At 44.2% G+C, this 68,045-nt stretch overlaps 8 protein-coding genes across 9 annotated transcripts in view; 3 read left to right on the top strand and 5 right to left on the bottom strand.

Annotated features, from left to right (window-relative positions):
- The window catches only part of LOC137898629 (single-strand selective monofunctional uracil DNA glycosylase-like), a 1,824-nt gene extending 385 nt beyond the window's left edge, over nt 1–1,439 (bottom strand). The window contains exons 1-2 of the mRNA XM_068742672.1: nt 1,346–1,439; nt 1–544 (exon numbers count right to left, since the gene is read on the bottom strand). The exon at nt 1–544 is cut by the window's left edge and continues 385 nt beyond it. Coding sequence (XP_068598773.1) covers nt 5–544; nt 1,346–1,381 — 576 coding nt within the window. The 5' untranslated portion in view covers nt 1,382–1,439 and the 3' untranslated portion in view covers nt 1–4. The remainder of the gene's footprint in view (nt 545–1,345) is intronic.
- Nucleotides 1,440–2,535: 1,096 nt separating this feature from the next.
- LOC137898404 (zinc finger protein 740-like) lies at nt 2,536–22,358 on the bottom strand. Its single transcript, XM_068742439.1, has 7 exons — nt 22,256–22,358; nt 20,677–20,839; nt 20,332–20,514; nt 19,879–20,017; nt 19,177–19,284; nt 5,558–5,676; nt 2,536–5,398 (listed from the first exon to the last, which is right to left on the bottom strand). The coding sequence occupies exons 2-7, from the start codon at nt 20,719–20,721 to the stop codon at nt 5,225–5,227; spliced, it is 768 nt and encodes a 255-aa protein (XP_068598540.1). The 5' UTR covers nt 20,722–20,839; nt 22,256–22,358; the 3' UTR covers nt 2,536–5,224.
- Nucleotides 22,359–26,203: 3,845 nt separating this feature from the next.
- Nucleotides 26,204–33,646, top strand: LOC137898302 (LIM domain and actin-binding protein 1-like). Its single transcript, XM_068742324.1, has 9 exons — nt 26,204–26,322; nt 26,542–26,584; nt 28,027–28,455; nt 29,621–29,675; nt 29,791–29,867; nt 30,399–30,471; nt 30,610–30,641; nt 30,731–30,864; nt 31,013–33,646. The coding sequence occupies exons 1-9, from the start codon at nt 26,204–26,206 to the stop codon at nt 32,055–32,057; spliced, it is 2,007 nt and encodes a 668-aa protein (XP_068598425.1). The 3' UTR covers nt 32,058–33,646.
- Nucleotides 33,647–35,023: 1,377 nt separating this feature from the next.
- LOC137898303 (SPRY domain-containing protein 3-like) lies at nt 35,024–43,426 on the bottom strand. Of its 2 annotated transcripts, XM_068742326.1 has the most exons (11): nt 43,325–43,426; nt 42,129–42,275; nt 41,870–41,945; nt 39,330–39,454; nt 38,758–38,890; nt 38,450–38,638; nt 37,886–38,035; nt 36,059–36,116; nt 35,554–35,673; nt 35,351–35,472; nt 35,024–35,265 (listed from the first exon to the last, which is right to left on the bottom strand). In XM_068742326.1, exons 2-11 carry the CDS (start codon nt 42,254–42,256, stop codon nt 35,131–35,133), a joined length of 1,236 nt encoding a protein of 411 aa, XP_068598427.1. In that variant the 5' UTR covers nt 42,257–42,275; nt 43,325–43,426; the 3' UTR covers nt 35,024–35,130. The 2 variants fall into 2 exon arrangements, with proteins under 2 accessions (XP_068598427.1, XP_068598426.1); XM_068742325.1 differs by having other exon boundaries at nt 35,351–35,673.
- Nucleotides 43,427–45,239: 1,813 nt separating this feature from the next.
- LOC137898052 (insulin-like growth factor-binding protein 6) lies at nt 45,240–47,360 on the top strand. The gene is made up of 4 exons (XM_068742048.1): nt 45,240–45,687; nt 46,137–46,165; nt 46,263–46,382; nt 46,471–47,360. The coding sequence occupies exons 1-4, from the start codon at nt 45,396–45,398 to the stop codon at nt 46,573–46,575; spliced, it is 546 nt and encodes a 181-aa protein (XP_068598149.1). The 5' UTR covers nt 45,240–45,395; the 3' UTR covers nt 46,576–47,360.
- Nucleotides 47,361–47,712: 352 nt separating this feature from the next.
- LOC137898051 (phosphatidylinositol 5-phosphate 4-kinase type-2 gamma-like) lies at nt 47,713–51,251 on the top strand. The gene is made up of 10 exons (XM_068742047.1): nt 47,713–47,859; nt 47,941–48,038; nt 48,336–48,432; nt 48,827–48,976; nt 49,104–49,250; nt 49,437–49,475; nt 50,424–50,537; nt 50,607–50,868; nt 50,957–51,060; nt 51,171–51,251. The coding sequence occupies exons 1-10, from the start codon at nt 47,713–47,715 to the stop codon at nt 51,249–51,251; spliced, it is 1,239 nt and encodes a 412-aa protein (XP_068598148.1).
- A 1,930-nt stretch (nt 51,252–53,181) lies between these two features.
- On the bottom strand, nt 53,182–63,075 carry LOC137898752 (arf-GAP with GTPase, ANK repeat and PH domain-containing protein 1-like). The gene is made up of 19 exons (XM_068742797.1): nt 61,944–63,075; nt 59,251–59,309; nt 59,059–59,146; nt 58,861–58,946; nt 58,596–58,737; nt 58,374–58,508; nt 58,146–58,267; nt 57,898–58,059; nt 57,489–57,572; nt 57,254–57,358; nt 57,019–57,166; nt 56,686–56,805; nt 56,461–56,598; nt 56,322–56,381; nt 55,802–55,953; nt 55,038–55,128; nt 54,103–54,325; nt 53,725–54,028; nt 53,182–53,427 (listed from the first exon to the last, which is right to left on the bottom strand). The coding sequence occupies exons 1-19, from the start codon at nt 63,073–63,075 to the stop codon at nt 53,182–53,184; spliced, it is 3,597 nt and encodes a 1,198-aa protein (XP_068598898.1).
- A 1,915-nt stretch (nt 63,076–64,990) lies between these two features.
- On the bottom strand, nt 64,991–67,820 carry cdk4 (cyclin dependent kinase 4). Its single transcript, XM_068742798.1, has 7 exons — nt 67,603–67,820; nt 67,373–67,508; nt 67,102–67,269; nt 66,901–67,010; nt 66,062–66,112; nt 65,835–65,970; nt 64,991–65,697 (listed from the first exon to the last, which is right to left on the bottom strand). Exons 1-7 carry the CDS (start codon nt 67,818–67,820, stop codon nt 65,596–65,598), a joined length of 921 nt encoding a protein of 306 aa, XP_068598899.1. The 3' UTR covers nt 64,991–65,595.
- Nucleotides 67,821–68,045: the final 225 nt, after the last annotated feature.

Raw genomic sequence — 68,045 nt, 5'->3', positions numbered from 1 at the left:
TGGCTCATCCTGATCCGTCGCTCAGCAGGGACACGACACCGAGCTCTGAGAGTTTCGCTCGAGCGATTTCCGCCCAGCCCTTATTGGCTCGAGGGTTCCTCGGCGAAGGATGCATGATGCCTTCGACCCGTACGCCGCCGACGCCGTCGGCAGCCAGGGCCCGCCTGGCCCGTTGCTCTGCAACCCTTCCCACCCCGATCACCATGGATACGCCCAGAGCCCTCACCACCTGGCAAAGTGCGACGTCGCACAGTTTCAGGAGGGCGTCCCGCTCGGCTGCAAGCAACTCGGGCGGCGTTAGATTCTTCCCGCTCGCGCCCATGAACATGAGCGGACACAGATTGTGCACAAAGCAGTGTTTGAAAAACTGCGCTGGTTCGCCACACAGGCTCCTGAAGAAGCCCCAGAAGCGAGCGCCGCTCACTTCGCTCTGAGCGCACGCCAGTCCTGCGATCCGCCGCTTCGGATGCTCATCGGGAGGCCGGCTGATCGCTCCGGAGATCCGCAGCCAGTCGACGACGGACTTAACTTCACCAAAGGGAACCTGTCCGAAGGAAAAGCAGCTCGTTTCAGGTTCGAACGTGTCAAAGGCAGAACACGGAGGTTCTAGTGATCTAAACAAGAATGAGTTGGGAATAGAACACAAACTGGGTGAGTGTGAGCTCTGAGGGCCCGGCCCCGCGGAGGTGCTGATCTGGGAGCCCAGAGAATGTGAGCTCTCTTAGGGGCCCGGCCCGGAGGAGGTGCTGATCTGGGAGCCCAGAGAATGTGAGCTCTCTTAGGGGCCCGGCCCGGAGGAGGTGCTGATCTGGGAGCCCAGAGAATGTGAGCTCTCTTAGGGGCCCGGCCCGGAGGAGGTGCTGATCTGGGAGCCCAGAGAATGTGAGTTCTCTTAGGGGCCCGGCCCCGCGGAGGTGCTGATCTGGGAGCCCAGAGAATGTGAGCTCTCTTAGGGCCCGGCCCGTGGAGGTCCTGATCTGGGGGCCCAGAGAATGTGAGCTCTCTTAGGGGCCCGGCCCCGAGGTGCTGATCTGGGGGACCAGAGAATGTGAGCTCTCTTAGGGGCCCGGCCCGTGGAGGTCCTGATCTGGGAACCCAGAGAATGTGAGCTCTCTTAGGGCCCGGCCCCGAGGAGGTGCTGATCTGGGGGCCCAGAGAATGTGAGCTCTCTTAGGGGCCCGGCCCGTGAAGGTGCTGATCTGGGAGCCCAGAGAATGTGAGCTCTTTTAGGGGCCTGGCCCGTGGAGGTGCTGATCTGGGAGCCCAGAGAAGCAACATCTGGATGCAGCTTTGAATTCAAACCGATAATGTGATGAAGCACGTAACTCAAAACGACTCTTCTCACCCCCGTCTGCGCCATCCCGTAAGGCCCTGGATTCATGCCTAAAAACAGGACCGCTTGACCCCCTCGGCAATACTTGTCCACGTAGCAGCGGTGCGCGTCCCACGCGTACTCCAGCGGGTTGTACACGTAGCGCACGGGCCCGCTGAAGGTCAGCCGCCGGAGGTGCGTGTTCAGCTCCAGCTCAACCTGCAGAAATCTGGCGGAGGGGGCGACATTACCCCCCCGTGGGGTCACCAGCTTGCGTCCCTCCGGATCCGCAGCATCTCCCGACGCTTTCTCGTCCTCCATTTTAATTTTTACCGCATTAAACGAGAGCCGATCCGTTCCATTTAAGGTCGCATTAAAGTTAAATTATAACAGCGTTTGAATGTTGGATATAAATGCGATAAACACAGAGTTCTTCCGCGTTCTTCTTCTTCTACGTCTTACTGCAGTGAAACGTCACCGGCCGATTTGTCGACTGCGACCCCTACCGGCAGACTGGCATCATTACTAGTGCGTTCTTCTACGTCTCCCTGCAGTGAAACGTCACCGGACGATTTGTCGATTGCGACCCCTACCGGCAGACTGGCGTCATTACAGTCCGTGCAGCAGGAAAATTCATCTTCGTGATTCATATTTAACATTCACAGCATGTTTATATTTTCTATCCTTGTGAAGTACTTCCTAACAAAGTTTTTGAAAAGTTATTTAAAAATAATTGGTTATAGTAGTGTTGTCAGTATGTAAATGTTTACTTTGAGATGCTAATACTTTCAGCTGAGTATCATTTCTGATTGATAATTCAGTGCAGCTTTGATGTTTGGTCACAATTCCAGTTCTGGTTTGGTTCAACATTTTCTCCAGCAATTTTGTGATTCCAAGACACTCTGGATGATTTCTTCCCTCACCCTCAGACAGTTTAAATCAGCCACTGACCCAAATTAAACAAGACGAAACATGTAAGGTCCGAGATAATGCCTATGTGCTGGTTGTAATCCATCTTTAACTAAGAAGAAATTCAGTTCATGTCTGGGGGATGTAGTAAACTGCAAAACGCACTTTAAATTGATTATTCCTTTTTTTTTTGCTGTTGTAACAAAACAAATGCTTTCATGTTGGAAATGAATGGCTGTAAAATCTTGAATAAATCTTTACCACAACAGAGTCTGAAATGAGTCAACACAACTCGTGAGTGTACAAAAGTCCTTTACAAATGATTTTATTTCAGCATAATAGTAAGAAGCCTCTCCTCAGATTTTCATATACTTGAAACTAATTGGATCACAAGGGTACATATTAGTTAGCCCGTTTTACAATAATCATTGTAACATGTTTTAGGAAGTTATCCTTATGCACTCATTTTCCTACACAAAATAATTAATATCAAGATCCTATTTTAACTGAGGACCATAACTCTGCATGCAAGACTAATAAAGAAAACAACTAATCTGTGATAGCTACAGTTGCTGTTGTTCATCTAATACCATTATCAATATAATTTACTACAAATACCAGGGACTTAGTATAAAAAAAACATTTTCTTGTGTTACTTCTGCCTCTAATGTCAAAATTACTGAACATTCTGGGCTCAACTGTACTGATCCAAATGGTTCTGTCCACGTTCCGTGGCGAGTTGAGGAGAAGTCGGCTTAGTCTAAACCCTAAAATCTAGCACAGTCTGAAGGAAAAAATATCCATCTTTTTTTTTTTTTTAGCTTTTCCTTTCACTCCAGTGTTTACAATTTTATCAGAATTAAAAAAAAGTCCTTGAAACAATCATCAAAATGTGATGAAAAATTCTCAGACAAATAAATCCTCGGATCCGCCTGAAAAATGAAACCAGTCTTATAAACAAATGATCTGAGACTCAAGGGTACTATTGCATTTTAACGACGAGATTGAGAATACTAAAAACAAAGGGCCAGGTAACAACAAGCGACCTCAACTATCTACTCTATTGCCCTTTAGCCATTTCCCTCTGTGCTCCTGCCAGCAGTAACCCCCCACCCCCCCACTCCACAGTTCTGGAATAACGTTTCCATTTCCCAAACTGGGCGCCATTGCTGAAACTGGATCCTACTTGAATTCACCAAACCCGCACCGACCACACTTGAACCGTACTACAACTTTGCCTTGATAAACGGAAAATAAAAAAATACGTTTGTTAAAATACACAAGTCAGCAACCGCCTACTCATTTATATCAAACACAAACTTCTCGTGATGAATTTAAAACCAGTTAATGCCCTCCGTGATCGGATTCAGTTCAGTCTAGAACTTATTCTGGAGTCCTCTTCCCCACTCTGTGCTCAAACGAGACTTTCACGTTTCAGCACAGACGCCTGCTCTGCGCCGACTGACCGTCCAAGACGTTCACACAGTACGATCAAGAAGTTCAACAGAGGTGAAAGAAATCCTTTGTTACAATATCATTTAGTACTACAAGGAGGCTAAACCCAATGACGTGACAGACATCCATTATAACACATCAACCACATAACATCTGGCTAAAAAGGCAACGGTTAGCGTGTAGTAGAGTTAAGCAAGTGTTGATTCAGTTACGGCCTGCAACAGAAGGGGCTACAGACCGCGTTCCGGTGTCGTCACTAACAACGATCCAGAAGATGCGTTATCACCTAAAGACGGTCGGTGTCACCGAAGCCGTGAGCTGGAATGACAGCTTTGGGAAGGGGGAGGGGGAGGGGGGGCGTGAGGATGAAAGGCTGTCGTCTTGGTAAACACAGGTAGTCGTCGAATTACGACTGTTCGACCGCGCCGGTTACGACATATCGGAACGCGAGCGCACAGAGTTCACCGGAATCGAGGGCATCCTGCGGTTTCACCCACGATGTCTACCAAGAGGAAATTGTCTCCATCTACTCTACAGCATATTATATTCACGGTAATTGGGACATGGGCCAACTTGCGACCAAATCAAACGCGGCCGTAAGCCGTCGACGACCTGTACGTCTGAAAAAGGCAAATTAAAACAAAACACTAAGGCCACGAGATTCTGTAGAACCCCACTAATCTCACAGTGTGAGCATCTGTACAAACATAATGGGACATCAAGTGGCCAACCTGCACTCGTCTGGACCAGGAAGTATGGAGCGAGAGGGAGGACTCGCTTCTGGAGACCACGAGGTGCAGGCAGGTCGCCCACGCACCAGTTATGAGCGTTTTGATACGAATAAGTTTCAAAACATTCACAAAAGCTTTGTATGCGAATTTCACTGAAACTGCAGCAACAGGTAGGACTTGAACCAATTTGTAATCGTCACATGGTTTGCGACTACTTTTATGCATAAAAAAAGTAATTTTCAATTATTTACATAAAAATAATGATCGAAACTCCACCCATGCTGACAAAGTCACGGAAATGCTGCTGCTCTGATCGTGTTGGAACGCCACGTTTACGCCGGATGCAAGAGCAACTTAAATCTGGTCTGGGAGCCAAAAACGGGCCACATAACGCAAAGTTAGGTGCACAAATGTTTTCGTCATCACTTCATCATAACTGAAAACAGGTCATGATTAAACAACACCCTCTCTGCCCCTCCCACGTACCGCCAAATGCAGATTTATCTGAACAACAATAAAAACTTATTTCCGCCTCCCACAAAGATCAAATACGATTTAGTACAAAACAGGACCGCTGTTCATCACAGGGGAGCCTTGTCTGTTTAACAAAAACAAAAAGAGAGAGAGAAAAATAAGCACAGTAAAAGTCGACCCCAAAAAAAAAAAAATACAAATGTCCCTCTGTCGTTAGGAATCCCAAGACTGGAGCTGTAATACGCACGTGCTAGAGCGTGGCTTCACTCAGCACAAAGCCGTGAAGAAGAAACCCTGTGGTTTGTCCTGCCTCCGGTGTTGTGGATGCAGGGAAGGTGGAATGTCAGACTGCCAGCCGGCCTGGAGGGGGGTGCAGCGGACTCCATGTCTGGGGTGCGGGTGGTGCTTCTTGGGGATACGCGCGGGGCTCGCAGCACGGCTGGTTTTCCACTTTGGCGACGCCGCGACCCTGGCACAACCGCCGATGCCGCAACAGCCGGTCTGTCCGAGAAAAGTTCTTAAAACACAGTTTGAACAATGTTAATGGTGACATTTTAAAACATCAGTAAGGGCGAGATAAGATAGTCAAACCTGGCCGAGTGACCACCGCTATCAGACGATTAGTATTATTATGCTTCCTGTATAAGATGGCCGAATACGTTCGCTTCGCACGTACCTGCTGGCACCGTTCACACTGGTACGGCTTCTCCCCACTGTGGACACGCTTGTGTCTCTCCAGGTGGTAGCGCTGGATAAACCTCATATCACACATGTCACAAGCAAATGGCTTCTCTCCTACAAGAGCACACAAATACACAGTCAATGCATCAGTTTTAGCGTCGCCTAGCAACAGCGTGTGCAGCTTCTCATATGCTAATGCTGACCTAGAAGCTACAGTTCCAACACTTACACAAAGTTGTAAAAACAACATGCCCTCAGTAAATTTCAAGTAGTTCCAACATCTGAAGTAATATTCTAAGAGGCCTCGTCATCAACTCATTATGTGTAGATCGGAGTGGAATTGTATTTTTGTGGGCCGGATCTACGTTCAAATAGTTGTCCCCTAAAAGCGGGGCGAGTGTTTTGAAGCTGGTTCAACATCCCATCAAATGACTTGACAATCCAAACTCGAGTTTGTCGTGACCCCGCTTGGCCTCTCTCGGTAATAAGGGTACGGTGAAGGAACGCATACCCGTGTGGGTGAGGCTGTGTCTCTCCAGGTGGTTACGCTGAATAAACCTCATGTCACACATGGAGCAAGCATACGGCTTCAGCCCTACGCACACAGAGCAACACATTAGCCCCGCCGCCCACAGGCACAGGGAAATACACGGTCCGGGCTCAGGATGGCGCTAAGACCGGAGCACCGGCACAGAGGACGGCTCAACATTTCTACATGTGCATCATTCATTGTCTTCCTGGTGTGAAATGTTCAGACATGCGGTTAATCTGTGGCTAGTTATGTCAGGTTTTAACATACTGTGGAGATAAACGTGTGTTTGCAAAGAAAACATTCCGTCGTGAGCATTGTGTGAGAGAATGGCGAGCTACTGCTGATCGGGCGATTCATGGAACACCTGGTGTGAATTTTGCCATTAAGCTCCTTGTTAGAGAACAGCAAGTTGTGCAGAAACTACGGAAACATTGAACTGTTGGACACGTGCATTCGAAAAGTTTAGCGAAGGCTACTTCAAGTTCACCTGTAAAGGTCGTAGGGCATTTTAGATTTATCCTGATATTTCACCTAAAAGCCGAATATCCCTGACGTTTTGTGAGTAGTATATCTTAAGGCAAAATCCATGTTCATGCATATTAATAAAGAGCAGGTGCACGGACCCATACCCGTGTGGGTGAGGCTGTGTCTCGCCAGGTGGTAACGCTGAACAAACCTCATGTCACACATGGTGCAAGCAAAAGGTTTCACACCTAAACGCAGAGCATCCAGAAATTATTTTCATGACTTTTAATCTGCTAATTAGCAACGCACTAGTAATTAGTAACTAAAATCCAGAATTGATGGGCTGTTTAACCACTTTGCATTTGCTTTGTGGAGATTTAGTTTCTCTGTCCAAATCAACTATGTCAAATTTCAGATCCACAACTAAACACATCACATGAGCTGATGATGTCACAATGCTGCAATGACCTACATTTAACGACTTGCTTTAATTGGGCATTAGCATGCATAATGCAGGTTAGACCTGATCAAGAGAAGTTGTATTTAAGGACAGTACTGGTCTCAGTGATGGGTACGGTGGGCGGACGCATACCCAAGTGAGAGAGGTTGTGTCTCGCCAGGTGGTAGCGCTGAAAAAACCTCTTGTCACACATGGTGCAAGCATAAGGTTTCACACCTAAACGCAGAGCAGCAATATTACTTTACCCGTGCTTCCACTCCTTACAAATAAAAGCCTTTATCTACTCAGCCATTAGTTTTTAAGCACAGAACCATTCATACACAGACAAATAATATTAAATGCTGCCTTCTTGTATATTACCCACAATGAAAACTACTAAAATGGCCATTTTAGCTGAATCACAACTCAAATGATGAGGGAGTATTAATTCTCAAGTTATAATTTTGGCCATTGGACACTACGCTAAAATTAATTATTAACAGCCAGTTGAATTAAATATGAATTTAAATCATGCTAATAATCAACCAATATACATTTAAAGTAAGTCACTAGTGAATAATCCTATTAAAGAGGCAACAGCATTTTCTGGAAAGCCATTTGTAAGCCCTGCAGTAACCAAAAATGAAATAAAAGCACAGGATGGAGCCAGATGTCTCAGTGTTGCTGGTTTTTATTTATTATTGAAGGAGCTCTATGTTCTAGGTACAAATTATTATTATTCTAACGTTTACTCATTGTACAGGTTCCAAAAATAGCAAGTTATTTCATCATAAGTACAGTATGCTGCATTTATTCGCATTATAAATACTATGTACTGGCAGGTGCACTGCCGCATACCCGTATGAGTGAGGCTGTGTCTCGCCAGGTGGTAACGCTGAACAAACCTCATGTCACACATGGTGCAAGCAAAAGGTTTCACACCTAAACGCAGAGCATCATGGTATTATTTCAGACTGTGCTCACAATGTTTCAATGTTCATTCAAATCAAAGAATTGATGGGTTGTTTGCCATTTCCTTTTTTCAATTTCATTATTATAAAGCAAATTCGTGATTTTTAAAGGTTTCTCCTCCAAATTCAATGAATAATGCATCAAACTTTTCAAATCCACAACTTAACACATGACATGAGCTGATGATGCTGCAGTCCTGTATTCCTTCACACACTAACATTTGGTTTTTAACGTTGCATTTGCACACACGATGAAGCATAGGTTTGATCAAAACATTTTCTACGTATCCCTTTGGGAGAGCACTGATGATTACATCAGATGGCAGGCTCTGTATCTGACTATGTAATTACAGTCTGGTCTCAGTGATGGGCACGGTGGGCGGACGCATACCCAAATGAGTGAGGTTGTGTCTCGCCAGGTGGTAGCGCTGAAAAAACCTCTTGTCACACATGGTGCAAGCATAAGGTTTCACACCTAAATGCAAAGTAGCAATATTATAATACTTTGCCTCACTTTCTATATTATAGTTTAGAGGAATTAATATCTACACTATTGGTTATTAACCACACAATCGCCAATTCATGCAATAGAAAAAACTAGTCCCGAATACTTTTCTTTATGTTTTTATCATTTCATAGCATTGTTGCTACCAACAATCATTAAACAAACAAAAAAAACATTACTGCTTATCCTGCGACGATCTGACGGAATTAAATGTGCACACTGATTACTCCAAGTGAATGTCATGGGCGTGGTGCACGGACCCATACCGGTATGAGTGAGGCTGTGTCTCGCCAGGTGGTAACGCTGAAAAAACCTCATGTCACACATGGTGCAAGCAAAAGGTTTCACACCTAAACGCAGAGCATCCAGAGTTATTTGTGTCTCTGCCACCAATGGAAGACAGGTAATCTGTACTCCTGTGTCATTACTTAAGAGTACTGCTATGGACTAAATTGATAATGGTGGTTAATAACCAATGCCAAACCCTAAAAGTACTTACATGGACACAAGTATATAGATGGTATGGTATATAATATCTCGTGTCACACCTAGAATCCACTTACACAACACATGGTGGTGTCATCTGATTTGAAATTACATTTGAATAATTTGTGTACAAACACAGATGTTGAAGAGTAGACAGATATTTCAGCAACCTAATCTTGAGACTTTAATAAGATTGGCTGACGCATACCCAAATGAGTGAGGCTGTGTCTGGCCAGGTGGTAGCGCTGAAAAAACCTCTTGTCACACATGGTGCAAGCGTACGGCTTCACCCCTACGCACACAAAGTACCAACTTTAGCATAAAACACTCAACTGCCAAAAATCATCGACATTAAACTTTACTCGTTGTTTAGTAAAGTTTGGTTGCACTAATCAGCGCTTTAGTTCCAGCAGGCTTCAACATACCAAAACATCCAAATGACCAGACTTAGAATTGATTTGAACCAAAGCCTCAGTGGGCAATTTCAACCAACACATGTTTTTCCACACGATGCCAATGAGTACTTATGTTCATATAATTTCACCAAACTGTCTCCAGATTAGTGCAATGGATTTGGGACCATAAATACTTGCATATTTTTTTTTTTTTAACGCCGATTGCAGAGGATAGAAAATTTTAGGCAGTTGGTAAACAACCTTATAAAACATATTAAACCTGCAGTGCGGAACTTTTGTCTCCCCCTTGTGGCATTACACAAATCTACTGCACAGTAGCGGGTAACTTGACTGCCTTTCCATGTTCCTGCCAGAGAAGCCACCATTTTTCCCTCAGTCTGGTTGGTAGATTTAAAAACGACAACAATTCAATATACTTTTGAAATCCAGAGGGTAGACCGGGTGGCGACAGGCGTGATCAGCATTGTGTACGCTTGTTGGGCAAAGGTGCGAATGTAACTGCAACAGTCACAGTAAAAGCAAAGTCCCGCACTGCAGCTTTATAATTGAACATTAATTTGCTGTACAAAAAAGGATTTATAGTAATAGAAGCCACTCAGAAAATCTATCACACAGATCCTAGCTCATGATTTAGCAAAAAATAAACTAGGAACTTGCGTTTCTCTACAAATAAAGCGGCTGCACAGTTAAAGCAGACTGTAAACAGTAATGAAGATCTTTCAGAAAATCTATTTCAAAATAGTAAAAGCAAAGCAAGTAACTCATTCATTGCAGAGGAAATGACACAATGACTGAGCTGTGAGCAGTCAGCTCGACATTTGCATGTTGTACCGTAATTCTCGACAGGTAAACCCGTGTTTACACCTCAGACTGCATTTCATTCCTCTCGTCTGAACTATACTGCATGTGGTTACTTGTCTTTCTCCCCTCCTCTCTTAGCCACTTCCTGAACTGTACCAATGTCCTTGGACTTTATTCTTTTTTTGTGGCTCACACTTCTCTCGTCTACACGGCATGCTCTATTCTTTCCCCGTCCGTTGCCTCCTCTTCATCTATTTCCACTCACTACTACTTTGTTCCAAGTAAGACTGGCCAGAGAGAAGTCCACGCAATCTGGTTATTGAGGTCTGCATTAGGGATGGCTTTTGATCTTTGACTAATCGCATAGTTATTAAATAGAAAAAAATAGTATTTAGAATTGATTTGTATACACAACAATGGTCTTGTAATAAAAAATGTTTTTCCTGGATTTTAACTTATACTTTGTAATAACAGAGGCAGTAACACACCTACAGGTTTGTATGCAATTGCGTTTAACAAAAGGACGATGCATTACAGCCAGGTGCTGGTAAAATGGGTAGAAACATACTGCAGCCATCAAAAAGGCCAAAAACTCAAGTAAATCTATTCTAGATCTACACCAAGCATACACACTATTCTATCTATTCATAACAGAGCACCAAGAAGAAAAAAATCCAATCGCCATTCAACAATCAATGGCTAGTTCTGCCGGCAGACAAAGAATAAGGTCCGACGCTCCGACCAACGGCCGCCATCTCAAAGATGGAAGCCGGACAACCAGGAGGTTTTCGCTCCTGTCGTGTTTGTTGAACGTGTCAAACAATGCAGAGAGACTACTGAATAGTATTTCTGCATTTTGTATCACTGCACATTTCTGAATATAATATAAATCCTGTTGTTTTGCTGAATCCAGTCACATCAGAGACAAACTCCCTATTTCATCAGTTTAACTAAAAGAACAACTTTTGAAATAGCTAATTAATTATCTGCTACCAAGGGTGTGGTTTTGCAAAGTTTCATTTCATGTCATTTCATATGCAAAGTATGGGCAAAATTATTTAACAAGTGTTTTGAGGTTTTTTGCTTATATATGAAGCACTAGCATCTATTAATATATTGACAGAAAGCAATACAAACTCGAGTTTGAAACAGCCATTTAAACAATATGCAGCGCATGCATGAGAAAAATCAGGGACAGCAAGGTCAAGGTTCAAAGAAGGAAACATACCAGTATGAGTGAGGCTGTGGCGCTCCAGCTGGTAACGTTGAATAAACCTCATGTCACACATGGTGCAAGCATACGGCTTCACACCTAAAAAGAACACAACAATGTTACATGTATTTATGTTGCTGAAGTTCATAAACACAAATAGTCATAAAATGTAAAGACTAAAGTAATGCTTTTACGTTGTTTACGAGAACCAAAAATCTATTTGAGACAGTACAGAAGACCTGCAGATGTTCCGAGTTAAGATGCATCACCAACAAAGCAGAAAACTAGTTCCTGCACTGCACTGTAGATGATCTTCAATAATATTCAGGCATCTTGCAAACAGTAATATCATGGAATTATAATCTAAACATTTTTTCAGGCCCAATATTCTTTTATTGGTCCAGAAAATCTGGAGAAATGTCACCTTTTGATGTTTGCATTTAAAATACTTTAGTGTAATGTGCCTTTTCTCTAATATGACTTCATTTACTGCGTTTCATTACCTTGTACATGTGTAATGACAATAAACCTACCGCTAACCTTATCTACTATGTAAAACAGTGTTCAATTATCAGCATGCAATAGTACCATTATCATATTGACACAAAACTGACAGAGTCACTTTTTCAGTGGACAGTTTTCCAACAAAGCCTATAAATTTGATTTAACATTTTAGAAGGGGGAATTCATGTACTAACAATGACTTAGTTCTGGCATCGCAGATGCCACATGAAAAAAAACAAATCCACATGTATGTTGCTAATATGAAGCTTTCATAATTAATAGGGAACAATTAATTCAAGCATACCAGTATGAGTGAGGCTGTGTCTTGCCAAATGGTAACGCTGGAAGAACCTCATGTCACACATGGAGCAAGCGTATGGCTTCACCCCTAAACGCACACAGTACCACACTTTTAAAAAACGTTTTCATGAACTATGTACACAAGATACGTCATTTCAAAATGTAATGTCGTTACAAGACCTCTAGTATTTTAACTGCTTCTATACAAACAAGGGATACAATTGGTCATAACAACCATATAAGGACTTACAAAATACAGATACACAAGAAAAAAAAATATTCCTGCATTAATTATTTTTATCTTTGATTAAAAAGAAAAATTGATTTGTATATCAGAAATTCCAATTTGGCTTTCTGTCAAAATATGCACATGGCATACTATGTACAAAATTTTACAACCCCTGAATGCTTCAAGTTAGAGGGATAAATAGAAGTTATACCCGTATGGGTGAGAGTGTGTCTTGCCAGGTGGTATCTCTGGAAAAATCTCATGTCACACATGGAGCAAGCATATGGCTTCACCCCTGCACACACAGAGTAAAATGTTTTGGGATAGGAAGAACACAACAAACTGAACAGGGACACACTCATTTATGCATCCAGACATGTCAATTTCAGTGGCACTGAATCGACTCAACACTAAAATCTTTTTTTGACAATCCCTATTCTGTCTGCATGTGTGAAAAGTGGACCTAAATGAAGTTCGCCAAACATTAAGCAAAATTAATCACAAATGTCTATTTTATTCTGCACCCCCGCGCCGCTGGATACAACAAGACAGGGTTTAAAAAACTGACGGGCAATTCTCCAGCTAACAACAATATTTAAAATTGCTTCACAATCATAAATATTGCAAAAACATGAAACTCAATCTATAACCACGGTACACATAAACTTCAGTAACCTGGGTATTTGGGCTCTAATGTACCAAAGAAGTTTGAACCCATACCCGTGTGAGTGAGGCTGTGTCTTGCCAAGTGGTAGCGTTGAAAAAACCTCATGTCACACATGGAGCAAGCGTATGGCTTCACCCCTACGCACACAGAAAATATATAAACATAAAGCCAGAAGCAGAAAAGCATCAGGTCATAACCATCAACCCCCCCCTTATATTGGGTCTTTTGTTTTAACATATTATACCACCCTGAGAAAACACTTTCTTTGCTCTAAATGGTTTTGTGTTGCAACCCTAAGTGGGTCAAAAGTTGTGATTGTTCAGGTGGCCATATTGTGCAGTCAAGTATTTATGTCACGAGCTAAAAGTGAGGTACTTCACCATCCTAATACATGTCTGGATACATCTTCACGCTTCTAAATAGAACATTTTGAGCCGTTTGTCATTTTGGATGCTAAAAATGTTTACACTGCTACTGCAGAGCTAAGGTATGTCTAAAACATTACTACCAAATGAGCTAGCATTAGCATACGCGTACCAGTATGAGTGAGGCTGTGTCTGGCCAGATGGTAACGTTGGAAGAACCTCATGTCACACATGGAGCAAGCGTACGGCTTCACCCCTACATACACAAAGTATCAGCACATTAGCTCGGATTTTCCTTCATAACACAAACCAATATTTTAGCTAGCTAGTACCGTCCTCAAGTATAAAAGGAAAGCATCGTTTACAAGCATTAAATGAGTAGAACCCTCCAGAAACAACAATCCAATGAAGGTTTTGATTCGAATTGCTAAAAAAATATATATTTTGTTATGGGGAGCATCTGGAATACATCATGAAACAAAAGCAGCAAAAATATTTAAGCCAAGCATGATCAAAACCGACACGACAGCAGCGAGATGGCAAAAAAAAAAACATCTACAACACTGGCCTGCTGATGATATTTTTCTGTTAAAATCAAGTACTTCAGGGCATGTTCTGTACTCTGAACTGAACTGTTCTGAAACCAAAAACATTTCTAACATTTTAAAGCGAGTGACAAATTTCTACCCCATTTGAACAATTCATCTTCTGTGGTTGCCCAGTGTCATGGGAGCCCGATGGAATTGTACTAGCACAGAGAAATTATCTTGCTCGTTCATCGGGTACTTCTTGCTTCTATCCATGCCACCTATCAAATACTAAAATTGATGGCTTTTGTAGTTCTATGCGTTTTGTTTTATCTCAAGCTTCTTTGGTAAAAAAAAGTATTGATCTCAATGAGACTGACAGATTAAATAACAGTTTGAACTTGAATCGGGTACGGTAAAGGGACGCATACCCGTATGAGTGAGGCTGTGTCTGGCCAGATGGTAACGTTGGAAGAACCTCATGTCACACATGGAGCAAGCGTACGGCTTCACCCCTACATACACAAAGTATCAGCACATTAGCTCGGATTTTCCTTCATAACACAAACCAATATTTTAGCTAGCTAGTACCGTCCTAAAGCATTAAAGGAAAGCATCATTTACAAGCATTAAATGACTAGGACCTTGGAGACATAACACAATCCAATCAAGCTTCATGCACAGGGGTGATCGGTCTTGATTCTAATTGCTAAAAAAAATTTATTCTGTTATGGGGAGCATCCGGAATACATCATGAAACAAAAGCAGCAAAAATATTTAAGCCAAGCATGATCAAAACAGACACGACAGCAGCGAGATGGCAAAAAAACCATCTACAACACCGGCCTGCTGAAGCAGAAACAGCAGCACGCTGCACCGTCCGCTACGACATGGTTCAGCAAGATGTTTTGACATTATGGTGAGCATACTTGTTGCGACTTACTGCAAGCTTCAATAGTATGTCATCAAACACATCTGTTCAGTTTAAGATGGCGTGAAAGTGTGTATTGCTGAAGCGCTATAAGTGTGAAATTAAATTAAATGAGCTGTGCAGCAATTAATATGCAAAAGTGCGTGGACATCAAAGGACTATTCCCATAATATACCATGGCCCGTGCATCTGAAAATTCAGTGCGGCTGGATTGGCCGAATCCAATCAAAATATTGTATCTCAGTTAACATATGACCAGATATGTAAAGTACATACAACTGGTGTACACTATGTTTACGACATATATGCAATGTCTTACACATGATCTGCATATCATGGTTCCTAAAGAAACCTTAATTTATGGGATAATATAGTCCCCACCCACATCGAGTTGAAAGCCTCATTTTGATCATACAGGCTGGTTTAATGGTTAAAATAGCTGGCCACCATGTCAATGACAAAAACACACCGAGTAGGTAATGTTTCATTCAAAATGATAAATATATATATGTATATACTTTGTGCTTCATACAAATTGGTAAAGACTATTTTCTTAAGCCAAAGGCGTACAGGTGAGGTTCTGATGAGGTTGACAATGTTACAGCAAATGACAATTTCAGCCAAATGATAAAGGCAACCTTTATCTCTTTAGCTTTGATAGCTTATGAAGCACCTTTTGACGATGCCCCAAATTAAATGGGAGCCTGAAAAACCTGCGTCAAACTGCAATGGTACAAAAGGGATGCTACACTTTGAGGGGTCCAAAAAGAAGCTTCTGTAAATCATGTCTGGTGGTCCCTTACATCTCTGCATTTACCTTGATTGTTTCACTGCGCATGCTAAATATGGGGTCCTCAAATATATGATGATATTTTTCTGTTAAAATCAAGTACTTCAGGGTATGTTTTGTACTCTGAACTGAACTGTTCTGAACCCAAAAACATTTTCTAACATTTTAAAGCGAATGACAAATTTCTACCCCATTTTAACTACCGGTATTCATTTCCTGTGGTTGCCCAGTGTCATAGGAGCCCGATGGAATTGTATTAGCAAAGAGAAATTATCTTGCTCGTTCATCGGGTACTTCTTGCTTTTATCCAGGCCACCTACGGTACGGTAAAGGGACGCATACCAGTATGAGTGAGGCTGTGTCTGGCCAGATGGTAACGTTGGAAGAACCTCATGTCACACATGGAGCAAGCGTACGGCTTCACCCCTACATACACAGAGTATCAGCACATTAGCTCGGATTTTCCTTCATAACACAAACCAATATTTTAGCTAGCTAGTACCGTCCTAAAGCATTAAAGGAAAGCAGCATTTACAAGCATTAAATGACTAGGACCTTGGAGACATAACACAATCCAATCAAGCTTCATGCATAGGGGTGATTGGTCTTGATTCTAATTGCTAAAAAAATTATTCTGTTATGGGGAGCATCCGGAATACATCATGAAACAAAAGCTGCAAAAATATTTAAGCCAAGCATGATCAAAACCGACACGACAGCAGCGAGATAGCAAAAAAAAAACATCTACAACACCGGCCTGCTGATGATATTTTTCTGTTAAAATCAAGTACTTCAGGGTATGTTTTGTACTCTGAACTGAACTGTTCTGAACCCCCAAAAAATATTTCTAACATTTTAAAGCGAATGACACATTTCGACCTCATTTTAACTACCGGTATTCATTTCCTGTGGTTGCCCAGTGACATGGGAACCCGATGGAATTGTATTAGCAAAGAGAAATTATCTTGCTCGTTCATCGGGTACTTCTTGCTTTTATCCAGGCCACCTACCAAATACAAAAATTGATGGCCGACTCAAAAGAGGAATAATCCTTTCATAGCATGCTCAATGCTGTAGTACGGGGCTGTTTAACATTATGTTTAAGAAAAAGGGTGTTCTGGACATTCATGTTTGCTTGTCGTTTCTTTTGTAGTTCTACGCGTTTTGTTTTATCTCAAGCTTCTTTGGTAAAAAAAGTATTGATGTCAATGAGACTGACAGATTAAATAACAGTTTGAACTTGAATCGGGTACGGTAAAGGGACGCATACCCGTATGAATGAGCCTGTGTCTCTCCAGGTGGTAACGCTGAAAAAACCTCATGTCACATATGGAACAAGCGTATGGCTTCACCCCTACACACACAAAGCATAAAAGCATTAGCTACTCATCTATCAAATAAGTGGAAAGGTGGAGGGATTATAATTACGTAAGTAACAAAAATAAAACACACAGAAAAGAATAGCTGCGATGCTGCCACCATGAGCTACTGCTTACTCAAGCCACTGGGACATTGGAATCAAATAATGTACACATACAGTAAACTATGCCAACTGAACTGGGCCCCTTTGGTCAATGCAAGTTCAGAATTGTTCATTTATTTTGATCAATGCAGGGGCAGTATTTACTGGATTGGAAAAAGAATGACGTTGGATATTAACTTACCCATAGCAAACTTCTTTGACAATGAAAAACAGGATTGTATAAAATGGTTCAATCAAATTATTGATTTAGAAATGCTTTTCAAAAAAAGTAATACATTTTCATTGCAATTAAAATTAAATTAATAACAGTCCTTTGATGTCCATGCATTTTCAGTGAAACTATAACAATTAAGATACAAAATTATAAATAATATAGATGAATGTGCAGGTTTCTTCTGCTTGTCGGTTACCAAATGCAGTTTAAGCACTGGGGTCAAAATGTTTGTGTCCACTTTTAAGTCCACTATCAAAAAGTCTTGTTTCAGAAACTGCTCTCATTTAGCAATATAAATGATAGAATTTTCTAAATAGCTTCCTATTTCATGAATAGCTTTCTTAATGTTTATTCAAATCCATATTTATTTATTAAAGAAAAGTACTAAAAAGGTCAGCAAGTCACATAAATCAAGCACAAGTATTCTTGTAATACTTAAGTATTATTGCTGTCTTTCAGTAGGGAATAAAAAAAACATAAAAAAATAACATGGCTGTTCATGGTCAGCTGGACACCAATACGGTGGTGCCAATGGTTCTGTTCATTCCAAGACAATTTCTCAGCACAAATCTGCTTCCAAACAGATAGTTCTAAAGATTCTACTCACTGATTTTCTTCAAACAATCTAGACAAAGGCTTCAGAATAAAGTACCCAATGTTCTTCATCGGGAGTGCTTGGTTGAGGAGTGTGGGTGGAAACATGTGGGCTGTTGAGCTGGTAGACAGCCAGTTGCAACACAGCACTACTCGATTGTGCAGAGTGGTACTGCTGATGTGTTTACAGAACATGCAGTATTATTAGCCCGTGGGTGGTTGCACCATGTGAAGAGTGCATCAAACATGCATCTCCCATGGCTCCTGTCTTATTTCAACGACTGCTAATTAAAATAATAAAATTACTCAAAATGATTCCCCAAAAACAGATATGGACCAAAACCATCAGAATGGAACACAAAAACAAGTTATTTCCGTAATTATCAGTTGAATTTAGAGAGAAGGTTTATGGTAGTCAGAGAGGTTCTAAGGTACTAAAGATCAATCCCACCTAACATTCTGGAAAAAAGAACAAAGTCTCAAAACCTCTGAGAACTTCCACAAACATGCATCCAAGTGTTCTTCCGTGTAGAAAAACGGAACACTATGATTAGTGTAAATAATGAACATCTAAAAAGGAAAGACACCATTTTATTAACGTTAAAACAATAGTTTTTAATAGTGGACTCAGGATCACACTGAATCATTATCACCTGTAAATTTTACCTGATGTTGAGGAATCAATATTTACGAGACAAAAACTGTGCTTTATATTTTGGGGTGAACAGATTTTGGGGATGGCTTTGTTGGAAATTACTGTCCACAGACTAAATGAACCCTGAGCACCTGTCCATTGCTTCAAGAAACAGACTACAAGTGTAGTCAGGTTTGTGTAATATGGGTACGGTTAAAGGACGCATACCCGTGTGAATGAGGCTGTGTCTCTCCAGGTGGTAACGCTGAATAAACCTCATGTCACATACGGCACAAGCATACGGCTTCTCCCCTAAACCGAAGAGCACCAGTTTTAGTTAAACTCCCCACAGATACCACCATTTAGCTGTGAGGAAATGACTATTACCAGAAAACAAGGTTTTAAAGCAAGCCATTGCAAAACCTCACAGTTGGATAGTCCGAGAATAAGATTCAGTCCAACTCAAGCTTTCAGGTAAAACAAATTATTTTTAAATCAAAATCCGTCGGCTTAACTGAAACCAGAGTTGTTGTAAGCGTGAAACATACCTGTGTGAATGAGGATATGTCTCTTCAGGTGGTATCCACTCCTAAATGCTCCATAACAGTGATCACAAATAAAGTTTTTCTGCACTTTGGATGATGGACCATTCTCATCTCCTGTGCCCTAATAAGAACAGTATAGAATAACAGTTCAACATTTGACTCAAATGCCAGTTCAGCAGTCCACTAACTCTATAAACTATGATAAAGTGCATTTAATCACTGAAGCAATGTCAGACATACAAACCCAGAAATGCAATTGCATTTTTTTGCACTAATTTTGTGGTGCCTTTCTTGCATATACATGAAGCTTTCTTTTTCTCCATGTGTGATTCTATTACATAAATTAATATTCAAACTGAAAAATAGCCCACAGTCCCTTCCGATGGCCTAATGCCCTCATGTTACTGCTCCCCCGTTGCACACACAAATGGAGTTATTGTGCTCGGCTTTACCCTGCTCCCCCTCCCCCTTCTTCCTCTACAGAGATCCTCCACCCCCTCCACATCTTCTCTAAACTCCTCGCCCCACCCCCCACACAAACAGAAAGTACACAAACCAAAGCTCCAAGTCAGGCACACTTGTATAAACTTAAATGCATTTACAAAAATGTGTGGTAGCAGCTGTTTTTTTTTTTTTTTTAATAGAGGAAAATTAAAACAAACAGCCCATTCCCAATTTAGCAACTACAGCCACTGACCTTCCCACCCCTTCCCTCTTGTTCTCTCACTTTACAGGGCGTTACGGATTTCCTGTTCTTTTTTTTCTGCTGCATTTCCTCATTGGCCCTCATCTCCTTCTCATCCAGCAGGCGTGCGGCTTGGAATTCACCGTCCTTCCGGATTAGCTAGAGTCAGACATAAAGACAATTATTCTCAGATTCCACAGCTGAAAACATGTGCATAACCTGCGAGTCATTATGTCAGTGCTATCTCAATTTGTGCTAGCCATTAGCAAATGTAATCTAAACTCACATTTCAATTGGTAAGTTTAAGAACATCAAAGACAAGAGTTAGGGTTGCCTTAGAAATAAATCATCATGAGTACACAGAGAACAAAAAACCCACATCAAGAAAAACAATTAAATGTCAAAGCATCAGTGGGTTTACAACATTGACACTAATAAAAGCAGTGCATGTTATATCCCAAGTGGGTCCTCACCAGGGGTGGACAGCTCATTCCAGACGGGAGGATCATGTGGCTCTGGGGACCACGGTCAGGTCCCTCTCGCTGTGGTGGGCCATGGCCAAGAGGAGCCATCATTTTCTTAGGTGGAGCCGCCATGGTGCTGGCCTGCATCAGGGCCATACTGGAGAGGACAGCTTCACAGCCAAGCAGCCCTGCCTGCACAGAAAAATCAAGAATAACACAACTACAATTAACTCAAAATTGTCTGAATCTCTTACCACAGAAACTCTATTTTCTAAACTACTCAACGACAACATCCCGAGCGACATGATTTTAAGTAAAGTTATCTGTAACCACTTTGGCGTTGGCAAAACAAACCCATTTCATGTGGTCGCGGACTGAGCTGCTGGGCAGATGTGACATTGCTGTGGTGTATATGAGCGCAGGGACAGGGGTGGGGACAAGGTCATCCAGAGATCCGTCAGTCAGGATGGTCGGGCTGGTGGGACGCCACACCCACCTCACTCATCTAGCATCAAAACTGAGGAAGAGGAGGATTTACATGAAACAGATGAACACACACCACCACCCCCCGTTCTTATCGCTGCGTCACCACACAACAAATACCGCTATACATTTATATTACTGAGCTAAACAAATAATCACCGTAACAGATTTGGAGACATACAGAACAAACATGCTCTCTTGTCCAGTAATCAGAAGAAGAAACAATTGACAACCATTGCCAAGTTATCTTAAATTGGAGATTTTACATGAGGGTTCAACAACAGGTAATGTGGTTTTTTCAGGGTGTATAATATTAAAAAACGAATGATCCCATTACCACCTTTCTTTTCATACTAGCATTTCTATGAGGTGAAGAAAACATGCAGAAATATTTAGTGGAGAAACAATCTGAAGGCCAAATCTACACAGCAATACCAAAAAAACAACACAATGAATTGGGACTTTTAGAATAGAATAAACTAGAAATAGAATAGAAAGCCTTTATTGTCATGGCATAGTAGCTACACAATGAGATTAGGAGAATGATTTTCGAGACATCTCAAAATATTAAAGAAAACCACAAAAGTGTTTTAACCTCACAATGCGTTAAACATTTTCTAAAACATCGACTTCGACATACGTTATAACACAACAAAGAATTGCTAAACAGTAATTGTGTTTCTATTTTATATCCAATATAAAAGCGTCACGTCCACTTAAACACCTTAGCAAGTGAAATCGAGACAAGAGGATTCATTAGCCTGATTTCATTCACGCTTATATTGGTTGGGATTGGCATATCAGTTTGAATTTGATTGTGGTTTGTATGTATGGATCTGTGTGCACCAACCCAACTCTGGTGGCGTCACACTGAATAGTATGCTTCAAAATTAACATTGTTTTTAAGAAAACACAAATTTACTCGAAATCTGTCCCTTTATCTCGTGGACCGCTAATCTAGGTTTTTTTTTTTTCTTTCTTCAAAATGTGGCACAAATTCATAGTTAGGCTCGTCTTCCATTATTCATCATTGAAAGAGACGAAACATTACTTTAATACGACGGCGCTTTCGCCATTAGTCTTGGTTAGCTGTAGCTGGCAAACGTCGGGCTAACGCGTCGTTATCGTTGGAAAACACCAATCAAAATACTTTATAATCTCTTAGTTGTGTGAATCGCCGTTATCTCCGCGGGAAAATTACCGTGAACATACCAAAACGGTGCTCCGGCAATAAATATGTAATTACCGTGTGGAGCGAGTTGGCCTACCAACTACCAGCCGACATAAGGTTGTGTTAGCTGGTGTTGAACACGCCAGCTAACATAAGCTAGCCCTAAGCTAGCCGCTAGCTGCTTGATGGCGCCCTCGCCCACTAAAATAATAGCAACGAAACATTTTATAAATCAATATGGCTGTCTATTCGATACCGTGGCGTTATTTGAGTATCTACCTTGCAGGACGAGCCCATTAACCTTTTCACCGTGACGAAAAATTCAAAACACGAAGCTCAACTCGTTCAAGAGAAAATTTAGCGATAAACACATTCGTGATGGCCGTCGCGAAGAAGAGTGCCCTCCCCCTCCCCCCTGACGATTCCGCCAACGTGTTAGCGAGCTAGCAATGGCTAACACTTGACGCTACGATTGTTAGCTAGCTACCAATGGCTAACATTTGACGCTACATTATGTTAGCGAGCTAGCAATGGCTAACACTTGACGCTACGTTTGTTAGCGAGCTAGCAATGGCTAACATTTGACGCTACGTTATCTTAGCGAGCTAGCAATGGCTAACATTTGACGCTACGTTATCTTAGCGAGCTAGCAATGGCTAACATTTGACGCTACATTATTGAGCAAATCCACTCGCTGCTGTTTCCAAAGCGTGCGCATTCACAAATGAACCCACGACGCAATGACTATTACCGTGCACACGAACACCGCAGAAAATGAAAACCATTTATTACCTTTTAAATTCACTCGGCCGACGTTTCCCAAGACCGTCGAGTTTACAAACACAGGAAACGCCACAGGATGTAACCCGCTCCCCCCCCCCCACAGCCCCGTCGGACGAGGAGAAAACGGGCATCTTCAATAAAGTCCCCTTCAGCAGAGACGGTTGCCCCAAACTGAGCACTTTGGTTGATAATGCATGATTTATATTTTGCTATTTTGCAAAAAAAAAAAAAGGCATTATACTGCCTGATCTACAGTATCGACATGTGTTGTAATGGGGGGGCTGGTCTCCTCAGATTCCAGCGGAATCAGGAGAAACCCCTACCAAAAATACAATCATGTCTGTTTTTACAGGTAAATAATATTTTTAAACGTGCTTAAGTAATATTACAGGATAAATATTCTGTAATTCCAAATCTAAAGCCAGCCAATGCATGATCTAATGGTTTTCCCTTTGGAATATAGTACAAAGTGAGTTTTTCCACCACTTTGCTGCTTTTATTTTTGTGCATTTTGTTTGGCTTCCATGCTTTTCTGAAATAAAGAAAAATAAGGTCGATACATTTAATTTTTAATTTGAGTCATTTTAATTACTGAGGATATTATATATTTTTTACCACTGCTGGCCTTGGACTTTATATATATATTTTTTAAAGGTGTGAAGGTTACATGCACGATATCTAAATTGTAGAGTATATGTTATAGAGTCTATAAAATGTAACACAATCCAGAAAGATATGTAATTAATTCCCTTTAAGTTACTTTCTAAATATTTTCAAGTGCAGCTGTGTTCTATACACAAACCTTGATTTTGCACCCAAAACAAATGAACAGAATATCAATTCTATTTTTGCCCAGAGAGAGTTGGAGAAGGCAATGTGTTCACCTAAGTTAAGTGGTCCTTCATACTCTTATTGGCTATAATTTCTCTGATACTGTGGAAAAACACGCGCCTGTATATCCGTTTGATCTCTTTCCCTGTGATAAGCTGCGAACGCGCACCCGCACAGAGACCAATGTCCCACCAGGTAGAGGTAACGCAACACCCGAGGTCATTGGTGTATAAAATCACGTGACCAGGCCCTTCCACTCCCATGACACCTTTGCGTTTCACTCCACCCCAGCTGGTTCGACAGCCTCCACACACCGGTCTGTGACGCAGCTGCAGCAGGTGAGTGTCAGGTGTCTCCAGCGTTCACACAGGTAAGGGCACGGCTCTCAACGGGGACACGAAAGCGGCTTTATCCTACGTACGATCAGCAGGAGTTGTTTTAAAAGAATACAGAAAGTCGAACTGGTTTCTGAATGTTTGGGTTTAGCCTTTGGATTTAACAGTAACGTGCACGTGCACGTTCCCCTTTGCTCTAAAAGGACTCGCTGTTGCCAGAGTTCATCGAAACCAGCCCGCTTGTTGAAGCTGCGTTTTTAGGCTTTACATACCGAGACTTTGTACTTCTCAAAATATAAAACGTACATGTACAAAGTTACTGGTGAAAAGTCTAAACATATAATTGTATCCTTCTTCTCCTCGTCACAGTCCTGCTCTGTAAAGCTTCCCATGTCCTACACACCTTAAATTAAAATTCCTCAGATAACATGTCTGCCTCTGGCTACCAAACTTCAGCACGTACTGCTTGTTTAACGGCAGCTCGGCCCTTCTGTAAGTTAAATTCAGTAATTTCAACAATGACTTGTGTTAATAATTGTTGCGTTTTAGGTTATTCACGCCTTAAGCAATAGGGTCTGGACTCCTCCTTCGTTATGAGTCACACTGTATGCGATTTTCCGTGCTAACCTCTTGTGTCATAAAATGGGAGTTAAAGGTCAGCATCAACCTCGCATTGATAAGTGATGAAGATGAAGCGAGATGCATTTACACGATCAGATTTAAAAAAGAATACCATCACCTATTCAAGAGCCGTGCAAGGATTTCAAGGCACCGTTTGCAACGTACTTGTTGAAACATGATCCCCTCGTAAAGTCTTTGTTTGGATTCTGTTGCCGGTGTGACTGATTAATAACAATCTTGTCTTCCAAAAACTGAATTCAGTGAAGAAATACCTAAAAGAAATGGTCTAATTCCAGGAAGTGTGTTAAAGCAAAATAAAAAAGAGGCTGCTGGTTGTGAGACGGTGGAACGTATAAAGTATGGTTCTGTGCACATCTATGCATTATCAACTTATTGTGCGCTATATTTGTTGGGCTTTGGATGTGATCTTTATGTCAGAATTCTTGACGAATGTCTTCAGATTTAAAATTTTGAATACTTTTGAAGGCAATTTTGTTTGCTTACTGTCTGACTTGCGTGAAGCCATAAGGAAGTCTACATGTGGAGCCTCACATACAGGCCAAACGTGCACTGACCACGCCCTATTCTTTTTTTAAATCGGTAACGTTCTCTGCTGTGTTATTACTGTCAGATCACAACTCTTTTAAGTTGCCGTTTTTCTTGGACTTTCAAAATGACAATAACTTTATTCACAACCCTCACCAATTGTTGTGGGGGCTTTATCCGCTCTCCTGTTTGCGTTAGCGGCTTTGCCTTCCTTTAGCATGTTGAGGAAATGCAAACAAAGATGACTTGCGACTGACTGGTGTTATCCCAGGTCAAATCAGCATATTTTACTGTATTGGTAATTCTGTATTTGTGCGGTATTTGGCTGGTTTTGTGTATTTGAAGTGGAGGTTATGTTGAGGTTCAGTCCAAAGTCCTCGCACTGGTATCGTTTAACATCTGAGTGGTGATGTAATGGTTGCACCTTAGAAAGGAGGCGCAGCGAGTAAGAGAAACGAACATGTTTGTGATTCTAGGCTGCACCGACTGTGCTAATATCAACATGTACTGAAAGAATGAATCATGGCCTGAAGGATGTCTCAACAGATGCGTTTCGGAGGCTTAATATCCACCCACAGCACCCTTTTTGTGTAATTGAGGTTGTTTGTGTGAAGTTAAACGCAGACTATGTTTAATGCAGCGCAGATTGTTGAATGCCACTTTTATCTGTGGAAAATCATTTTGTAATGAAGCTGCACAAGATGAGCGCGCAAGTCCGAACATGATTGTTTGTTTGCAAGCAAGCACGACCGTGTGAGTGCAAAGGAGCAAGCCCCCTGTGGCATGCAGGGGGGCGTAACGAGGGTACGATGAGCAACCGATCGATGGAGAAGCTGCTTCCTCACCTAAAACGTATTACGTTGTTGAGGCTAACACGGACAAGAAGATGTAGAGGAGCATTTCATTTATTTATTTTTGTCATGTTCACCACAGGATAGTGAGACATCACTACATTTTAATTTGGACTACTGCTCATCTGGTGGTTGGTTCCACTTCCCAATCCTGATCCGGAGTATTTCATGCTTGTTGCCTTTAAATGGCTTTATGCTTTGCAGAAAGGAGACGGTAATGCTCTGACTAAAGCATTTGTGTTTACCTTTCAGGTACCAGAATGGAAAGCAGCCGTTTTAACCGACAGGCCTGGGCGACGCATTCCTTGCGTGTCACTGCGAAGGAACTTTCACTGAGTGGTCGAGGGAAACACAATGCTATAGCTGAACGCTTTTCCAAGTGAGTAGTGTGCAATATGACGGGATAAATAAATGTCTAAATGCCTCATGGGGTCATCTTTTTCTTGGCAGCATTACTAGCCCATCCTTGTATATTATTCTTGAAGACACTAAATGTATGAGCATTGTTTAAGGCTGAGTTTTAGCTAAAGGCATGAAGGACGAGACGAATGTTTTTGGTTTTGAGTCAACAGAGGTCAGTGTTGTTTCTGTCTCTCAGGTACCAGAGAGCTGCTGAGGAATCAAGTGCAGAGAAGAAGAAGGTAGTGTTTCTCCAGTTCTTCCCACTCGATGCTGCAGACACTCATTTTTATTCAGTTCAGAAACATTTTGCAGGGTTAATGAAAGAGCTACTGTTTGTATAAATCATTGTAACTTATTATAAATTCATGATACATCTTTCCTGCGGAGTTTTAGGAGGCATCTCCAAGCAATTAATATGATTCAATGAAGCGGGTGCATGCTGCGCGTTTTCTCTTTTTTTGCTCAGTAGATGTTGGTGATGCTAAACTAATTGTTGCATGTGAAATTAGGAGTGCACAAACACACACACACACACACACACAGCAACACACTCACTATGCCAACACACTGTTCTATCTTAGCAGACCCCTCATTGGCCACTTGTTGCGATGGGCAGGCTATCGGATGGTTAATCCTATTACAGTGTAATCTCTTTACAACCCTCTGTGTGTAGCTGCTTTGTCAGTGTTGGAGACTCGTTAATAAATGAGGACTACGATTAAATGAGTAATATAAGAAGGTAAAGAGTAGACAAGGCAAACCGGCCAATACTGCAAAGAAATACAAGGTAAAGTTGGTGTGTGTGTGGGGGGGGGGGGGGGGGGTAAATCTAATTAGCTTGACGGTTTCCTCTAGTCACCAGGCTGGTAATGGAGACAAAAAGGCTTTGTTGCTTTTAGGCCTCCAGAAACGGGATGTGAATGTTCTCCATGAGAACGCTTCTGATCCGCACAAGCAGAGTAGAACTTGAAAGACGCTCCGAAGCCTTAATTTCAGGTAGTTTTGTTTGTATACTAACTTGTAATTTAGAGTGATTCATCATATCTCCGTCACTATTCCCATCTTCTACATGTTAGATGCTTGATGGATTTGACTGTGGCATCTTCCCACACATTAAATCACTGAATGTTTTTGTAGGATATCTGGATAAAGAGTTTTAGAAGTGCAGTATAATGTTCAGAAGCTGTTTGTGTGTGGCGAAATAACCAAGCCGTGTCGGTGAACAAAGAGTTAACGTTCCCTGACTGTAGTTTCCTGCTGTGCTTCCTGGGTATTCTGACTGTCCCGCTGGTAAAGGGGTTGGACTTGGTTTTATGAGCAGATTCTGTGTAAGCTGCAAACATCAGGGGAACTTCCACCTCTCATTGTTTCTCATCAGAGTGACCTGTAGAGGAGGACGAACCGAAAGACTCTCGTTTTCTTTGTCTTCTTCTTGGACTTAAAGTTCCTTTGACCACTTCAGTGAATTCCGGTTTTTCTTGTTTGGAAAAAGAGGAACAGTCTCGTCACTGTTCCGTTCTGTCTGGACTTGCTTCACAAAGACAGTAATTGTACGTCGTTGTTTCTCTTCTTTGTGTTCTGTCGGTCTGCGTGTGTGAATGTTTTATGTGTAACTTTTATTTGCAGATGCAGTTCTGTCGGATGTGGACTAAGGTGTTTTTTGTTCTTCTCTTCCTCACAGACTACAGAGAATGTTGCGCCCTCACAGCGGTCAGCAAACCTGAGTGTCCTGAAGAAGCGCTGGGAGCAGGCCGGGAATGTTGATCAGGCAAAGCCTTCTCATGCCCCGGTTCCTAGCTCTCGCTGCAGGCCTCCTGCTCCATTTAGGCATGCCTCTACAGATGAACCCCGCCCTACATTAAAGAGCCCGGCTCTGCTGACCGCTGAGGAAGGTCAACGTGCATCCAGCTGTGTCCAGAATCCCTCAGCAGCTCCATCACAAGCTGCAGAGCAGGTCGGCATGGACAGAGGCGCGCTGGCACAGAGAGAAAGACCTGACAAGCCTGAAGAACAAGTTCCATCCAGCCCGCGTGCCCCTTATGAAAAACCAAGCGTGCCACTGAACAGCTTAAAGATGAAGTTTGAGCGCGGAGACGATGCCGCTGCAAAGGTAGTTACGGACGGGCTCACTGGAGACGGTGGAGACGCGGTGTTGGACACGTCCACATAGCAATGACATGGTTGTAATAATAACTCTGTGTTGCATTACCTCAAACGGCGTTTACATACAAAAGCATTTGAATCAATTCTTGATAACTTGGATTCTAATTTGCAAAAACTTGTGCTGCAAAACGTTTATCATAGCGTATTATTATTAATAATTATATATATATGGATACAAAATGAAAAAAGCACAAAAGTTGGTAGTAATGGGAGCAACGTTTTAAATCTTGCAAAACTCTTTTACACAGAAAATACTCTAAAAAGTCACGCTTAGTCAAACATGCAACTTTTCCATTCGGCAACGACACATTACTCACTGCCGTCTGTGCAGAGATACGCCCTCCCTCCTCCCCGCAGCCCTTTCTGTCTTCCCCTTCCCCTCATCTGTCTGAAAAAGAAGAACAAGCTCTTCACCAGTCGCCTTCCGCAGCAGAGGAATGCAGCAACATTCCTGACCCAGGGCTGTTTCATTCTCCGAGCAGCAGCTGTATTTGTCTCAGAGCTGTCTGAACTTCATACTGTCTGGAGGCTTCAGTTTGAGTTTCCTGGTATTTACCTCCCACTGTCTGCAGCAACAGTCGCACAATCTGAATGAATGCTATTTACGATGAGAATAATCGCCGCCATCTTACATTTGACCTAATTTAAGGATGTGCAGTCACGCTCTCGTGGGGTTTTATGAGCCGGGGTCAGCTGCTGCTTGATTTGACAAGGTGGATGGAGGACGGTGGCAGCACGACTGGACTCCACAGTGAAGCAACTTTAAGACGTGGATTCATTTACCTGAGCAGAACTCTTTTCTGCATGTTGCCACCGGTAGCGTTTGACTCGGACATCGTTTCAGACATCGTGCAGTAATTAGGTGAAAATCGCTGGCCAGAGAACCGAGACGTGCAAGCACTGAAATGCTGCAGACAGTTCTGTGCCTTGCTGGAACATTGTATGCTAGGAAAAAAATGTGACGAATAAAATGACAATTTCTTCTTTGCTTTATTATGGGATCACAGAATGCTCCGTACATGGGATGTGATCTAAAGCACTGCATCCCAAGGAAGGTGACGTTTGAAGTTAATTGTACCAGATTTGTAAAGTGGCCCTTTTTATTTGTACAGACTGGCAGAACGACACTGCGCAGTACTTCAACAGAGGACGTGGACCTGCACTGGGGTACGGATGAACACGGCCCTTTTTAAACAATCGACTGGTGTCAATGAGTTTCTGTTAAGGAGACGTGAAGTCACTGTTTCATGTTTCAGCTAATTGTCTTCTGCTGCTCCGACAGGGTTGGAGTCGACTTCTATGAAGGAGAAGATGGCCAAGTACCAGGCTGCTGTTTCCAAACGGGGCTCCACTCCATCGGTGAGTTCAAGTACACATTAAAATAAGAAGTTTCTCTAAAATATGTAATTTTCTCTATAGTGAAATAGGTTAATCCTTCAAAATTCAAAACAAGATACCAAAAAATGTGCGTGAACGGTTGTCTCTCTGTGTGTGGCCCCCACGATGCGCTGGCGACCCGTTCGGGGTGTACTCTGCCTCTGCCCATAGCAAGCTGGGATAGGCTCCAGCAAGTCCCGTGACCTGCAGAGTGGAAAAGCGGAAAAAATGAATGATTATAACACTAATGATGCATTTAGGCTGCACCTGGCTGTAAGAGAACTAAACTATGAAGTTTAAATATAGCAGTAATTGAGTCAAGCTTCTGTATTTGTTACTTGCCTTTTTGTATGGTCGTACATTGTTTGCTGTCTTCCTGTTTTTTTTATATATACTGTGTATTACTTCCTACCTCTAACAGAGATAACGGAAATGCAAGAGCTCATCACACAGCATCCATTGCACATATGTTTACGTCCTTGTTTCCCCCCTTTTATTTTGCTTTTCCTGCAGGGTGTGACCTCAGAGTTGTCGCCAAAAGCATCTACGAATCTCCAGAAACGCTTTCTGCTACCTGACTGCAATGGCGAGTCTTATTATTATTATTATTATTGATACGCTATATGCCCTAATATACACTCTGAACTAGAGCATTGACATTAATGCATGTCTGGAATGATTTCTGACACACACGACTGACGTTTTGTTTGTTTGTCTATTTCAGGGGAGACCAGCGAGCAACCCAAGACATCAAGGGTAAAGTTGCTTTTCACAAAACGCAGGAGCCAAAAAGAAGTCCGTAATCATCTCTGCATGAATATATGTTATTATGGTCGATGCTTCAGAAGTGCTGCCCACCAGTGAGGGAGACGTGCATCGCCTGTCTGAAGACCGTGTACCCGCTGGAGAGGCTGGCGGCTATCCAGCACGTCTACCACAAAACCTGCTTCCGCTGTGCTCACTGTAGCAACAAGCTCAAGTCAGTCTTCACTGCTGCACATTTCTCAAATATTCTGATTTTAATTTTAGTGTAAGCAGTATTTATACACTCTTATCATCATCAATGGCTGAATACAAGAAACGCAGAAGAAACGCTAAATATTATTTTTGATACTCTCTAATTCTAGTCTTGGGAATTATGCCTCTCTGCATGGTAATGTCTACTGCAAGCCCCATTTCAGCCAGCTGTTTAAAGCCAAAGGCAACTATGACGAGGGCTTTGGCCATCGGCCTCACAAGGAGCTTTGGGAGTCTCGAACTGATGGAGATGAAGATGAGGAAGCCATGAAGCCAAAAGAACAGGTGGGATCAGCGGGGATCACACGGCCGGCTGAGAGTACTTCAGACAAACGGTCAACTCCAGCCGTGGAAACGTCCCCCCAAGTCAAAGTCACGGACCTGACCGCCTTGCTGGAAACCAGGCGGTCAGGCAGCTCTGGAGACGAGCCACAGCCTGCAGGGAGGCCGGCTGAGACGCGCCGACTGAGGGTGGCCTGGCCTCCTCCGGCTCCTGAGGACCTCTCTGAGACGGCAGTGTTCGGTCCGGTCACCGAGGGAGCTCCTTCAAGCAGACCCTGGAGAGCCAAGTGGCCCCCAGGGGACGAGGCACCGCCAACCCTTCAGAGCTCGGACCGGGCTGAGCTTGCAGGCCTGAGGAGGAGCTCTTCTTTGAAGGAGCGCAGTAGGCCTTTCACAGTCGGAGTGAGACCCGCCCCTACAACCAGTCCGGGACCCAGAGAACCTCGCCGGCCTCTCAAGTCCCTGCAGGAATGGAGAACATCGTTTGAAGAAAAAAACCCACCTGAAGATGTGCCCGAAGAAAATAAGGCGGCGCTTGAGCAAGTGAGTCGGGTGGAAAAGAAAGAGCAGAGGAGGCTTCAAATACCAAGTGAGACCACATCAGGAGAGAACGTAGAGACAAGAAGAGGACAGGAAGATGGAGACGGGGGAGCAGAGAGAGGAAAGGAAGCAGCAGATGAAATGGAGGTGGAAGAGAGTTCTCTCAGAAGCATCTCCCCGTCTCCCTCTCCACCGTCACAGCCAAAGGAGAACCACGCCTCCCCGGATGTGGGCTCCTGGGAGGAGGAGAAAGAAAGAAGTGATGCGGAGGAGATGAGTGCAGAAGATATAATCAGGAGGAACCGCCACTATGAAGAGGAGGAAGACTCTTAGGAACGTGCCAGTCTTACCGAGTCCTTAGTCTGTTTTGCTTTTTGTTTATCGGTAGTGTTTCCAGGCAACGCGCACAAATGTGATAACTGCCTGAAATTCTTAGAGCACAAATGATAGGTTTTTATTTACAATTTAATTCTGTACTGAATGCAGCTTTTATATGACTCCTGATTATACTGGAAGGTGGGCCTCTACTTCTTTATTATTAAGTTTGTGTCCATCTTGTTTGAATTTAATGCACCATCGGTATTTCCAGGTGGTGGGTCCACAAACCATTATATTATATTATACACAGCTCTTATAAGTGCTTTCTAATGACATCAACCAGAGTGACGCATATTCATACCCTTCCTACAACCTGGAAAATACTATAATATCTTGTAACAAAAAACACACTAGCACAGGGGTGGGCAAACATTTTGACTCGCGGGCCACAATAGGTTCTAAAATTTGACAGGGGGGCCGGACCGAGAACATATGGATGGAGTATTTGTGTGAGCTAATATAAATGACACATGAAAGCTATTGCATGAAAGGATTTGGCCTTTTACAGGTAGCATTACAGGGATTAGGTCAAATGAATGAGGTTTAATTATAATACAATTTTATTTAATGATATAAATTGGACAAGTTTGGCGGGCCGGATTAAAAAGACCAACCGCATGTGGCCCCCGGGCCTGGGTTTGCCCATGCCTGCACTAGCACCATATCTTGTAGCAGATCGAGAGGCGGTGCGTTCGTACGGAATCTTGACCGTCTCCCTGCTGCTGTTAACGTAACCGATGCCCGTAGTGTCAGACAGCTCTGTCCTGCAGGTGGAGCACTGCTGGTACAAATAGAACCAGAGCCGTACAGTACGCTCAATTTGTTCATTGTACATCACACTACAGCCGTGTGAAGAAACCTGCATTATGTGATGTGAGACTTCAATGAGGAACACTTTCCCTTTTATGTGCACATTTTCCACCTGTTTCTACTGATGGCTGCCCCTCCTGTCTAATATCACAACAGGCCTTCTGGATTTGTGTTTTCAAATGTAATTCATTTGTATTATGTACCGTGTTAGTGGCTCTCTTCTCTCTTTGCACTTCCGTATCATTTTTATTTGTATCTGTCAAAACATTAAAGTGAAAGATCTTTTTTTTTTTTTTTTGCGTACATCCAACACCGACTTTTTCATTATTGGATTTCAACAATGAATAGAGTAAAAACCGAAACAAACGGGATCACTCGTTCAGTGGATGTAAATCGTCTTTATTTTTGGCCTGTTTTTCAGATTACATGAAATGAAAAGAAATGTGCGAGAACAGAAACAAATCCTGACAGGATGACGCCAGACTAGATCCAAAGACACGGAAATATTCTGAGTATAATGTTAAAGGTGTAAGAGGGGGGGGGGGGGTGATGAACAGTGTGGACCCACACAAAAACAGTTCCTGTCATCCCTTTGATGTGCTAGAAGTGTGTTGTGGTGTCTGCTGAGGGCCTGCCCTCCTGTTAATGTTCTTAGAAGCTAATTTTTAGCCTGATTCCAGGTAAAAATAAATAGCTAGTTATTTGATGCTCAATAAATGAGGCTCAGAAATCAAGCAGCTTTCTCGTATTCCTTTGCGCTGTTTTCACAAACAGCATCTGAACAATCGTTGATATTATTCCCATAGATATGATGATATATGAATTAGGTAAACATAAGAGTGTAAATGAAATAAAAAATAAAAGCGTGTGACATTTGGACAACCGCTGCAAAGCACGATTATATACTCTGGTGAACTATTAGATTCAAAAATCAAACCATCAAAACTGGACGATGACAGTACAGGCTGATATGTGTAGAGTGTTTGCTCAGAAAACATTTAGCAGCAGCAAAGTATCACGGCATCGCCGCGTGCGAATGTGGTTCCAAACGTCTAGAGAATGAATCCATGTCCATTTGACCTTTAACCCTACAGCCTGGCAAATTAGTTCATAGAACATCCACATTCAAACAGACACTCTCTCATTAGGTTAACCGTTAAAATGCGGTTTGAACAGCATCAATCAAGTTTGAAATATTGCAATTGAAAGATAGAATCTCCAACGTTGCCATTGTCGTCCGCAAACAGCTTATCGTTTTGTCTTTGGGTATCTCATATCTCAACTTCCGGGCGTCGGCACAGACCCGCTATCGGTCTGTTTCGTTACACTTTGAAGGCAGATGTTGTCTTCAACGTGACGCCCACGATAAATACATCGAATAAACGACACTTCTGACCAAAGGAAACAAGTACAAGCTTGTGGTTGACTTTACCACACAAAAGGAATCACAAACATTTTAAAATGATTATCGAATATACTTTAGAGCAGCATATTTTTGTGACAGTATGGCTTAATTTTAAACATTCAGACATTCCATCACTGTTGAACTAGAAAGAACGACATCATTTATTATACTTTGTTTAGCCCTCCTTACTTTTGTCTCGATGGAGCTAAATACCTGAAAAGAATTGCTTTTCTTGGGTTTCCCTTTTCCCACAATCTAGAAACATTCAGATCAGCATCACATAAACACAGTCGTCCTCGTGATTTTGGAGTGATTATGGTCTGTACGTCATCGACTGGGTGAGACTCCAGCTGGTTCTACAAACCAAGCTGGGGTTTAAAAGCAGCTTGAGCCAGTATCAAAATGGAAGGTCACAGCGACGGATTGGATTCGATCTCGACGGTGCTTTTCGATTAGTGCACTTCTGGAAGAATTTCTGAGCATCGCTTTTATGGCTTTCACCACTGAGTGTCAGTAACACACCATCGACAGGAGAACAGCAGTGAGAGTCCTGCTGCATTTCTGCTTGCATTGTTTCTGTTCGGCTCTACTTGTTACCCGACGTCAACTCGGACTGAACTTTTCTTTAAGGAGGCACTTTTTTGAGGACTATGTAAATAACATACATTACTTTGATCGTCCCTAGCCAGTCCCCCCCCCCCCCCCCTCCCCCCACACACACTGTAGTGACTTTTTAAGTGCCACCTTGGCGCTCTTTGAGCTGGAGGTATTATTTATCGCTCAATGGTTCCGGTTTTATTTCCTCCGCTCCGCTCAGCCGCTGAGAGGCTGCAGGTCCACCCGAACCTTCTCACCACTGCTCATCATGCCGATGGTGGGGTACAAGCCTCCGACGGGTAAGGCCACTTGGCTCCGGCCCACCAGTTTCCCATTTCTGGTGAAGAACACCTGTTCACACACGAAGGGATCACAAAGTCGATTTACACGGAAGACTTTAATGGTTTTACATTTCATCATCTTGGCAGCGCCTCACCATGACCTTCCTCCCCCCCACGTCTTCTGCCTCCTGTTCATCGTCATCTTTGCCTGCATACAGGTCATTCTGAACCTCGCTGGGTTTGTGGAACACCTCGACGTCCCAGTCGTCTGCGTCATCTGGAAGATCCGGGATGCAGGATGACAAAGGGAATACGAGATACACGTCGAGGCTTCGGAGACGATATAAAAGAGCTTCACCTCCGCAATCCAGGCTGTAGTCACGTGGAAACAAGATCCCACATCCCATAATATCCCCTTCAGAGCAGCATGGTCCGAAGGGGTCCCCAACCCCGCTTCCGTGGAACAACTTTCCATCGTCTACGAACAACACGAGAGTGCGATGCGATTACAACGTAGACAAAGTTGCTATCGCTAACATTCACATTATTATTATTATTCTTTATCCCATTCAGCCGACGCCCTACACAAGCAGGCAGACGAACGCCGACTCACTCCTACAGCCAATTTAGAGTTTCCAGTTCACCGTGACCTGTGGGAGGGAGCTACAGCAGGCAGAGGAAAATCCACGCAGACAAACTGGAGTGCACGGAACAGATATTAAGTTAAAACAATAAAAAGACTGGTTTCCAGGTAGTGGAAGCCAAAGGTCATCGTTTAAATATCTCATTATTACTAATATCAATTCTAACAATAATAATGATATAGCGCAGACAGATCTGTTCTTTCCAGACGATGACCTCACCTGCATGATATGCAACGGACCCTCTGCTCCAACCTGGGTGTCTGTTTTTGGGGTAACCCTACAAAATAAAACAGGAAGATTATATCATTCATTAATATTCTACCCATACATAGAAAAAACAGCTGATAGAGAGATGATAGTGAATAGGAATTTACTTTCCGTCCATCACCCAAAAGGCCGACATTAGATTAGGTTATTTTACACGCACTTTATGCACAGTTGAGGGTGAGAAAGGTCAGATGTGAGGACAGATAAATGACTTTGCATTTCATTGCTGTATTAAGATTTAGTGTGTTTGTCTTAATAGAGGTTTTCTCCTCTCCACTGAATTCTTGAGGAACGTGTTACAAATGGACAACATGTCCCACCGATGACGACGTGTCCTCTAGCCTTCACTGCACACCAAATAGAACGCCAATACAAGCGATCGGTGTGGCCGTATCGACCAACCTCTGTCTACCACTGCAGGGATGTGAAGACGGGCACAACAGCAGCTGAGAAAGTCAGACGTAGGAGGCGAAAGCGCGAAACGGTAAGACAGAAGGAATTCCAGGAGACGAGCTTTGCCTACAGCCTGCTGCCAAGAGACTAAAAACATTTCCCCGAAGCACAAATGAGAAAAGGAGCGCACCATAAACAACTCTTTCATACAACAGAAGCAACAATTGAGCAACAGCTACTGCTATGCATGTGCCAACCTGAGACAGACAGCCTTTGTTTGGAGGCGGGAGTATCACTTCCCGTCAGAACACCGATGCGGAGATGATGTCGAACGAAAACCTCAGGAATGACCCGATTGATTCAGAATCTTCCCCCGCAACCGCAGACACAAAGAGATTGACAATTCTGGAGAAGGATCAGTTCCATCACGGAGCAGCTTCCCCCGGGCTGTCTGACCGCTGTCGACATGCTCATACAACAACAGAGTGTCAGAGAGCTGCTAGCGGTAGCGTGATTAGCTACAACACACCAGCATCCGCATCCGAAGCAGCTTTCACGCTCATTTTACGTACACGTTGATCACAACGTGCACAATGTGCACAGGTTTGTGAGTATGTGGCCACAGCCGCCTGAATCTGGACGCATGCAAAGAGCAAATGACAGAAAAGAACCGACACAAACACAAAGGTCTCCCCTTATCGCCCGGGTAACCGTTCACTTTCATTCCCACGGCTGGGTTCCGTTTAGCGCAGTCGATCAGCGTGCAAACGGAACGACCCGCCGTCTGTGGAAAACCAGACGTGGGAGAAATGAGACAATATTTATTCTGTTGTTAGCTTTTCCTCTTTCGGCCGTCCATCACTCAGGCTGGAAACAGTGAGCGCAGCGTAGTTTGAGGGGGAGCGATGACGAAGTGGGTGTGTGTGTGTGTGTGTGCGTGCGTGTGTGCGTGCGTGTGTTGGGGGTCTTTACCATCTGCTGTAACCCTTGAACAGGTGCCAATTCAGTTGTTGTTTTTACACGTTTGACATTACAGTTGTGCCAGAAAGCAGGACGGAGGAACGCGGCAACGTCGTCGTGGTTACGTTTGGTGAAATCTTAGTCTGTCTCTCGTATTCAACGCTGTTTGAACTGGGAAGGATGGAAATCTCTTTTACGCTCCCACCATCTGGAAAGTCAACACTGGTCATATCATCTCCAGAAAAGAAAATCACATCAGGCAGGTGTGGCGTAGATCGATCTCCACGCGAGGACCGTGCAGCCGCGACTACCGCAGAACCGTTTGACCTTTGCGTTAATGCCGATGGTTCCCTTCCCCGCTGGTGAAAAAAAGAGGCCAAATAATAGCAGTAATGACAGACGATCATAGAACGTGGATGCTCCTACCCTGCATGCCAACCCCAGAGCGATGTAACACTTCTCTCCAGCGTCTGTGATCTCCAGCTCATAGTAGTGGAAGCGAGTGTTGAGAGGCCGCCGGGCCTGAGCCAAACCCACGTCCACGATGCTCTTTCCTCTGCCCACGTACTCCAGCAGCTGCGAAAACAACAGGCGAAGGCAAAGGTTAGGATTTATGTCTGTAATCATGGCCATGAAAACGCCACCATGTAGAGTCTGCTTCGTGTTCCACCATCTTGACTTTATGCTAGCTACCCAGCAACAAACCGCAGACAAAGTTAGCAGTTAGCTAGCTGGCAGAAGTGGCTCATCAATGTATTACTGCACCTCCCTTCTCAGGTCGGTAGAGAAACAAAGTGGAATAAGAGGGGAGAGAGAGAATGATTTATGCATCCTATTAGGGTTTGCAAAATCATGCAATTGTTTCTCTCTTCAAAAAATCTCTCATATCTTATTTCTATTTACTGGGGATTTAACAAATGCGAATATTTCCTCAGAGAATTTCTGTATTATCCCAGATTATTGGAACAGTGGAAAGGATTCAGTACTTGCCGTGCCAGTCACCCTGACATCATGAAGACGGCCCCAGTCCTCTTCATGGCTATCCACTATCATCTTCCCATCGTCCTCCTCTGTCCTCCATTCAGCATTCAGGTCCAGCAGCACTTCTTCCCCGAGAGAATGCATTCCCACGGCTGGGTAGAGGGCATCAGGCGCCGCCGGGAGCTCCACGCTGCCCAGCTAGACACACACACAGATCCAGTATTGTTCAGGGAAACGCTACTGGGACCATAAATACATTTATTTTAAAGTACCGTCCTAGTTTAAGTCTTTTTCAGGTAAAGTAATGGAGCACTCACCTCCTCGCCATTTTTGGTGAAGAACACTGTCAGCTGTCCGTCGTCAGAGTCTGAGGTTATTCCACATCCAATTCTATCACCTCTGCAGCATTTTGGTCCAAACTGCTGTCCTACGGTGCTGCCATTATACAGCCTGTATTAAGACAGACGGGATGGTTTCAATCGATGATCATTAAGGGTCATCACTTTACAGACAGATAAACACGACTAGAACACCAGAAAGATAAAGTTCAGGTTCAGAATTAGAATCAGAATCAGCCGTTCCCATTCCAACCTGTCAAAACGCCAGTTAATGCAGACAATTTACATTTTTCACAGATTTGGCCTACGTGAGAGAACGCGTCTATGGTTTTACCTTTAAAGGTCATATATTATACCCTTTTTCCTCAAGTTAACTGCGTTCACAGACACTTAAATAAAACATCCGTGACAGCCGTAAGTCAAAATAGCAAATAGATGCTGCAGGACAGCGTCCCTCCGTTCTGTCTCAAACGCCTCTGAAAATGAAACCAAAACTAAATCCATAGCGGGCACAATAGCTAAGAAGTATTTGAATATTCACTGACACATACTTGCCATCATCAGCATGGAAAGCCACAGATTCTGGGAGCCAGCCCGGCTGATGATCCAGTCTGTAGGCCTGAGGCACCAAACCGACAGCGATCATTCCTCTCACTCCTGTATCAATGACGGTTACCTGCGAAGAGCAAAGCTCGCCTTATCACGGATCATTTTCAGATACCTGATAATAGAATTCCCCCCAAATGCACCAGAGTGGGGAATCAGGTTTTTAGCCAAGTATGTGTACACAGATTTTCCTTTGCTCGAAATGCAGCTAATAGACATACATTTAAGAACAAAGACAACAACAACAAAGGCAAGGGATATGGCCAGGGGTCTCAAAACAAACAAGACGAAGCCTGAAACAGGCCTGAATTTTATGTTATTAGACACCTAATCTCATTGTGTAGCCACTATGCAATGACAATAAAGGCTTTCTATTCTATTCTATTCTATTTCTATTCTAAACAGGCTCGCACATCTTTCTTGCAACAGTTGTGACATGCACAAACAGACTTGATGGGAGCATGAGCATTCTCTTAACCTGACGCATGCATCTGAACCTGACGCATGCATCTGAACCTGACGCATGCATCTGAACCTGACGCATGCATCTGAACACTGATTGATTGAGATGGTGGCTTGAAGCCAGATTATCTAATTATGCCTGTCACACATTCCATTTCACTTAATATCAAGTACTAATTATCGGCCCCCCATCACCATAAACATTTAAGCCTTTGATGTTACTTGCCCTCATGTTAGCGGTGAACCTTGTTTCTCCCATAAACACCTTTCACGTTGAAGATTTTTAAACGCAACTGTGTCTATTTTCTCTTCATGACATTTCCAAACCAAGCTGCCGCTACGCTGCGTCTCTCCAACCCTGCATGTTGTTACGAAGTGGAAAGCCTTATTAGGGATCTGGCCTTCACCGCTGTTATCATAACTAAATACTGACCAGATGACATCACCCCCCCAGGGAGTCCTCCAAGGACGCAATGCTATTGGAGCACTGATGGCAAATCCAGTGCAAGAAGAAGAGGACACTTTAAATGTCTTCCCCATGACCTCAACGCCGGCCTCCTGAGAGGGATAAGGAACGCACCCCTGCTTTCTGTTGGAGCATAAAGCATGCAGAGGAACCCCAAGATTTACCACTAGCACCGCTTTACTCTCACTTATTAGTTCCTGCAATCCCACAACAAATGTGGCCATCACTACTTAAAAAAAAAGAATTACAATTAGCCTTTCATCTTGACTAATATAAATGAATTAAATGTCAATGTTAGAATGACATCGTGTGGATTTTCAGTACATTTTTCACAGCCTCCATACCGTAACTCTCCATATTAGAGTTAGATCATTCACGTGTGAATTTTTCACCGTCCATCATCATCTGTCCGCAGCTCAAAACGCGACTCATCGCTCCAGAAGGATTTTGATTTCTACAAGTTGTTGAATTTAAGAACTTTGAAGATATTTTGAAGCTAAAATAACAGCTTCACTCATCAGATAACAATAAACAGAGATCGCAGAGATGGAAAATGATTCATCACCTGGGTCAAACCTTAGGCAATAGGCACTGTGTTAAACACTAAACACCCGTTTGTGTCTTTTGTGTGTACATTTAGGACTGCAATAAGAAACGAACATGCAAGTGAAAAAAAAAAAATCTAGAACGGCAAAAATCTAAATGGGACAATCTTATTTATTAACTTTTTTATACTGAAAACACTCAATATGCATTTCTAAATTGACAGTCATATATTTCATCTCTATTTAGTAACACAAGAAGTACTTTCATAAAGTATGATAACAAGAAGTTACCTAATGTCTGTCCAGAAGTGTAAGCCCCATTTACGCAAATGGCTTCCTCCCTCCTCCTACACGACTCCCACAAAGTGAGTCATAATAATGAGACTCACGTTAAGTATAATGGTTGACAGGGTTACTGCACGTCAGACTCGGGACAGGATGTATTTATTAGGCGAGTTCGTACATGACTTATTCGGAGAGTCAGTCACTGCCTTGAGATAAAAGAGGTCTTCCACATCCTGATGATTAAAAATGGAGGACCATTAAACTAATTTATAATGAGCGGGGACATATTGTGCTCTATAAAACCAATTTATCAGGGAGATGAGAAAGCTTTGGCATCATCTCATTTATATGCACTCATCAAGTGCATATAAATCAAGAGCTCTTATTTATATAACTTTTGCGAAATCCGGAAAAAACAATCATGGAAAATGCAGATGCACGTGTTGGCTTGTTTTTTCAGGGGGGGGTAACTTCTGAAGTAGAAGTCTCAAAATTCTGAAAGGCCAAGTGTATGAAATATGATAAGTTTGGCTTTAAAGGGTTAATGAAAAAGAAGAAAAAGTTCCCCCAGGCTCCAGTTTGGAAAAGCGAGCTGATAAACACACATTGTGTAACTTTCGATCAACATTATTTTAAATAGCTAGCTAGTTCTAACAACAACTTCTTTGGATTTTTTATTCGTGTCACATTAGAAGTTGTGGCTCTGAAGGAAAATATTCAAACTTACTTCATAATACGGATTTCCTCTTGACAACGGCCGCGCTGCCACGAAACAACCAACTTCATCTGAATTCCCATGATACCTGAAAAAAGGGTCCAAACAGAAAATCTAAATATTACTACAATCATTGCTTCTGCCAGATGCTGATTCAGCGACTCAAAGGGGGCCCAGCACATACACGTAAAGGGACCAAACCAGATTGGGTTTCTGTCTCCAGTTCAGACTCTCATGGGGGGGGGGGGGGGGCTGCTCTCATAACGATTACCTGAGGACGTCGCCGTCTCTCAACATCCTTTTGAGCCGCTCCCGATAACGAACTGCTCTCACGTCACGAATTTCTCGAATCCGTCTCCTCCAATTCAAAAAGCGATAATGAAGGTTTATGTCGTCCATATCTGAAAATCATCACAGTCTAGACAGAAGAGACAAAAAAAATAAATAGATTGCATTAGCGTTTTAACAGCATCAAAAAGTAAGGAAAACTAACATCAAATATTTAACTGGATACCTAAACCAGCACAGGCCCTCCTTAACCTTAAAGCCTTCATCAGTGCATCATCATTACTGCTGTTGCCTGGCGACAACAAGGACCTGGGTTTGAACCCCAGGCCAAACCTTCCCCCCCCCCCCCATTTGTGATTTTCCATTTACGTTTCATCCCACATTCCAGAGACAAGCAAAGGCCACGACAGCGTTCTGGAGACCGAAACAAGCATGAGCGTGACGTGCGTGCGTGTCTTCCTCCTCAGGTCAGCTGCGTCTGACTCATCTATTAATAACAGACACGCAAACACGGGAACGACTCCCAAGTCTCTCTGCGCCTCATGCGCTTCTTCAATCATCTCTGAACGCAACACAAGCAATAATTATTCTCTTTGCTGATTACTTTCACAATGAACTGATCAATCACGTAGCCTGACACGGCTTGTAAAAGTCACCACCATGTTCCTGAAGTGAAACCCACCATTTCAAACAGGTTTAAACTCGGAAGTCGTCACTAGTAAGTCTTTGATTGTGCTGGTTTCTTTGATCCACACTGACTCGTGGTTGATTCACGCACGATGCGGATCCCCGTGTTACAGGAAACCTGAAAATATGGTTCGTAGCTCTTAAAACCAAGAGGATTTGTAAAAGTAAAGGCAAATTCTAATTATTTATAGAGTGATGATTAAACCAGAGCAAATACGGCGCAATAAAATAGTTAAGATTATAACGGGAGGTGGATTTTGATTGAAAAAAAAAAAGATAAATGCGTCAGTTGTCATTGGGGCGTGCGTTTACCTATTTACGAGCCAACATTGAACGCATCATCGCATTTCTCAAACTGCGGACGTGACTTTTTCAGGCCGGCTAGCTGCGTTCAGCGAGCCATTATCGTGGCGAACAATGTCCGTTAAACACAACTATACTCGGGTTATACACAAAGTACTCGAAACCCAATAGCCTGACGCGTGTTCTTACTGTTTTACAACTCGGAACGCGTCCTCCTTCGGATTTTCTCCCAATTTCACGGAGGTAAGTTCTGTCACTTCATGTCCGGCCTGCGCTGCCGGAAGTCCTGCCCTCTCCACCAATCACATCAGAGAACGTACGACGTGTGTAACCCGTGCGTTACCGTGCGAGTGCGTGTGCGCGAGGGCGAGCAGGGAAGTGTAACAAGCACTAATAGTGACAAAAACATCACACTACGCAGTATATACTAGTTAAACATATTCATGTCGTAATATTATATAGTTGAATTGATACTTCAGCTGAAAATCAATATTTTGAGTAAGAGTTTTAATGCAATATTTTCCATTTGTAATGAAATAGGCAAAGAGTAGCATAAATATCTGACTGCGTTTCCCATCACTGTGTTTAAAGACTTATTGAAATGCTGTTAATAGATAATTTTTGAAAAGTAAAAAAACAACACATCTTCTACTGAACTTTATTCTTTGTTGGATTAGCGCATCTCTTCTCTGAGGTGGTGATGATCCATGAGAGGCATGAGAATTAAACATTGCAGTGGGTGGATGAAATCCTCTAGTGCAGCGTGTTTGTATGATATGATAGGAATGTGATACCTCAAACAAATAGGAAAGGCAAAATAGTTTTGTTTTTTTGTCTTCACACACACTCGGTTATCACACAACCCATGAATTCAGGCTCTCCTACAGGATCCTAATACAATGTATTCAGAGATCAATCATTCAGAGCTGTACTGGAGAGCAACTCAGCATCGTACTCTTTAGAAAGCTGTGCATTGAGCTGTGTAATGTAATTATAGTTGTACCCGAGATGGAATTATCACAAGCTGGCTGTTAAAGCATCATGAAGAAGACAGATCATTTAAGATCGTGCCTCTTAATTTACTCCATTTGTGACTCACACAGAGTGTAATTTTCAGGGTGGGGATTCCTTTTGCTCGTGGCGATTAACGTCCTTTCACCCGACTTTGAGTAGCACTCCTTCAACCGCTCAATGTTGACTTCCTTTCAGTCTTCAGCCCTGTGGTTACAGTCTCTGGAAACAAACTCTGTCAACAAACAAGTGTTTGTTTAGTGGTTGCTATTAAAAAAAAGATATCATGACATTCTCAGAATCATTGACAAAAAGGTGGAAGAAACTAAACATTAATTCTGGATCTTTTAATTGCGTGGAGGGGTTTTAAACAATGCAATTCTTTAGTATATTGTGTTTTTTTAATGCTTTTTATTCAGATTGTAAATAATATTACATTTGATTTTTAAGTTTAAATCTTGTGAGTCTGTAAGAAATCTACAAAATGTCATATAAAACACAATCAGACAAATATAGCAGGGTAAGAAAAAGCAGAATTTGCTTTTGAAATGTAGAAAAGAAAAGTTGCACTGCATTTGAGTAAAGTAGAGCTCCTGTAAAATAAACCATGCAGTAAATACAATAATCTGCTTTAAAGCTAGATTATTCATCACTTGTTCATTTTTATTCATCCATATTTTCTGCATTGACGACTGGCAATATTCAAATAGATGTTTATTTTTCTAAGGTGAACAAACTGAAAACTAACGCGATGAATTTCATGACTGCTTGTTAACATGAAAGCTTCACCTTTATGAATAAATGACCAGCAATCATTGTGATTTATGCCTGCAGAACACATTACTATCTGGCAAGGCGACAGACAGCGAACAGTATGAGCATGCATAAGTGCCGAGTGTGTGTGTGTGTGTGTGTGTGTGTGTGTGTGTGAGGGTGTGTGTTAGAGACAAGAGAAAACAGGGTGTGCTCAGCTTTGTGGAAACGAGAGGGAAAACTAACATTCTCCATCATGTGCCCTCCCATACCTTTCCCTGCTGGCTGGAGCTCTTTAAAAGCCGCTGCCAGCTGTGAGTGTCAGACTCATTATCACTTGTCTTGGCTTTAGGGAATAACCCTCCACTTTACCACACACAATCGGCAGTCAAGGGACATAATCTAAGATCGGAAGTCTTCATAGAAATTAGCAACCAGAAAGTCAAGAAGATTTGGCTCGTCACCAACTATTAGTTCCAGGCTTTTCCGCGGCGAGATGCTTCTGAGTCTGAACATCCTGATGCTGCTGCTCCCCCTTCAGTCAGCGGCGGCCGGGACAAGCCCCGTCCCGCTGCCCAAGCCGTCCAGCGGATGTCCCACCTGTAAATCAAACGCCACCGCTCTGGGCGTTGGAGAGCCATGTGGAGTCTACACGCCGAGTTGTGCCCAGGATCTACGTTGTGCGCCCCCAGAGGGTGAAGCCAGGCCCCTCCGTGCCCTTCTGGAGGGCAGAGGAGTCTGCAGCAACGCCAGCAGCATTGGTCCAGTTGAAAATAACAACACAGCAGGTAAGGGGCATAATTAATGCGCCTGCAGGAGGATGTGAATGAACGCAGCAGAGTGTGAGATTTATTTGTTGCTTTTACTTTCTTACTTCCATTTAATCAACAAATGAGCGTTTATATGTTCGCAAATCGTCTAGAGAATATTAGAACAGAGAAGTACACCTGTGTTTACACAGTGAGCTTATTTTTCCAAAGCCCATCTGCTGCCAGACAAGCCGTTACATCAAACCATCAGCGTCGTGAAATGCCCCATAGTTTGCATGTCTATGGCTCAGCTACTGCAGTATAACTACTCACCTGTGTTCTAAGGTGGGCTTTACGTTCGATACTAGTCCTAGTATGATTACTGTAGTTAATAAAGAATAATTATTTCACTAATCTGACTTTGTAATGAATGAATTTAAACTGGAATTCATACGGTAATAAATGCATTTGTCCTCGCATGGCTCTAGAACCAGCGCAGATTGAGCATCCAGAGGAGGTAAGAATCCCGTTTATTCCAAGACCTCAACAGTTCAGACAAATGAAGCATGAATTACACGCAACCAGGTCCACGTATCCGCTGTCTCCTCCTTCAGGCTCCATGCCGTAAACTGCTAACTACGCTCATCAGAGGTCTTAATGCCCATTTGTTTGACTCCCACCATGATATCTACATGCCCAACTGTGACAAGCGGGGTTTCTTCAGAAGGAAGCAGGTGAGCTTGCCGACATACTGAACTGCAGAAACTAGATCTCTATTTCCAGCTGCCAGAACTGTTCTTTTTGTTTGTTCCGTTGCTCCAGTGTTGGTCGTCTCGAGGTAAACGGCGTGGCAGATGCTGGTGTGTGGATCGGAACGGCATGCCAGTCCCATCTAACGCCAAGCAGAAGGCTGGCACAAGCTGTTAAAATCCACATCACCTGCAGGGAACCAAAGCAGGCTGAAGCTTCATCGGCAACAGGAGGTGAAGAGGAAGGAACGTGATGCTCGCTGTCTTCTTGCGCCCTCTACTGAAAATATTAGAACCATATTAATCAGACGATCCCTGCAAATCTACCTTCATAAGTAGATGTCAAACTTCTGTCAACGTGCGTCATTAACCAGCCGAGGCACATTGAGATGAATTGTACTCGCGTCTATCCCAAAAACCAACCAACAATGTTGATATTTCACGCCATGAAACTCCAGCGAGAATATAATATGGATGTAAATATTGCCTCTTTTTCAGTATTTTATTTTACTTTAGAATTGGACGTGTATTACTGTGATGTACATAATGTAGATGCTATCCTATTTATGTCATTATGAGTATGATATTCTATTTATGTCATTATTAAATTGTGACTTTCTAATGTAGAATTACATGGGAGTATTAATAATGTCCATATTTCTTTTTTTAGCATTCAGCGAGAAAATAGGTCTGTTGTTCAATTAGAGGAATGTTTGACTGGAAATGATGGATAATACTGCAGAAATGTCCACAAGGTGTTCGTGCATTTAAGTAATGCAATCCTTTTTAAATAAAATAAATAATTTTCTCAAGTAATTCATTAAATCCCTAAAGCTCTCAAATATAAGATGTGTAACATTTCCACATTAAATGTATAAAAGCAAACAAAATATGTTTTGATTTGTGTATTTTATCAGTAATTTGTATAATGTTCAAAGTCAGACAAATAAACAGTTTTATTTGAAGTAACGATGGTTTTCATTTGATTGTCTTTTGCTGTCATTCTGGACGAGAGAGAGAAGAACTCGATCTGTTGAGTTTATTACGGTTTAGAAAGCATCACATCGTGTGATGTTTAGGGGACACAGCTGACCTTCAGCACGATACAGATGACCTTCAGCACGATACAGCTGACCTTCAGCACAATACAGATGACCTTCAGCACGATGGAGGATTCAGTTCTGAGCCCTGTCAGCTGCTGCTTTATAGCACCTCAACGAGGCGGACTTTAGGCTGCTTTACATAAACAGGACGCACCAAATGACGGCTAAAACCTCCCTGACAGTGACACACACGGGTGCGTGAAAGCAGCGACATGGCTTCTCCTCCCAGCTCCAACCCTCTGAGCGCTCTGGCGCCGAAGAGGAAAAGCAAGAAGAAGCACTTTGTGCAGCAGAAGGTGGAGGTGTTCCGAGCCAGCGAGCCGGTGCTGAGCGTCCTGATGTGGGGCGTCAACTACTCGGTAGGTGCGTGCGTCTCTGACGTGACGTGTGTGTGTGTGTGTGTGTGAGTGTGACTGTATTTTCCCATTGATCACACACAGATCAATGACCTAAACCAGGTCCCCGTGCCTGTGATGCTGCTTCCAGACGATTTCAAAGCGAGCACCAAGATTAAAGTGAACCATCACCTCTTCAACAAGTACAGTGCTGCGTTCCTAAACCTGCTTCTCCACCTGCTCCTCCTCCTGCTCCTCCACCTGCTCCTCCTCCTGCTCCTCCACCTGCTCCTCCACCTGTTCCTCCTCCTGCTCCTCCACCTGTGCCAAAAATAACAAAATAAATATGCCACAAAAAGATGGCAAGTCCAGAATATTGTCCAGTATTTCTAGGACAGACTGAACATCTGTATTAACTGAATGAAACATCTGTGTCTTGTCCGCCGATTAACGGCATTAGATTCATTTAATGTGCTTTATTTATTCTGTTGGATCTTCAGGGAGAATCTTCCAGGACAGTTCAAATTCAAAGAGTACTGCCCACAGGTGTTCAGAAACCTACGAGAGCGCTTTGGAATCGAAGATCAGGATTACCAGGTAGATTATATAAACGCCTCTGACAGTCATTTGGCACAGTCTGCGTTACAAGACGAAGGAAGTGATGAGACGCTGCAGACCAGAAAACCCTGGAATATCCAAAGCTTTTAGATGCGTTTTGTTCTCCAGACACTTTTCCATTCTCCTCCTTTCTAAATTTGCATCTCTTTGTGTTGTATTTGCATGCATCGAGTCACCCCCTTTCTGCAGAGAAAACATTTGCTTAGCACACAAATACAGATGTTTACTGCATGTCTAAAATTATATAAGAGCAAATCAACATAAAACACAAAAACACAACATGCATCATCCCCCCGAATGCTCTTTGTTTGCATTTAAACTGACGTCACGTGTCGCCTGCTGTTAGAGCTGCCATCCTCTTGTTCACCGACAGGTGTCGCTGGCCCGCAGTCCTCCCATCAAAGATGAGGATGGGCAGCGTGTGGGTCTGCTGCTCACCTCGCACGACCGCACGTTGGTCGTGAAAGAGATCTCCAGTGAGGAGGTGGAGGAAATGCACAACATTCTGTCCGAGTATCACCAGGTAGGACGAACACCTGCCGGAAACTGTTATCTTTTTTTCACTGTGAGGGTCACATTTAATTAGGTGATGATAGTAAGATGACAACGTTTCTGTCAGTCACTCTTTCCTCATTGATGTTCCCATCCAGCATATTGTCACTTGCCATGGCAACACGTTGCTACCTCAGTTCCTGGCTATGTACAGAGTCACCGTGGAAAGCGAGGACACCAACTTGTTAGTGATGAGGAACATGTTCAGCCACAGACTGCATGTCCACAGGAAGTATGACCTCAAGGTAACGCATACTGCAGCAGTGCTTTCTGCTTGACTTTTGCCTCAGCTCGTTTAATGGAAGTCCTGGGACATGTGGGAGTTTGAATTTCTAATGATTTCTATGTCATAAACTTTATTGAGCTGCATCATGCATATGGTTTTTATTTCTCTCATTAGTGACTATTGTTTTTTTTTTTTCTTGTCTTAGGGGTCCCTGGTGTCTCGTGAAGCCAATTTTAAAGAGAAGGTGAGATCAACTTAAGGTAAAGGTTGTGTGATGAGCTCTGGTTGAGGTATTAATGGTGACTTTCAGCCCTGATGTCAAACCCCAAAATCTCCTGGTTGGCCAGCAGACCTTTAGTTCAGAGAGTTAAATAAAGGTTCTTATAACCCACATGAGGCTGTTCTATAACCTTCGCCTGCGTAAATACCCTGAGCCCTGTTTCCCATGCAGAGCCCCTGAACATATCATGCAACTGTTTTCACTTCTCCTGAAGAGTGAGCTGCTTTTTACTTGTGAAATTGATGGAATTCAATTTTAACAACCCCCCCTGAACCAGTTCACTGTTTTTGTCTCATAATTATAAAAGCAAACAGCTGAAGTAAGAAGTCAGTAAATCTAGAATTCTCTAGCTGTTTGCATAAAATTGCCTGCAGCTGTTCCACCAGTCTGCCTCTCCATGCTCTGTCTCTCACCACAAACCACAGATACTTGTGAAAAGTGTGAACTCATATCAATTTTTCATTTACTTTAAATTTGCAAGATGGAACATTTGTATAATATTTTGCAAATATCATGAACAATAATAATTGTACCAATCAAAATAAGAAATATGGGATTAAGACTGTTTAAGTCAATATGTGTAGTTTGAGGGTAACAGTCTGTATTGGGTTAAGTGTAGAAACAGAGAAGGATAGAGATATTACACTGTCATCAATATGTAGCTGAAATAATGTTCATTATTTTGAGCCATTTAAATGGATTTAATGTAGCTGTGTGTTAAATATAAATAAAAGAACAAAATATATGAATGTTCCTTTATGGGAAATAATATTTTTGTTCATAAGGGTGAATTGAGTGATATTAGTTAATTTGGGCATGAGGCCGATCTGAGCCCAGCAGCATCACGGATGCAATAATCCAACAATCATCTTCTCAGGGTGATGTGATATCTGTCGCTCACCCTATTGGCAGGTGAAGGAGCTCCCAACTTATAAAGACGCAGACTTCAAAAATAACAAGCAAAAGATTTATGTGAGCGACGAGGAGAAGAAGAAGGTCACGGACAAGCTCAGCGGCGACATCGAGGTAAGAAATCGATGCTGAAGAAGCAGACATTGTTGTTTCTTTCGTAATTGGCACGTTCACGTCTCGCAGCTTCTAGTCCGTATGAAGATCATGGACTACAGCCTGCTGCTGGGCATCCACGACGTGGAGCGGGCTGAGAGGGAGGAGGGGGAGTTGGAGGACAGGGAGTCGTCCTATGAGGAGGAGGAGGAGGAGGAAGAAAATGGCCTGGCTTTTGCTCTGGGTTCCGCCTCACCAGAGGGCATCAGTGGCTACATGAATTCCTCTAAGCCCATGGGCCCCGGGGAGTTTGACCCGTATGTGGATGTGTACGCCATTCAGAGCGCCGTGGGTGAGTCCTGGTGGAGGACAGGGTACAGGTGGCTTACCTATCCTGGAGCAGGTACCATCGCTGAATGCTGTGACCCACCCCCATGCAGGTGCACCCCAGAGGGAGGTGTATGTCATGGGTCTGATTGACGTGCTGACTCAGTACGACACAAAGAAAAAAGCTGCTCACGCTGCCAAGGCTGTGAAACATGGGGTGAGAGACCAGGGACCAGTTAGCATTTAAGTCTCATTCAGTCCGACAGCGTGAGCAGGGGTGTGTTCATCGTGTGTGTGCGTGTGTGTGTGTGTGTGTGTGTCTTTCAGGCAGGAGCAGAAATCTCCACCGTTCATCCAGAGCAGTATGCCAAACGTTTCCGAGAGTTCATCACTAAGATCTTTGCCTAGTTCAAGGATCGAGTCCATCGACTGTGCAAGGAAGTCTGGAGGAAGTCTTCTTGTTGCTAATAGATTAGCGTTTGTCCTCTCCTACAGTTTTGAGATCGATAATAGGGTGCTTTAGAGAAGCATTCCAAATCAAATACATTTTTCTTACAGTCCTGTGTGGGCGGAGATGATGAGGAAAATCACATTTTCTAAACGTACTTATTTTTTTTTTTTTGTCCAGTTTCCTTTTCGATGAAGGTCTGGCTGCTGATTCTGTGAAACATCTTTTCAACGGTTCTCATATATTCATTTGCAACTTTCCAGGCCAGTGACAAGACTTATCAAAACAATAGAATTTGGCAAACTGAGCAAACATTCTGGGTCTCAGAAAGAAAGAAAGGCTCAACACAAACGTCTGCAGCCACGCTCGAGGGCAGCCTTATCGTCTCAGCTCAGCAGCCTGTATTTATCGCAGGACAGCGCAGTGCAGTGTGAGCTTCAGGAAACACTAGCACAAGCTTGCAGCATCTGAAAGGCACAAGGCCACTGGTCCAAGTCCCAGCCTCGACGAAATGAGGGATGCGAGCAAGTGGCTGGAGAGGGCCCAGTTTTACCCTCAGAGCATGTTCCTGCCTCCTCTTAGCTTTTAACATTCAAATTAAACAAATAATCCTCAATTCATGTTCAGAAATTAGAGCAACTAGGAGTCCAGACAGAAAGAAACGCACTAAAGACGCGGAATAAAACGCCACATCTCGGGCAATAGATTTATAGTATATTGATACTGAATGCTCTATGAATCACTGCATGAGTAAAAAAATACAAATAATACAAATGGAGACATGCTTACAGCACAGACATGTACACTCAACGGCGTCTTCAAGTAAACTCAATAATACATACAGAGCTGCAGGGGGGGGGGGGGGCTCTTTTATCTCTATGAACAAAATCCTCTCTTTCATGGTTTTTAGCTCCTTCCAAATATAATCCTATCAACTAAAAGAACTACATTTATAGATCAATATTTATCTGAAACCATACTATTAGTCACTGCAGGAATAATATGAGTAACTTAAAAAATAAAATACCCCAACAGTCTACCAGAACTGCATCATTTATAAAGCGTGCTAGTGCTTTTAACAATCCACTGAAATCATCAGTCACAATCAAGGCATTTACACGTCTACTGTTACACTCGCCTCGACGGCGAGCTGCGTGATGATGTAAACTTAAACGTCTTCAAAGGTTCATCAGGTGGTTACAAAAAGTAAACCAAAAAAAAAAGAAAAGATGCTGTACAGGAAATCTCTGAACAGCCATGAATAACCCTTTGAGTTTTGTACACAGAAGCAACTGTACAAATCATACAATAACAATCTTTTTTTTTTTGTAAAAATGATTTTTAGAATTCTGATCTTTTATCAATGCATTTCAATACGGTTTGTTTTAATTGGCTTTGAAACGGCCTCTCATTTCCAGCCGTTGCACAGATTTTCTTTCAACTTACGCAACATTATTTAAGCACTGAACAACCGAATGTGTTGAACGTCGCACAGCATATTCACTCTGAAACGGACACCCGCCGTCGTTAAAGGGAGGACGAGTGTTTAAGGTGTGAGCACACAGACACGGACTTCATCTATGAAACCATGAACTTATTGCACTTCGAGCCTCCAGACGATCCGATGAGCTCGTTGTGAGGCCGAAAGACAAATTCCAATCGAGAGTTAAGTTGAATACTGACTGCATGAAGAAATACAAACCGAACCAGCACAGTGCAAGACATTCCTATTGAATCTGTAAGGTCATGTTCTCTCATTTCACCACCAAAGTGTCCTTTGCTTTTGGTTCTCTAACATCTGGCAGCATGTCCAGCAATCCTGCTGCTCCTGTCCTGAGCCTACAGGACACCAAAGCGACAGGCACCCCCCTGTTCACACACACATTTCCATTATGACAGTCCTCTCCTGGACGTGCTGTAGCTCATGCTGGTGCTGCTGCTCTTATGCGAGATCTTGAGCGTCGTGGAAACCGTCAGGCTGGACGTCACAGCTGCCGCGAAGCCGACTGTGGCTTCCGGCTCGTTTGGGCATCCGTACTGGAGCAGGATGTCGATGCAATCCTGGCTCCCGGCACTGCGAGCCAGAGCCAACGCTGTCTGCCCCTGAGCATCCCGATACTGAATATCACAGCCGTACTGATGGGAATAAAAAGATGGTTTTGATTAAAAAAGGGCTTCAATAAATGAGAAATGTTTTGCAACTTCTACCTGACAAGATGGTCTTAAATTCTCCCCAACAAGTTGTAATTCAGTGAGCTTCAGTGCCTTTCATACACATCAACCGTCCTCGAGTCTGCCTACCTGATGTTTCCTGTGGTGCATTATCTTAAATCATTTCACGCCTTGTCAATGCCTGTAATATTCCGATTCCTGTCTTTATGCCTCGCTGCCAAGATGAATCTATTCCCATATCAGAGTGGGAGGCAAACGCACCCAAACAAGAAGCTGCGTCATCACCACATCAGCCAGCTGACAGGCAGCGTGCAGAGCAGAGCCAGGCAGCCGCAGCGCCAGGAGCGATCTGGAGGAGAGGCCGAGGCTGAGGGGGCCGTTAATGTCGTCTCTGGTGCAGTGGGCCAAAAGCAGCAGCAGCTTGGGGAGGTTGTGCTCCATCACCGCCAGGAGGAGACGTCCAGATAGCGTGATGTCTGGGCCTTCGCCAGGAGTAGGAGGAGGCAGCGGCGCCACAAACAGCTTTTGCTCATATTTCGCCCTGATCCACGATTCCCGCTCCTCGCTGAAAATGCAAAGAGAAACGAGACAATGACGCGTATTCAGCCGAACACTCCTCGTCCATCTGTCTGTCCTTACCGCGTGGCATCCGGGGGCGGCTTGCGGTGGCCAAATGTGTGCGCCTCCCATGTACTGTTCACCATCTGGTTGCCTATGGCACTGAGAACCAGCGTGAGCTCCCGCGGCAAATCATCCAGGTCCAGTGAGCGAACGCGGGACAGGTGTGTCCCCAGGTTTCTGTGGATCCCTGAACACTCGATGCATATGAGAGCGCCCAGGTTCAAACTGGCCCAGGTCGGATCTGGGAGAGGAAACAACAAAAAAGGGTTACGTCTATTTAGTCAATGATTAATACCAATGAAATCTGATATTATGGCTCGCATTACGCCAAGTTATTGATGACTTTAAAACATTTAGCCCTGAAGCGCAAACCTTTTAACATTATCAATAGAATCGTGCTCAGAAATTCATACATGTTCTTTGATTTAGTGATATCTAAGCCACTATAGTTATAATGTATAATAATGGCTAATGGTTTGTCATTAAAATGGTGGCAGCTCATTATTCCTCCATTTTTAGGGAAACCATGGAGAATAAACTGTAATCTGATTTTATGATTTCATAAAATTTGAGCTAAAATATACAAAGTTCAAAAATGGAATGTTTGGCAAAAGGCAGCCACTTTTGCAGTCTTTGAAGTGGAAAAGTCATTTTTTCTGATTTGAGTTGTTTTTTTGTCTGATCTGAAATGTTTCAACAACAATTCAGGGTTCAAGTCATTTTTCCACAGTTTAGTCAGATGAGCTTTAGAAGTGTGGAAATGCACAAAGCCTCAAGTGCTTCCCAGAATCGGGCTTTGAACCTCTTCTTATTGCACTACCTAAAAAAGTAGCCACTGTAGAAATATAGAGAAAGTTTGGTTGTTTTGTGAAAAATGGACCCATGTGAAAGGTGTAATTGAGATGAGACGGGGAATGGACCAAAGCCAGACTCAGGAGACGAGCTTTAAGTACTTGGAGCATCGCAGTCGACACAGAAGTTGTTGCCCTTCGCGTTGCGAATAGCCAGCAGAGCAACCGCTTCACTCTGGCTGTTCCTGCGAGCCTGTGGAAAGCACACATGTTAAATGATGATGTTAAAATGAAACACCACAAAAATAATCCTCTATAAAGCTTCCAATCATTGTTAGGCTCATTCTGAGGCCTTCAGCCTCCGAGGGCATGCATTTCATAAAGAAGTGCATCATGGGATGTATCATATTGTTGACCGTTTTTGAAGCCGATTAAACTCGGTCCCATTAGCACACAGGACCACATGCAGGCGAGAGATGGCTCTCGGTAATGACCAATCTAATTAGCTGCCTTCAGCCCTATAAAAAGATGCGGCACTAACAGCTTCCTGGAGCGTTGATAAAAGAGTTCAGACACCAAGGTGCAAATATACAGCATACAAGTATCTGTGTAAATATACATATATCCATATGAAATATAATATAACTATGCAGATATAAAACAAGGCCCTCAAACTGTAGTTCCAATTTATATATATCCAAACACACACACACACTCAAGTTATTTAACTAAACAGTAGTACTGTATGTATGGGCCTTTTCATCAAGTTCCAAATTCCTATATTATTTCCCTTATTATTATTATTCCTATACGCTTTCCTCTATTCCTCTTATACGCATAATATTCAATAATGAAATAAATGTACTGAGAACATTATATAAAAGGACCAGCAGTGAGCGTGCTGCGTGTCGTTTGGGCCCTCTCGCCTTGTTTTTGCTGCTCTCACACAGCTGCAGGCTGGCGAGAATCTGGCTCTCTATGGCTCGGACCCAGGAGTCCCTCTCCTCCACGCTTTGGGCTTCAAAATGCCACGTCTGGCCAGTGCTTGACACGATGAGGAAGTCAAAGTTATCCTCCTCTGATGCAGCAAAAAAAGCAAATAAACTTGCATTTAGATTTAGATATATTAATCATCCATCTTCTTGTAGATAAGTCGACTGCTGTAGATCTTTCATCCAATAGTATTTAATTAAATACATTTGCATATATCATTTTGAACTAAGACTGGCCACTGCGATGTGCCTTAGAGAACTGTTGCATTATAACCAACAATGTGACCTACATGCTGAAATTTACACGCGTCATTAAAATGTGTAATAATTAGGTCCCTCAACATCAAAAGCTGCATCGTCTCTGATGGCCTTCTGGCAGGAAGAGCAACACAAGCATGAGTTAGGGGAAGTTCGATTTTAAAAGCTGCATTATGACATCATGATAAATCCTTACCCGTCTTGCTGACGTTCCTCAAGCTGCCAAAGCTTTTAAGTTTCCACATTTTGCGTTTGGCTGAGTGAGGAGGGAGAAACTGTCTCAGACGTTGTTGCTCTTCATTGTTGAGCGGCTTCTAAAGGTTGGAAACATTTACCGTCTGCTTGGCCAATGGTCGCGTCTCCTTTCTGGTTGGCGTTCTTCTTCCTGCGATACTTCTTCTTGTCGGTCACCGGCGACGCACAGCCGACGTCTTTGGTGGAGGAGGAGCTGGACACGCCCTCGACTGCAGAGTCTGGCCACAAGAACACAAAACACATTTAATTAAAAGGGTTCAAATACATAGTAAATACGGGCCTCAACCCAGAAGTGCGCGACTCACCAACGCTCTGGGCGTGGTTGGACAGCGCGTAGGGACATCGCTGCTTACTCCTCAGGAACAGCGCTCCTCCAAGCCCCTCCATTTCCTCCACTTGCAGGAGGCTGCTGGTAATTACAGGGACTGGAGAGATGACAGCAGCCATTAAATGAAAATTAAAGAAAAAAAGACATAAATAAAAATCCCTAACGTAATGATGTCTGTGTGTGCACGAATTATAATGATTATAAGCAGAGTTCGGCCAGAGAAGCTCTTCGTAAACACTCCATGCACTTCTATTCGTTATGACATTCTGCAGATAAAGAAGCATGTTTCCCCTTTGACCTGAGCTGACACCCTCCGATCCCGGCACATCTTTGACCCATTCGTTGAGCCCGACTGGAAGGCCGCAGGCGGGTACGGCGCGAGGCGGTCGCTTCCCCGGCACCTTCACCGTAACTCTCAGCAGGTCCATCTCTTTGCCGGGGGCGTTTAGCATGTAGTCCTGCCAAGTCAAACGTCGGCCATCGCTGTCATTGCTGCTTTCAGCAGAGTAATACTTCAGAGCGCTCTGCCAGCACTGCCGACTCACATTGACACTGGCGTGGTAGGACAGGACGCCATCGTTGGACAGCGTGACGTACTTCTTCCTCCACTCCTTGTTGAGAGAATTTCCACTGCGCTTGAGCAAGAAGCCCTGACGGAGGTGAGAGAAGCAGAGAGAATGTATTCTCAGAGGCTCCGGCAGCAGGAAGACGTTCTGTGACGGGACTGCCTGCACAGACCTTCGGGTTCGGTCCCTCCTGCAGAGGGTCTTATGATCCTACCTGTTTGATGGGAATGGAGCGTCCGCTGCCCAGATTCCCCTTACAATCTGCGCTCCTTCTGTTTGAGTCGCTGCCTCTTCGGTTCTGGTAGAGAGACGTGAGGAGCGCATCAATAAGCATGAATTAATTAAGAGATGCCATTCAGAAGTCGTGATCTATTCACGTTTTCTTCGTGCGAATGTTTCACACACGGTCTGGTCTTTGAAAGTTATTGAACAGTTACGCCCCCAAAATGTAAAAAAAATAATAAAAACAGCAAAAATCCCTAAATGGGAAAAAGCATCACTTTAGTTTCTGGTTGTTGAGTGTGGACAATCCCCTCCTCATTTTGTTTGTGGTGTGGGATAAGAAGAGTACGGCCATGAGAAAAGCAGCGCGTAAAGTTTGACATTAAATGACATCCGCGTACCACGAATCGGGAGGGTCGTCTCCGAGTGGCACTCCGGACCGACCCGGCTACGCCAGCTTCCTGTTTCTCTCCTCGTGCCGTCTTACCGATGTCTTTATGGCTGATCACGGGAGTGGATGGAAGTGATGAGGAGTAGTCGCTGCTCTGACCACCATTACTGGCCTGAAAGGAGCAACGGGTTGGGTGGGTGGCGATGACTGAAGCAGCAAAAGCTTTTTAATTAGCCAGATGGACTTTAGCAGTCATACCTGTCCTGGAAAGACATTCGACACGGGAGTGGAGCCTCCGGAGTGGCAAGGAGAGTTGGGGAGAGATTTACAGGAAGCCAGCAGAGCAGCTTGCTTCTTGGCAGCCATAATTTTCTGAGCAGCTGTGGAAACACGTTAAACATTAGCACCTAAAAGACGCAAAGCCTCTTACATAATTTCTGCACCAGAAGAATCCCAAACTGGAGTGACTTCAAAGGGCGCGAGTACCATCGTTGAAGACCCTGTTCACGTTGAGGCCGTACGTCGCACAGGTTTCGTAATAAGTGCAGCGCCGCACGTCTGAGCAGAGCTGTCTGGCCTGGGCATCGTCTATCACTCTGGGGTTCGTGCTGCTGATCTTATCTGGAAAAGATCGCAAATGCAAAATGCAGAACAGATCCATCTGCGCAAAGCTTTAAAGTCACAGCACATGTGGTGCAGACGTCTTACCCTGAGTGCCAACGACGATGAAAGGTATCTCAGAAACAGGCCGGTGGACCGAGAGCTGGTGGTACATTTTGTAAACTTCCTGGAAGCTGGCCTCATTTTCCAAACTGAAGACCAGGATAACTGCATCCACCCAACCCGCAAACTGAAGGGAAGAGATGACGAGAACACAAACGCGGATTACTCAGAGGAACCAGCGTCTGGAAATGGTACATTTATATCCCACAAAATATTTTGTCCAGTTTCACCAAATCAGTTTGCAGCGCACCTGAGCAGCTGGGAGTTCCGTCTCTTCTCTGATTATCAGTAGGTGGCTCTGTCCATCAACCAGGACGTCCTTGATGCACTGACGACCTGCAGATACATGGCAGGATCAAACGCGGGAGCGAAGGCGCCTTCAATTAAAGTTGAATTTAATGGAAACTGCGGAAGGTAAAAGCTAATTAAGGGTTCCTGTGAAACCGACCCTCAGCATTCTCCACTTGCAGGTAACTTCCTGTCAAATGTCTGTGGACCAGCGCAGATTTCCCACTGCACAGACCTCCTAAAACACCCTGCGGAGCACAGACACCCACAGAGAAAGTACGAGATTAGAACAGAACGTCACTCGTCGCCGCTGTGCAAAGCCGATGTGCAAAGCCGATGTCACGACGCTTACCAGATGAAGCTCCTGGATGGTTTGGCTCACGGGCCAGTCTTGACTGCCGGTGCAAACAGCTGGAGGAGAAACATAGAAATAAGAAGTTACATTTGATAGCTGGCTACTCAATCCAATAAAAAGAGGCTGCTTTTTATTTTTTTTGTTTTTTAACCATTCGGGGTATCTTTTTGTGTAAGCTGATAAAACTCACCACGTCTATTTCTGTACTTGAAACTCGTGAAATTAAATAAGCGTGTCAGACAAACAAAGAATAATCATAATCATCATCTTACTTGCACAATCGATGAAATGATTGCACCCATAAATGATCTTCATCCTATTCCCAGTGCTGTTTTCCTTTCTAATAAATTATACAGACGTTAGTGTAAACGGAATCAATGCAAAACGTTAATTGTTGCTCTGTGTACTATTACTGTGAGACATTTTGCAGTTTGTCAGAAATGCTTTGAGCTGTTTTTGAGTCAGAATCTAATGCAGAGGTCTGCTGTTCTGTCATACTGAGTATAGTTCCTAAAATACTACATGAATAGAGGGAAACTGGGCCAGGAAAAGGGAAATCATCGAACTGATGATTTGTTGTCTTGCAAGAAAAATAAATGTTGCGGCCTGAATCTGGGACGAAACTATGCTAAGATATTTTATGCTGAATGATCACTGGTGGGTCACAATAGTAGAACATCTGTCAGGGCTGCTGGGTCCAGATGTGGGGTGTACCGGTGCCTCCCTCCCTAAAGCCATCGCTACATCGCCGGTCGTTGTGGCTGGTTGTTCGTCTCTCTATACGTCGGCTTTGGCAACAAATCCAGGGTGACTCATCTAACTGATCTGACTCATCTGAATGATCTGACTCATCAGAACATCGTGTTTAGATCCAGGCTCAACTCATTCCTCTCTCAGTTTTTTTTTAAAGCCTTTACATTTTTCCAGATTTGACTAAAATGTTTTAAATTGGATATTTTTAAAAACAGATTCGCAATAATGTGAGAACTGTAAGTAAACTCCTGATGGACCTCATCTCAATTTTAATTTCACATTGCTGCGATGATCCAGAGTGCTGATTTGCGTTCGGTTTGCTGGCCTCTGTTTTAGCGATGAGTAAATCCACCGAGTTGATTTTGTGAGTGTAATTATTTAAACATACATTATGTCTGATGTGCAATTACTGTTGTCATTGCTGCAGCAGTTTGGTTTACGAGACACTGATATAAGTATATGAATCATTGTCGTTGTGGTATTAAATAACTACTGCACATATGACGATAAAGAATACAAGCACTAGTCTGAGGGTTTTGTAAAATGTGTATCCTGAAACAAGACAGATAAGTTCACCGACAGGAAAACAGCAAATCCATAATACAACAATAAAAGAATGGGAAGTTGTTTTCTGAAGACTTGCTGATGATACCTTTCTAACAAGACAGACCGTAACTTACAGATTCATGTGCCCAGCCCTCACTAATGGACGGACGGACACGCACACGCACACACGCACACACACACACGCGCACACGCACACACACACGCACACGCACACACACACACACACACGGTGAAGGGACACGGATTCTAACTTTCGCCTCACACCCCAACACTCCTCTCCATCAACCGCGTCACACCACACACCAAATAGCATCGCTCACGGCTTGCTGTTGCCACGGCAACTCCGTTTTCCAGAAGTCTCCAGCCAAGGTCTCTCTATACAGTGAATGGTCTCTCGTGGATACAGCGACTTTTGTGAGAAGCACGGAGAGATGAAGTCCACCTGTGCACACGCGCTAAAAATATCCCAGAGTGTCTGTTCACAATTTGACACTGACCGTTACTTCCTCCGCTCAATAACGTTTATCCATCATCAGCACCCCGACTCAGTGATGCGTATCCGTCATCAGCACCCCGACCGGATGCGCAGAGGCCACAGGTTCGACATGAATGGATGAATGGGCTCGATTTGAAGGCTGCACAGAGCAGGAAGTGGCGGGTTCCCACTCGCTCTAACGGATGAACGCAGCTCTCTGTATCCCCAACCTTAATTATTCATGCTCCACTTACTACTGACAAATTATTCTGAGCTTACTCCGAAGCCACACTCCCTGTCAAAGGTGATCAAAAAAAAAAAAGATCAATAAAGATTGTTTAAGTTGCATCAAACCGAGAGAAGTTCAGAGGCGGAACATCCGAACCCATTTCACCGTTAAACCGGACGATGGAAACAATCTGAATACTCGTCTGCAGTAATTTAGATCCTAATTAGTGGGTTGTTTTTTCATTTAGATGCACCATATCTCTTTGCATGTCGTAGCAACAGGCTTTATTTACAGCAAAATAATATTCCACATGGATGGATGATGGATGGATGGGTCCAAAGACCCACAGGGTCTTTGGAGGTGGAGGTTTCTGTCGTTATCGGTCACTCTTTGCAGCTTTTGGTCAAATTAAAATTTTCCTTGCATGTTAATTGGCTACAAATTTATGCTGACATGTTCTGGGAAGACATTTTTTGGTTCAGGTCAACGTAACCAGACAGCAACGAGAGATGTGTGACCATGTTTTGGTGCTTTTCCTCCTCAGATGTCTAAATTCTCATGGATTTCCAGCTGAATCTGGTTCAAAGTCAAGAAGCAGTGAAACAGAAATATTAAACGTGCATTCTTTTAAATATGAATCTGGCAGAGAAAACGCGGCGGCCTCACCTTCCTCCTCGCTTGACCCTCGGTCCGCCGTCGGATAGAGGGGAGGCGTCGTGCCGGCGTTCGGCGGAACAGGCGTGCTTTTGGTGAAAATGCCGCTGATGAACTTCAGCATCTTCCTGTCGCGGGGCGGCGCTCGTTGGAACGTTCCTCCCTGGCCCTCCTTCCCCTTTCTCAGGTCCTCCGAGACGGAATGCGGGTCACTGCTGTCCAGGGTACGACTTGTGCCCTTTCTCTGAGGCCGGGACGTGTCGGTAGCAGGAGGTGCGGGGAAGGAAATAGAAACGGCCTTAAATCTCTCCCCCTGGGGGCTACCCCTGGTTAATACTCCTGAGAATCCTCCGCTCGAGGGCGCCCCGGGGCGGATGAGCGTCCCCCTGCCGTCGCTGTCGGCCCAGGACGCCCTGTAAGGGCCCAGCGTTGAGGGGGGCTGGTCCCCAATGCGGGTGTCCCTGCGATCCAAGGTCTTAGCAGAGTGATACAGGCTCGCGTTGGCCTCCCGGAGTTCCCTCCAACAGGAGGCGTTCCCTCCCGCGTGCGACCTCATGAGGACCTCGGGGTGCCGGCCGGCCTGCGCCGGGATGGAGAACGGGAGGCTGCAGCGTGAGCGGCTGCTCGGGTCCACTCCGTTTTCCCCCTGCACGGGGGGCTCCCTGTAGAGCTCCGTCCGGGGGCGCAGGGCGTCCGAGCGCGGCCCCTCTCGGCGCACCGTTCCCTCCGAGCTCGTTCCTCCGTACACTTTGACCATTTGCCGAACTGGCTGATGCACAAACGAAGTGTCTCTGCTTTTACCGATCGGCACCGGCTCCTTTCTGTGCCCGGGAGCGTCCCTCCACTCGTGCCCCCCCCGGCTCTCATTGTGGCCTCCACGCTTGATCTGTGCCGGCTCCTCGTCTTCCTCCACCTGTGTGTTTTCCTTCTCCTCTTCTGGTGCACGTGGGGGCTGCTCTTCCGTTTCAGGAGCATATCTCACCTCCTCCTCCTCCTCCTCTTCCTCCTTCCTATTGCTAGCTTCCACCCCCGGGAGGGCCTCCTCCCGATCCTCGGCTACATCCTCTGGCACGGCCTCAACCTTCACCAGAGTGAGTGAGATGAGATAGGTGGTGCGCCGCTGTGGGTTGCCCGCGTCGCTCATTTGGGCAGGAAGCTTCAGCGCGGGGGCAACTGCTCTCTGACCTTGCCGGGTCTGGACACCTCAGTCATGGCGACGATGAAAACACTGAGCAGAGGAGATCCGACGCGGTCGGCATGAGAACCGGATTCCTTTAAAGGTAACGGAACGACAGTCGCTTAAAACGAGAGACGCATCAAAATGCAGATCAGAGAGTATTTATAAAAGAATGACCCCCCCCAGTGGTGAAACAAGTCTAGACTGTATTTCATGACCCCCCCCCCCCTCTCAATGCACACTGCTACTACTGATCTTTACCACTGATTCATTCATACCCCCCCCCCCCCCTATCTTTTTTTCTCTGCTTTCATTCTTAAATTAATTTATTCTGCTCAAACCCCGCAGGAAAAACACAAACGCGTGTAAAGAGACATTTCTATTCACTGTGTTGACCCCCCCCCCCCCCCCCTCAGATTTCAGCCTGGAATTATGCAACAGTCGATTCATTGGGCTGATCCATTTAAAATGAACAGGATGAATAATTCCACCGCGTCCTTTTCCTAAAACCATACTCACATTTTCCCTGAGGAGTATCCATCGCCTTGCACGGTCGATTGGGAGGAGAATTGATCATGCCATCCTATGACCATCCATATCAAACGGCACATTAAACAAGGGGGGGGGCTCCGGCTCATGAGTCCAAGAGAAAAATCAGGGGAAAGAGAGCAGGGTGCGAAAAAAACAACATCAAAATGGAAATCTTTCACTTGTCGCGAAGCTTCTGGCAGCTGGAGCCTCCATTCAATGTCAAGCATACAATTACGCATGCGCGGTGCGTGTGTGTGCGGAGGGGGGGGGGGGGGTCACTGGAAGATGCTGGGAAGCATCTGTTGTTATGTCCGTAGATTATTATTATTATTATTATTAAATAGATGAAGCCAGATTCCTGCAGCCCCCCCCCCCCCCGGAGAACAGCTCCGTCCGTTCACCGCATCCTCCCCTCCGGATGCCTCGACCAATTAGCGAGTCGATAAAATGTGTCTCTGAAGCTCCCACAGCGCCTCCTCTCCTCCACGGAGCCCTGCTAGCCCTCCCGCTAGCCCTCCTGCAGCCCTCCTGCAGCCCTCCTGCTAGCCCTCCCTGCAGCCCTCCTGCAGCCCTCCTGCAGCCCTCACTGCTAGCCCTCCGTTAGCCTCCTGCGCACCCGGCTCCGGCTCCGGCTCCGGCTCGGTGATGATGCTCCTCGGACACAATCATCGGATTAAATCGTCTCTGCAGAAACCTCAAAAGGAAGAGAAGAAACCTCCTCATGCATCTGCTCCGTCGCCAGCTTCTTATAGCTCCTGTTCTCTCTGCCCCCCCCCCCTCTGAGTGAGGGAAGGGGGCGCGGGGGGGGGGGGGGGGGGGGGATCTCTATCAATAGACCATTGCTGTAAAACATTAAATCTCAAAGCCACTAAAATGTGCAACGATGGAAACTGAATGAAATGAAGGAGCCCTGGAGAGGGTGTGACGATGATGATGATGATGATGATGATGATGGACAACACAAGAATCTAGAAGAAGAGGAAGGCCATTAATCGCCTCCTCATCATTACCCAGTCAACATTTCAACAAATGACTTCTCTGAAGTCACCACCAGTTTTTCCCTCAGCAAGTACAAGCAGATGAATTAATTCAATCAATAAATAAACCCAACGATAAATCAAGCATGAACGTTGCACTCTTTAAATAGCAAACAACCTTTAGAGATGTCTAAAAGTCTGAAAGCCGCCGACGCACGTTTGTTCCGTGTCAGTGCGATGAGGCGGCGCCAGCTTTTTCATTTCCTCACACATCATTACCATTTTTTAGGATTTTCACGGGCTTCCACCCATAGAAAAAAAAAAGACACAATTCAAAGTGCGATTAAAACATTTATTAGTCATTTTGTATTTGCAGTGCTGATTTGATTTAACATGTTTTTGCATTTTTTAAAAAAAAAGCGAAATGATTAAATCCCCCAAACAGACAGAGTCAAAAGGATTTCTGGGAAATAGCAGGACTGTTATCAGGAACGTTTCTTGCTAATGCCCATTGAAGGCCTACAGCATCTATATGATAAATATACAAACACATTAAATCACGAATGACTGGCTCTTCTAAACCTGAGGTTGTCATGGAGACAACATCTCGACTTCCTTCCTTCTACATTCTGTACAAAAATAACAGCAGCAACGTTTCCGGGGGGAAAACGGCAAATCGTTTCTGGTCTCCAGCCGAACTGAGGCCGATGCAGGTCAAACATCAAACGCATTGCTAACAAGGCATGTTAACATTTGCATGCTGGAAAGCAACTCGGTGATCTTTAAGTTCACTCCTCTTCACTTTTAATCCCACTTCTTGGGCTTTTGATGCAGGAGTAATATCAAAAAAAATATATCAAAGCAAAACCCAGAAGTCTCGAAAGGCAATGCGCCGAATGAAAACGAAATCCTTCACGGCTCGGCCGCTTCTACACTTTGACGCCCTCACGCCTCGCCCGATGCGTTTTACTGCATCCCATCAGCTTTTAGTCTGAGTCAACGTCTCCTCGTCGTGGAAATACGGATGTTCCAAGGCATTCAGGGCCGATATTCGTTTGAAGGGGTCAAAGGTCAGCATTTTCTGCGGAAGAAAGGACAGTAGGATGCAAGAACCGTGTCGCCATGCACGTCTCTTATGTCGCTAGCACAACGCTGGAGCCAGCAGCAGGTTAGCTTAGCATAAGGACTGGTAAATGCCAATTCACGACGAGGTCTTACCAGCAGGAGTTGCGCCCCCTGCTCCTTGATCTCCGGCACAAAGTCAGCGATGGGACGAGGCACCAGAGGCGGGAAGTTGTTCCTTGAAAGCGTCACGTCAGTCGGCCACTCGTCTTCCGGCGGCAAGCCGATCACTCTGGAACGGCACGTCGTTTAGAAACGAAACAGAAACCGTCCGCCAACGCGCCTCGTAGCCATTCAAGAGAGGAACAGAAAGCGAGACTCACGCCAGAATCTTCGCAAGCTGGTCCACTTCTGATTCCCCACAGAACAGAGGTCTGAAGAGACAGAAGGGTTCGATCCGAATGAACAGAGCAGAGCAGACGTCGTCGTCGTCGTGTTCCTCTTAGGGATCAATAAGCTATAAAACGCGTCTCGGCTGATCAGAGCATCATGACTGTTCCCGAGGCAAGCACACCCAGACATGAATCTATTTATGAAATGTGTCGTCTGTACCACTAGATGGCGCTGTAGGGTTTGTGAGTGGGTGAAATGCTGCGCAGAAGACTGAGGATGAAAGTGCCAAAAATCTCCAAAGTCGAGCAGAAGTGTGTGTGTGTGAGTGTGAGTGTGTGTGTGAGTGTGTGTGTGCGTGTGTGTGAGTGTGTGAGTGAGTGTGTGTGTGTGTGTGAGTGTGTGAGTGTGTGAGTGTGTGTGTGTGTGAGTGTGTGTGTGAGTGTGTGTGTGAGTGTGTGAGTGTGTGTGAGTGTGTGAGTGAGTGAGTGTGTGAGTGTGTGTGTGTGTGTGTGTGCATGTGTGTGTGACTGTGTGACTGTGTGTGTTTAAAGAAACTTATTTTCAAAGTCTAAGTCGCCATGAAGCGTTACACGAGGAACTAAAGTTGATGAAGACGATCTTCTAACTGTGCAAAAGCCCTTCAGGATACAGAATCAAATCTGTGCTGCTTCAGAAGCTAAATCTAATACAGCGCTGCTCCGCCCGGCGCTGCTCCTCTCAGCAAATCGCATCACAAACTGTTAACGCAATCACAAGATGGTGATAAAAAATATATATATAATCAATAAATGGCAGTTTTATTTATTTGAACTACTTTCTGCCGACTCACTCGCGTCGGAACATCTCGGCGAAGATGCAGCCGGTGCTCCAGATGTCTACAGGTGTGGCGTAGCTCGTCTGCAGCAGGACCTCGGGGGGGCGGTACCACAGGGTGACCACCTGAAGACCCGAAAAAAAACCGCAACCCGTTTATCAGCAGGCAGTAAAAGCTTTGAGGGCGAGACCGTTTCAACGCGGGCGAAGCGCTCACGACTGGAGTGAGGGCCGTGTGGTAGCTGTAGATCTTGGCCAGCCCGAAGTCGGCCAGCTTCACCTGGCCCTGACTGGTGACCAGGATGTTCTCCGGTTTCAGGTCTCGGTGCATGACGCGGTTCGAGTGGAGGAACGCCAGGCCGCACAGCAACTGTCTCATCAGATCCTGCAAGGACAACGTGAGAAAGAACATCGAAGAAGGCAGAGGTCGTGACCCTTTGGCTTCTTCCGAGCTGCGCGGCGGCTCACGAAGTTGCGTCGGCTCTCACTTTAACGCGGCCCGGGGACAATCCCGAGGCCGGGGCTTTGTCCAGGTACGTCTTGAGGTCTTGGTCCACGTGTTCAAACACCAGAGTGACTTTCGTTTCCTGGTCGGACCTCTGGGTGGCGCAAACGTCCATGAGCCTGTCACGGACGACAAAACCGGCGGCGTCTCGGTGAGATGCCGGCGGCGAGCCGCGGACGACGCACGCGACATCACGGGGGGGGGCGGTCTTACCTGACGACGTTGGGGTGGTCAAACTGCTCCAGCCGTCTCAACAGCGCCACCTCCCTCACCGTGGAAACCGGGAGGCCGTTCGGGTCCGTCTGGACACGCACGCTCTTCAGCGCCACGAACTGCCCGCTCTCCGTGTCCCGGGCCTTGTAAACCGTCCCGTAAGCGCCTCCTCCTATTTCTGCCACCGGCTCATACTGGACGCCGGCGCCGTGGGCCATGGCCAAGATCAAACGGACCGAAAGGCAAAGTGGGGCGTCTGTTCCTGTACGAAAAGATATGCAACTTTATTGATATGAACGTTAACGCGTCACTAGCACACAATCGTACCTTCAAACATTTTAACAGGCTTTAAACATTTCTGTTGGCAGCATGACTCAGCATTTATGAACGGTTACTCTTCAAACCCAAGATGAGAAACGGATGAATCCGGAGCGACTCCGGAT

This window comes from Brachionichthys hirsutus, chromosome 8 (assembly GCF_040956055.1).
Source record: "Brachionichthys hirsutus isolate HB-005 chromosome 8, CSIRO-AGI_Bhir_v1, whole genome shotgun sequence".
In the NCBI taxonomy this organism is placed as follows: Eukaryota; Metazoa; Chordata; class Actinopteri; order Lophiiformes; family Brachionichthyidae; genus Brachionichthys; species Brachionichthys hirsutus.
This window is presented reverse-complemented; position numbering and strand designations above follow the sequence as displayed.

Excerpts from the sequence above, each read along its gene's own strand:
- LOC137898404 (XM_068742439.1), bottom strand. The coding sequence starts at position 20,721 with ATGTCACATCTGCCCAGCAGCTCAGTCCGCGACCACATGAAATGG. Across the intron at positions 20,515-20,676 it reads TCCGCGACCACATGAAATGG|GCAGGGCTGCTTGGCTGTGA; the intron begins GTTTGTTTTGCC and ends TTTTCTGTGCAG. Across the intron at positions 5,399-5,557 it reads AGTGTGAACGGTGCCAGCAG|AACTTTTCTCGGACAGACCG; the intron begins GTACGTGCGAAG and ends CTGTGTTTTAAG.
- LOC137898302 (XM_068742324.1), top strand. The coding sequence starts at position 26,204 with ATGGAAAGCAGCCGTTTTAACCGACAGGCCTGGGCGACGCATTCCTTG. Across the intron at positions 29,868-30,398 it reads AACGGGGCTCCACTCCATCG|GGTGTGACCTCAGAGTTGTC; the intron begins GTGAGTTCAAGT and ends CTTTTCCTGCAG. Across the intron at positions 30,642-30,730 it reads AGCAACCCAAGACATCAAGG|AAGTGCTGCCCACCAGTGAG; the intron begins GTAAAGTTGCTT and ends TCGATGCTTCAG.
- LOC137898303 (XM_068742325.1), bottom strand. The coding sequence starts at position 42,256 with ATGGACGACATAAACCTTCATTATCGCTTTTTGAATTGGAGGAGACGG. Across the intron at positions 41,946-42,128 it reads AGAGACGGCGACGTCCTCAG|GTATCATGGGAATTCAGATG; the intron begins GTAATCGTTATG and ends CCCTTTTTTCAG. Across the intron at positions 38,891-39,329 it reads TTCCATGCTGATGATGGCAA|GCTGTATAATGGCAGCACCG; the intron begins GTATGTGTCAGT and ends GTCTTAATACAG.
- LOC137898052 (XM_068742048.1), top strand. The coding sequence starts at position 45,396 with ATGCTTCTGAGTCTGAACATCCTGATGCTGCTGCTCCCCCTTCAGTCA. Across the intron at positions 45,688-46,136 it reads TGAAAATAACAACACAGCAG|AACCAGCGCAGATTGAGCAT; the intron begins GTAAGGGGCATA and ends GCATGGCTCTAG. Across the intron at positions 46,166-46,262 it reads AGATTGAGCATCCAGAGGAG|GCTCCATGCCGTAAACTGCT; the intron begins GTAAGAATCCCG and ends CTCCTCCTTCAG.
- LOC137898051 (XM_068742047.1), top strand. The coding sequence starts at position 47,713 with ATGGCTTCTCCTCCCAGCTCCAACCCTCTGAGCGCTCTGGCGCCGAAG. Across the intron at positions 49,476-50,423 it reads AAGCCAATTTTAAAGAGAAG|GTGAAGGAGCTCCCAACTTA; the intron begins GTGAGATCAACT and ends CCCTATTGGCAG. Across the intron at positions 50,538-50,606 it reads AGCTCAGCGGCGACATCGAG|CTTCTAGTCCGTATGAAGAT; the intron begins GTAAGAAATCGA and ends CACGTCTCGCAG.
- LOC137898752 (XM_068742797.1), bottom strand. The coding sequence starts at position 63,075 with ATGAGCGACGCGGGCAACCCACAGCGGCGCACCACCTATCTCATCTCA. Across the intron at positions 58,060-58,145 it reads CGAATGTCTTTCCAGGACAG|GCCAGTAATGGTGGTCAGAG; the intron begins GTATGACTGCTA and ends TGCTCCTTTCAG. Across the intron at positions 57,167-57,253 it reads CCTACCACGCCAGTGTCAAT|GACTACATGCTAAACGCCCC; the intron begins GTGAGTCGGCAG and ends TTGACTTGGCAG.
- cdk4 (XM_068742798.1), bottom strand. The coding sequence starts at position 67,820 with ATGGCCCACGGCGCCGGCGTCCAGTATGAGCCGGTGGCAGAAATAGGA. Across the intron at positions 67,509-67,602 it reads GACCACCCCAACGTCGTCAG|GCTCATGGACGTTTGCGCCA; the intron begins GTAAGACCGCCC and ends CGTCCGTGACAG. Across the intron at positions 65,698-65,834 it reads AGGGGGCGCAACTCCTGCTG|AAAATGCTGACCTTTGACCC; the intron begins GTAAGACCTCGT and ends TTTCTTCCGCAG.